The sequence below is a fragment of the Anarrhichthys ocellatus genome, unplaced genomic scaffold (assembly GCF_004355925.1).
Source record: "Anarrhichthys ocellatus isolate YVR2014 unplaced genomic scaffold, GSC_Weel_1.0 scaffold60, whole genome shotgun sequence".
Lineage (NCBI taxonomy): Eukaryota > Metazoa > Chordata > Actinopteri > Perciformes > Anarhichadidae > Anarrhichthys > Anarrhichthys ocellatus.
In genome coordinates, this window is record NW_022280090.1 from 1,565,103 (window position 1) to 1,625,318 (window position 60,216).

The 60,216-nt window shown below is 41.5% G+C and overlaps 1 protein-coding gene across 1 annotated transcript; it reads left to right on the plus strand.

Annotated features, from left to right (window-relative positions):
* Nucleotides 1-28,902: 28,902 nt before the first annotated feature.
* lrrc38b (leucine rich repeat containing 38b) lies at nucleotides 28,903-45,197 on the plus strand. The gene is made up of 2 exons (XM_031871761.1): nucleotides 28,903-30,487; nucleotides 41,677-45,197. The coding sequence occupies exons 1-2, from the start codon at nucleotides 29,860-29,862 to the stop codon at nucleotides 41,925-41,927; spliced, it is 879 nt and encodes a 292-aa protein (XP_031727621.1). The 5' UTR covers nucleotides 28,903-29,859; the 3' UTR covers nucleotides 41,928-45,197.
* The last annotated feature ends 15,019 nt before the right edge of the window (nucleotides 45,198-60,216 follow it).

Below are 60,216 nucleotides of genomic sequence, written 5' to 3' on the forward strand. Positions count from 1 at the left end.
CCCCCCCCCCCCCCCCCCCCCCCCCCCCCGAACACCCCCTCCCACTACCACTCTGGCTGTTGGCAAGTACAGGCAGGGGATCGCCACTGTTCCCCGGTCCTCTAAAGCCCACATTGTAAACCAGTGCCGGTTCAGACCACTGTGACTGATGTGGGAGATCCTGTATTTCTGTATAAATGTATATTGACTGTAACCCTGTGAATGATGTAACAATTTCATTATTTGTAATATTGTCATTGGTTTATTTTCTAAAAATGGAAAGCCCAACTTGACTCTCCTCAATAAAAAATAAGATCTGTTATAAAATAGTGATGGGTAGTCTGTTTATTCGTTGTTCATTTAAACTTTTTTTTATGATGATAGTGTAGCCACTGCTTATGTTCAGCACCATTCACATAACTGGTGACTAATGTTTATTCGTAAAGAACCAAAACATATCTACATTACAGTCGGACCTAACTGACATTTTAATATCAAAAAGGGGACCATTAATAAATGTTGTTAATAACCTTTTTTGTAATTTCATTTTAAATTACCTAATGATAATGATACAAATGTAAGTAAATGTAACATTATTTTTAGTAATAGCCAAGATGCAAAAACTCCTTAAATTGTGGTAAGTATTAACTGCTTTATTGTTTTTAAATAAATTAAAATGTTATGTTTGCGAAAACTGCCTTTTAAATGTGCAGTTATTACAAAACAGCATAACAAACCAGAGTTCAGTAATGTTTAGCAATCTGCGCACTAGAAATCACACTAATTGAACTCTGCCACAGAGAAACAGCTGATGTAAGAGGGCTGTACTGCATCCAAGCTCGCTGGTTAGCCTTCGTTAAAGTTTCTTGTCTTTCCTCGTTATTATCTGTAAATGTACATTTTGATGAAGTGGCATCTTGGTAAAAACTAATTGTAGATCTGAACTAAATGTTATTGTTGTCAAATCAAATCAGGACGGAGAGAAAAAACAGCTACGCTCCTTCTAAAGCTAACAGGCCACTGACAGTAGCTGCCATTTCAGCTTTTGGCTGGTGTGGTTAAAGCTTTATTTTACATATTTAAATGTATTCAATTGTGAATAAATGTGTTATTGATATAGTGATCTTGTTTTTGAATATAGAGACAGACAGACTGCATAAGAGATTTAATTCCCATGAACTACTTGCTTTAAAGAATAAAAATATTAAAAAAGCTATTAAAAAACTAGTTGAAATATGCAAGAAAGCTGACAGAACACATTTTGTTTATTGTACATTTTCCTAGGATTATAAGGGGAAATGCAGCATCTGTTTTTTAACAGTTATTTTTGGTGAAGAATAAACCTTTAAAGGCCTAAAATTAAGGCAACTTTAGTTCGACAACCTGGATACTTTAAACCTATGCTAGTTGAGATTCCTATAATTTCTAAATACCCAGCTTCCAGTCTAGTCTATGTCTAAAGAGAAAGAAAGAATAGGACATCTTTTGAAGTTCTTGACAATCAGCCCATTTGTTTTCAGCTCACATCAAACTAAAGAGTTCCAAAAATGACTCAAGAAACAATCCAACTTCTCTGAAAGTAAACAACATTTGAGAAACAGTTAAAGATGCTGCAGCTCTCCGATCTTTGTTCTGATTCATATTCTGGTGCCTTAAGAACTGAAAGCTAAAAGTAGGCTAGAGTTAACAAATTTCTCGAGTAGATCATTTATTGAATCAGTGGACTTACCAAAAAGCAACGTAGATAATGTTTGAGATCAGACTGAGCCTTTGAGCGAGCATCACTTCTCTCAGTGTATCCTCGCGTCCAGACTGCTGCACATTGTTCTGTGGTTTAATGTCAGAAGTGATTTGACCAACAGTGCTGCCGTCTCAACGCGGCTCAGCTTCTTGAGTGGAGGTCAGACTCCCGTCACCTTGCTCGGAGATTTTGAAACCTCATTAGCGGCTGACGTGTGAAAGGCTGGAGACCTCGGCCTGACCCGCGGAGAATGGCGCGTGTTAAAAGGTTTACCCCGTGAAGCAGGAGGGGGGGTTCAGGAGTTCAGTGGAGGGGGTGGACCCCCGCTGGCACACCAAACCCTTTCTTACTTCCAGTCCCAACCACCCGTATGTCCCCCCCCCCCCCACACCCCACACACACCTTACACCTTGATCCGGGGAGGCCTCCATGGGAACCAACATGGAGAAGCTCGTCATCTGAGCTCTGAGGGTCATAATGTACACGTGGGGGAGGAAGAGTGTGTGTGTGTGTGGGAGGGGGGGGGGGAGAGGTTACAGAGTGTCATGTAACTGATTAAATGTCAAACAGTGGCAATATTTTGAGGAAAGGCCCAGGACGTCATGTCTGATGAGCGGTTGGTTTGAGTTGCAGGCAGGTAGACAAAGACTGCGCTGTGGTGGTTTGAATGGTGCTGGATCAGAGGGAGGTGTAGAGGTGCCTGCAGTCACCTCCTCTGCACACGGCCCACGATTCATAGCTACGGCCCTGTGACCATCTCATTCTGCCCTCCTTTGAGCCGGAAGAGTGGAAACAAATATGCTATAAAATGTTATGGTCAAACTCTTCAGTATGAAGATGATTCAGTGATTGGAGCGTCCTGGCAGCTTATTCAACCACGAGCCTCTTTTTTCTTTATTCACTTAAGGATAAAACAGAGTTATAGAAGCTTATGCTGATATATTCATACTCATTCGCCCATGTAAAAATACTCATATGCCTCAGTGTATGCTGTGATGTAATTGATAAGCTCTTACAACACAATAAACAGTGGCTGGCTATATTTATTCATTTATGGTTGAATAAAAGTGATGTTTCCTTTCAAAAATGTCATCAGCATGCAATTTTTTATTTTGCCCCCTAGAATATACTTTGAAAACTAATTTATTAGTATTGTTATTTTACAATGTTCAGTTATAGCCGACTGTCATACATGAATAAAGTCCTCAATTTGCTAAATGTATTTTGTATTTATTAGAAGACTCTTTAAGAATTTCCAACCATCACCGATGAAGAATTAAGTAACTCTTTAAAGTAAATTGAACAGAAAATCCCCAAAACACTGAGCTGATGTGACAATTTAGAAATGCCTTAGCAACACTGTCAACGTACCGTTTGATGTGAAATAGCAGTAATTGGTGGTAAACCACCGACTCATTTACCGCCAGTCGTACCTCTTCTGCAAAGCGTCTGCAGAGCATCTGGACCAAAACAACTCAAACATGAGTAATCCAATAATAAAGAGTTATGGGTTTCTCACTCTCTAATAAACCACCCAGTCAGCAGCTGGAAATGTTAATTAGTTGTAAATATGGATTTCTTTATTTATTTATTGTCCAGATGGTCTGCAGCCATTTCCCAGAAGATAAATGGTCCGTTAGATGCTTCTCTCTTATGAATTTAAAAGCAGCTAAAAAACAAGATAAGTTAAGCTGGAGGAGGATAAACAAAACATTTCTTTTTATTTCTGGCAACCCAAACAGATGTTCATACAAAGGCCTTATTACAGATTTATGAACCTTTAATAAATGCAAATTAACATGACTAAAACATAGATTATAAACTTATATAGACGTTAATCAAACAATGAGTAAACAACAAACATGCCTCGTTAGAAAATATCATACATGTTTAGCCCTCGTTCACCGCTCTGTCTGGGAGGGAGGAGGGTCGCTGCACAGTTTCCAAAATGGCGGCTGTGAGATGAGAAACTGTACGTGGCCCACGAGGACATTAAGGCCAACGTGAGCGACGTGGGCTCACGCTGTGTGGAAAGACCTCCAAATGGGTCAGAACTGTCAGAAGCCATTCCCATCATGTCCCGCTCCCGAAACATGATGGAAAGTGGAATTAGAATGAAATAATGCGGCGTGATTTCTCCGGGCACTGGAGGAATGGATCTGCTTACCGTACGGCTGCCCTTAATTGGCAAGAAGCTCAAAAGTTCGACCCCAGGAGCCAGATTTTAAAGAGAGTTACGAGACAGTGGCTAATGCAGCACAGACTGCTAAAAGTTTGCCTGGATCGGTGAATTAATGCGTCCGAGAAAATCTGGACATCTGGTCTTGGTGTACGGAGAATTACATCCAACTCTAACTGGTCTCTGAAAGCGCTTAATACAGCCCAGCAGCAACAGTAAATAAGACTGAGAGGTTAACGCGGGCCTCACAGGGGCCTCGGTTGTAAATAATAACCATGTTTGATCCACACTGTTCAGGGCTTGGCAGGAAAATCAAAAGACACTTGTAAACAGTCACTCAAGGACAGACAGCAGCTTCGCTATCGTGTTAATGATCATTTATTGCCAAGTTCTTTCCTCAAGAACCTTCAGGAAAAAATATGTTGCACTGCAGGTGAGGAGTGTTGATACGCAGAGATAATTGCAAAGAAACAGATTATAATTAGTGCTCAATATGACTAAAACAAGGGACATTTGTGCTACACATGGGAGACAATAACTACTGTCTTGCTGTCAGACTAAGAGCACAACCATCAAAGTGCAGAATAAACATTTGCACGTGAACTCTCCGTGACCCAAACCTCTGCTCTTCTTAATTCCCTTCCACTTGAGTTACACAAACCCACATATGCCACATCGTGTCGGGCAGAACCCAAAGGGGGATATCTTTCCCCATCTCGAGGCGAAGCGCTCACTGGGATTTTAGGCCGAGCTCCATATCTGCCTCGAGCAGCAGGAGGGCGGCAAAGCATGGAGGCAAGACTCAGTGAGAGGCGGTGAGATGGATGGGGAGGCATGCAGCTCATCTGTGCAGTGGTGGAAGAAGTCATCTTTCACTCAGTGGGAGTAAAAGTGGCAAGAACACACTTTAGGAATGTACCAAAAGTACTCATCATGCAGAATGTCCCGTGTCAGAATAATATACATTATATTTATTGATGTATTAATGTGTGTATCACTTTAATGTTTTTTTTTTTAACTACTTCACTGCCGGGTGGCTCTCTACATCAAAATGCATCATCAATTATTTTTGTTGATTATATTTTGTTTGAATTTATAATCAGACTCTGACAAGTAACTTGTAACTAAAACTCTCAAAACATATTTAGAGTAAAAGAAGTGCAATAATCTGATAATGCAACATAAAATGGAATTTAGCATTATCTGTGTATAACTTGGTTTTGCACGTTTGAGTTTGTGCGGTCCAAATAAATCGGTGCAACTCGGAGGCTTTTAAAAGAATAGATCTTGATCGCCATCTAGTGGCAAAGATACAGCATTACCGCATGTCTCTTATCTTCTCCTTCGACTGTACATTTTCAAATCAAGTCAACTTTATTTAAAATTCACAAAGAGCTTTACCATCTGTACACGTTACTCAAGTAAAAGTACATTAGTATTATCAGCAAGATTACTTCAAAATGACTCCTTATGCTGACTTGCTCCTTTCAGTGTGTTGTAGAATTCTGCGAATACATGTAGGAGCCAGTTTGAGATACTTTATGTACTAATAGGTGTATTAATTAAAAGTACATAATATGTAAACATGTGTTTTATGTAAAAAGTAACTAGTAAACTCAAACACATTTACTGGAGCAAAAAGTACAATATTTCCCTCTGAAAGGCTGTAGAGGTAGATGTTAGCAGAAAATGGAAATATTTCACTAATTTACAAGTATGTCAAAATTGTATTTAAGCCCAGTACTTAAGTAAATGTAGATCTCCCCAAGGTGGCTCAATGGTACTGAGGTCAGGAGAGTACGGTCGTGTTTTGGATCAGTCATGTTGGAAAGTCCACGAGTGTCTCATTTGCAGCTTTCGAGCTGATGAAAGCAAATTGTCCTCCAATATTTTCTGATAACATGCTGCATTCATGTTGCCATCAAGTTGGACTAAATTCTCTGTGAAGTCAATTCAAATTTGGTCTCATCCCTCCGAATGAGTTGTTCCAGAAGTTGTGAGGCTTGTCTCGGTGCTTGTGAGCAGGGCTGGTTCGTAGTGTTGGAGCAGTAACGACTTTCATCCTCATTGTGCATCTTGGTCTACCTGACCGTGGCTTGGTATTAACAGAAACACACATTTTCCACTTTAAGTCAGAGTTTGAACACTACTGATTTTCAAATCTTTTTCTTGATTTATAAAGTTCAACTTCCTTTTCTGACAAGTATTTTGACAGTTTCCTTTACTTTCCCCAAGGCTCAGCATCCAGCAAAGTCAGTGCGAAGGCACTGCAGTTGTTCATCTCCATGTCTCACAGAGACCTGAAACAGCAGATTTCGGTGATTACGTGTCCCTCTGTGTGTGTGTGTGTGAGTGAAATCAGCTGCTGTAATGAAGAGCTGCAGCCTCCCACGCCTCCACGGTTGATGGGAGAGGAAAGACAAAATGTAATCCACAAAAAATAAGAAAGCTCTGGCACAGGTTTCATTTAATGGATTTGTACAGTGAAAAGATTTGAGGAGTTTCATTTTAACGACCAGTTTGTAAAGAGATGCGTCTACAACCTTATTTAGAGATATTTAGCCCGCAGAAAATGCCAATCCAGTCCGTCAACATGACATGACATGTCTGCATAGGCAGCCGGTCCTCTTCATGGTGTCAGCCATGTTTCTACAGAAGCCCAGGACGGACAAAACAAACGCTCGCTCGAAAGAGAGCCTTTAACTGTTTTACATTACATAAAGGCCGCAGGTGAGAGTTAAAGAAGAAGAAGCGTGACAAATTAATTTCAAATCATATTTCATAATCTGAGGTTTATTTAAAGTAGAAATACAAGAAATATGCTGCTGTAAAAACGCTGCTGCTCTCTACTCCCTTTCCAAGACAACACTGCCTCTAGAAAGCCTTTGACTAGTTTGTCCATTCTGGGCTACTGTAACAACATGGCGGACTCTGAAGAGGACCCACTCCCCATGTTGATTTGTATTGTGAGGACCCTCCTCCTCCCATACACTAGGTGTCCCTGTTGTGTTTGGTTATCTGTTGCAGGTACTGATTGGAGGGTCGTCAGCTGGATGAGTGGCTCTGCCTTCAGTCTTCATTTGGCAGCCTCGCTCTCTGGGAGAGGAGATCCTTTCAGCCACCAGCGTTACACTGTTCTTTTGGGTTTATGTTCTGTTTATCGCTATACACTGCCCCACACATGCACTTCAGAACTGACAACTGACATAATGGAGAAATAAAATGCTTTTCTTAGCAGCCAGCTCGCTTGTCTCCCTGTCTTGTCTCAGTCTCTGAGCTGTGACACCGTAGTAACAAAAACACAACTATTCTTACTTTCAGGTGATTATAAACAAATACAATGTAGTTATGGATACTATATTCAAATGCTACATAATGCTCCACTAACTCATTAATTACATAGATGATTTCAAAAGTTCTGACGCAATTAAGAAATGACACCACACAGCGCTCATAAACCACTATGTGTCACGGTTTTGGGTTTTTGTTCGTTTCTTCTGTTTTATTTTGACTTTCCCTGCCTCTTGTGTGAACTTCATTTCCTGTCCTTGTCTGTTTCCCGCCTTGGTGATGGTCTGCCCTGCCCTTAATCGAACCCTGCTGTGTCTCATCAGCTGCACCTTCCCTGCGTCTTTAAAGCCTGTGTGTTCCCTGTGGTGTTACCTGTTCTGCTCCCTGGGTTGTTTTTGGACAATGATCCCGGCCATGTTTTCTGATTAGTAGTTTCATTGTCTTGGACATTTTTGTAACATTTTTCTTGGTAATTAAAGCCTCCATAAATCAACCCTCTGTTTCACTGTGTCTCGCTGCTTTTGGATCCGTCCCCATTACCGGTTGGGCCTTTAAAACCTGGCACTATATTCACATTAAGAAATGACGGCAGAGAGTGGAACACCAAACTCAAAGAGAAGCCAAGAAATACGGAAGATACAGAAACGTGAAGGGAACTTTCGAATGGCTTCCAACCGCTACTATTTAATTAAGGTTACCGAGTCAGAAGTCACTTGCACATTTTGGTCTCTGGTTGCTCAGTGAGCCCCCTGGTGGCAAGGTTTATTATAAACAAGAGGTGAGCTCCTCTGGATTTTAACTCAAGTGACCCGTAAAGTCTCTTTAAAGTGTTCCCATAACGAACTGGTCTTTTGCTAAAAATCAATAAAAAGTGCTTCTCTCCTCTTTCTGACAACCATATAAATAAAGCACATTGTATGCTGTAAGTGAGTTTGTATAGTTCCCTGCAAAGCGAGAAGGGGGATATTTCTTCCCTTGATTCACATAAACACTTCATTTGGCAGCCATATTCCATCCAGGCATTTCTGGAGATCCCCCAATGAAGCCCATCATGTTGGAGGACATCCAGCAGGGTGGATGATTAACAAGTGCCTTCAAGGCTTTTTCTCTTAATTCTTCTCTGACACTTTCCTGGAAATACAGAAAATAGTTTGAAATAAACTTATTTTTCCCTCACTGGACACTGGATCAGATTCGTGGAAAACAAAGATATTTGCTTCAAGCCTCTGCTAATGCTAAGCTTTTTACATCCAAACGCACTGACAAACCAGATATGACTTACTGTATCTGTTGGCTAAAAACATGACGCACTACAGGCCACAATCGGGCGATTGCACCTGCTTTGAGGATGGTTGTTGATCCAGTAAACTTACTCAAATATGGATTCAAGTGTTTTATGGTTAGAAGTTTAAAGAATTACATGGCAGAAATCCCAAATCGGATCTTTTTTTTAATATCCAAAGTGTTTTCTTGATGCTGTGCAGCCGAACATGGTCTCAACCATAAAACTAATTTGTGATCTAACAAAAATGTCAGATTCAATTTGAGGGAATATTGCCATTTGTTGGAGTGGTGCAGCCACAAAAAGCATCAGTCTTGGGTTTGAACAATTTACCCAAAAAATATTGTATAAAGAAATACATGATAAATATAACTATTTAATGCTACTTGAGAGGAAACAAAAAAAGGTGAAAACGTCATGTTAAAGGGTTATGAAACCGGCATAAACGAAGGAGATTAAGTTGCACAGTCAACATGTTTCACCACAGGGGGGCAGTGTTTGACCACTGGTCGCCCAGTTGTCACAATCCAGAGGACAAATTCCCCTCCAAGGTCTCCCTGTCTAGACAACGTGCAATTTTGTGACCAAGTCCGTCTGTAATCCAGGAAAGGCCGTAGGTCGCCTTTAATCTCCTCCCATGTGACATAGCACGAGCCGTTATCACTACACTTCCTCAAATTATTGATTGGTGGACATTATTAACATGGCAGTCACACCGTCCCATCTGCTCAGGATGGACTCCAGATGAGTGACATCCGGCTGATGATGTTCAGGATATGAGCTGAGAAGGCCTCGCAAGTGACAGCTAACTTTTGTTTCCCGCCTCAGTTATAGAGTTATAGCAAATAAAGACTGACAGAAGGAAGTCGTACCACAACCGTGTTAAACTGGTAAATGCAGCACATGACTCATACTCATTCAAATGTTCTCTTTCAGAGTGTTAATATAGCAGTAAACAGCTATTTGCTATGTAAAGATGTAGCGGAGTATAGTGTACTGAGCAGAGAATGAAGTCAATCTTCCTCTGAGTGAGTGTTGTAATCAAAGTTGTGTTTGTATAGCCTGTCGCGTGTGCCTTTTAGTGCATGTTGGGTGAGCCTAATATCGACCCCACACACCGGGACACTCCAGTGTACCGCACGTTATGTTTGCTCGCTTGTCACATGCATGCAGTCTCATTTCAAAATAAACTTCCAACAACACTACTTTATTAGGTTTAGGCAACAAAAGTACTCAGTCAGACTTAGCGAAAGATAATAGTTTGAGATAAAACAAGTGCTTATACTAACTGCCTGCTGCGACGGAAAATGACACTAAGAGTGAACCAAAACAACAAGCTGTAAAGCTCCAAGCAGCTGAGAGGAACTGAGGAGTTAATTGATCATTTTCTGTAGGATTGTGACTGACTGACCTCTTTCAAACAGAAGTACAGTACGTGCTCCTTTGCTAATATAAAAAATATTGATTGTTGCCATGTTGACCTTTACTTATACAAGGTGGGTTACATAGCAGCATACTGAACATACTCGCAGTCAGAAATCCACTTCTCACCACCTCCAAATACAAATCTGAAAGTTAAGGCTCTCTTGATGATATTCAGAGCATTAATATGGCAGCAAACAAATATTTGTTATGTGGAGTAATGGCTACCCGAGTAGAGAATGAGCAGTGTGTTGTTAGAGTTTCTCCGTGCTTCCTTTGTAGTGCACGTGAGCGTGCACTACTGGCTAGTTAACGGCCGCCGCTCATACGGTAGCACTGTTACCGTTAGCTGAGAGCCGTGCGGAGGCAATAGACATTTATTTAAGTATTTGCAAATAATTCTGTTTGAATTATTCTCTGGAATGTGCTGCTGGGCTAAACCCCGCCCTCCCGGTACTCCACGTTTCCACTCAGGACTGCGTCTTTCATGGAGTAGGAATAAACAGCAAGTGGAGTCCATCCGTCACACTCTTGAGGGCAGAATGACATACTGAGTGGAGAGGGCGAGGAGGATGATAGATTGAATTGCTTTGACTAATACGGGCAGAGGGACACATTTCACGGTGGCTGTCCTCTCCACCATCGCCATCCTGCTGCCTCCAAATCACCGCTTCAATCCATCTCACACTCAGATGTCTCAATGCCCCCTATTCACACACACACACACACACACACACACACACACACTGCAGCGTCTGTTTAGGCTATGACACGCTGACATTTGCCAGGCAGGAAGGTTGTTGTGAATGATAAGGGAGGGAGGCAGGAGTGATTGCAAAACGCCTTACTGTGGCTCCCTCGGAGACATCCATTAGATTGGAGGAGAATTGATGGGGACATTTGTCTTTCTGAACTGAGGTTTTTCTTTGTTGGAGCTCAAATCATGTGGACTTTCAGAGGAGAGAGCAGCAGGGATTAGACATATCCTGTCCTGTGTGTGCAGCATCTCAGCCCGTGTAGTTGACCGACTTATCTCTTAATGAGGCTCTCTGCTGCGTCTCTTCCTGTCCTGTGTCCTTGGTTTCCTGCCCTGTCCTTGTAGGATGTAACGTCTTGACATAAATGTGCCTCTTCTGCAGTTTGGATATAAACGTTTATATCCACAAGAGTGTCTGCCATTACTGATTAGATAATAAGTTTGTTTAAATCTGTAGCACTGTTTTCTTAAGATACGTTTGACATTAATAAGATGATGTAATGTCAGTCATTGTTTTCTGCTCTATCAAGCTTTGTTAAACATGGATTAAAATCTGGATATTTCATGTTTAAATATGCCCCCAAAATGCGAAATAAAAAATAAATAAATGGACTAAATCTTTCGTAATATTAGTGTTTGAATGGCATTGTCAACACTGAACTACCTGCCTTTGTGGTAAAATGCATTTATTGTGGAGTATACACAGCAGTGGAGGCTCACTGCATTAGCATTAGCTCACCACGGCAAGTGAAAAAAGAGAAACGGTCACCTGTGGCCATCATCATCATATCATCTGCTTAATAAAGTCAATATCGATGTCTACTCCGGTCAGACAGGTCTATCCCCACAACATTAACAGCCTACATGTCACTGTGTTGTGATTGTCAAATTATAAATCTATAAGAAAATGAATCATAACATACAAGGTCAAGTGGCCAGGATATTATAATGTGGTGGATCTGCCTCTAGCAACCCGGTCTCACTCCTCAGGCCGTTAGATACAGACGCAGTGACCGTCCTGACACCGATGCACAAGGCACCCTTTAGTGTCTGGACGAGATGCACCAGACTTTCAACGAACTCCAACACAAACCCATGTGCATCATTACTAGACGCTCAGAGGACTTCTCACGCCCAACGTAGTGTTAGTCCGTTGCTCTAAGGGCTGGTCGAGCAATCTCAGGAGACAGGGTTCATGTCCGGAGTGATGTTACAGGATGTATGTCATGTGACGCTACGCCACAGAGTCACCCGATCACCTACTTCCGTAGCTCAGGTTACATTACAAGCGTAAGCATTTTATTGAAGTTGTTTTGTTGCCCAATTCTTGTCGCTACCGCTTTGACAACGTGTCACCACGTAAACCGTATCGCAAAGTCAATCACATGGCAAAAATATGACGAGGTAGATATTAATGTGCAGGTTGTTTTTCTAGAATCTGTCCATTCAGTTACAAGTCATTTCATGGATACAATGACTGATCTATAGGGTCAAATAAGTTTGTGTCCTTTATTGTGTAACTCTGCAGCACCAGTCAGCGGGGGAGGACACAGTCCGGTTAGAGCATGTGTGTGTGTGTGTGTGCAACACCCATCTACCAAATGAAGTAGCGTCTCTAAATGTCACTCCGAATCCATCCATTGCCACAAAATATGGCTTCCTTGGCTGATTTAGGGAAACGGTGACATGCCACACAAAGCTCAAATGTCATCACTCTCCTGTGTGTGTGTGTGTGTGTGTGTGTGTGTGTGTGTTCACAGTGGCATGTGCTGACAGAACGTCCTTACACTTGCTGACTAGCTGTGAACAAGAGGGAGATGTCTTTGGTGACAGTCAGAAATATTTTCCTCCACTCGTCAGTGAAGCCGTGACTTTGACAGTGACCTTGAAAAAAAAGGGGAAAACGGGGCCCCCCCCCCCCCCCCCACCTAGGACTTATCTCCTTGGCAACTATCTCCGCCTTCAATTGAAATGATCTCCATCTCCATGTTTTCGTCTCTTTCATTAGCTTTCTCAAAGTTAATGTGCCTTTGAATGAAATGATGCATTCTGTCCGAGTGCCCGTCTTAATTTCATCTTCCTTTTGGACAGACTTTAAAAACAGAAGCACAGAACTCATGAAGCAGCAAACACTGGCAACCTTGGATTTCAACAACATCCCTCTTGGACACAACCGAATGTGTTTGGCGGGATCGAGCCAGACAAGACGTGATGGCGAAGTGCTAGACGGAGCGAGAGCGTGTTTCCGTTGGCCAAGAGGAGGAGGCAGATATTCACACTGGTGTTATTTTTGGCCCTCCACCCTGCAGTGCCACCCGGCGTGCCCTCTCACTGCCATCACCCTGCCCAGTGGCACTGAGCTAATGATGTCATCATTTCAAGCCATCTTCTCAGCTGGACCTCTTGACCCCACGAGCTTGTGCCAGGGATGCATTAGTGATGATGTGTGGTGGGCAGCTGTGGAGATGTTGGAGAATCCCTGCAAAATAAGAGTGGAGTATAGTCGTCATGATCGACGTTGGAACCGCTTGCCGTGGAGGCTTTGACAAAAACTGAAAAACTTAAGCATTGGTCTGCTCCGAGCTCAGGGGGAAAAGGCTTCATATTTGCCGCCTGAGACACAAATCAAAACATAGCTGATGATGTATAGCTAGGTTAAAACACAACTTACTCCCTGGCCTCAGACGTAGCGGATATGGCCAGGAGGAGCTGACCTTTGATGTAATAGCTGTGATTTGTCTTTGGCTTGACACAACACAAAAGCGTGGCGGTTTCCTGTGATGCGAGTGGTGACTGGTCCACAGCAACATCTTGTGGGCTGTCCCCTCACATCCTCAAAAACACCCTTTCGTGATGATGAAATACGCCGGGACATTTCTCGTTCTGATCCAGGAGAGACATTATTTTTGCTCCTGCTGCGAGGTTTTGGGAGGCAGCCGTCAAGAGAGAAACGTCCGTCAATCAACCTGTCCCTGTGGCAACTGACAAGGTCATTGGGTGTCACGTGACTTCCATCTACGGATTACTTCCCATGTTTACGTGTCCTCATAAACTCTGTGGGATACAGCTGTACTGACTGTTTGTCTTGTAAGAGCTGTACATGCTGTAGAGGAGTGTTTCCCAAACTTTATTCTCTGGGGACCCGCTTTTTAAAAATGACAAACCATTGTGACCAAATTCACAGTAGGCTTTATCTATAAAATCACTGCAAATTTGTGAGTAAATTAACATTCCGACTGTTTTTACTACCGTTTCCGCCTCACTTTATACCATCATGAAAAGGTAAACCAGCCATTCACAGGGCGAGCTCCTTCTTAAATATGATGGAAATCCCTTCTTGTATTACGTGGCCAATCCGCTGAGGATTTTAGACCCACTTTCCCAGCAGATCCTCAGTTGGAGTAAAACAGATGAACCTTGTGCTAAACTGATCTCAATGCATCAATATGAACTTCATTATTCATAATGGAGACATGCCGTGCTTTCAAATAATTCAACGGAGGACCATTTTCAAAATGCATGTCAATCCTGTTCAGATTTAGCTCCCTCAACGCATGCAAGGCAGCATTTCCAGTAAGATTAATCTCAAACACACACACACCCACACACACACACACACACACACCTCTGACAGTTAGATTTTTATGTTCTGCTGCAATAGCACGAGAAACAATAAATCCCCAAATCTAAACGAAAAAAATAGGCCGCTTGTCAAAGCAACCTGTGACAATCTGTATGTTGAGTGTTTTACTGACTGATGAGATGCAGACCGGAGTCTCTGCTGTTAAAGCCACTTACCTCCTACTTGAGACGTTTTTGCAGCAGTAAAAAACAAAAGAAAAGAAAAAAAAAACAACTTGATTTAAATTTGACAGCCTTCATAATGACAATGTATGGATACGTATGACAGAGAGGGACAGCTGACGAAGACATTTGATGAAAGTGAAATACTTAAATTGAGATTGAAATGCATTTCCTTTAAAAGCAGTTAAATTATTGGAAAAATAATTTTATCAGACGTTATGTTCGAACGCCTGCATTCCTGTAAAAATGTACAACCACCACCGTCTACATAATGTTGGAAGGTCAGCTTTGCAGTAGTTGTGTTGTTTCCAGGCAAATAGTTACATGACAAACAGATGCTCACTTAATCTTAGCCTCACGGCTCCATCTGTGCCTCCTGTAGTATTGTCCTCCGTCATGAGCGGCACTTTTCTTTTTTTGTTTCCAACATGCTCACAGTAGCCAGGCCGAGGGCAGAACGGCAGAGACTACGCTTCCACTAGCACTGCTCCACAGAGCCCGAGGGCTGCTGGGTGCAAGAGGCTGTCCTTGGTTTCTGTTCCTCTGCAAATCCATTGTGTGTTTGTGTACGTCTCTGAGTGAGAGTGTGTAGTGCGGGAGGGAGAGAAAATGGGTGGAACACTGCTAGGGCACTCATATTTGTGTCCCAAAATTAAAAAGGGATTGCACCATTGCTAAATGAGATGAGACTTGGGAAAGCGTGTACATGTCATCATTCACTCATTCATACACTGATGGCAGGGGCTACCATGCAAGATGCCACCTGCCCATCAGAACTATCCAACATTCATACCCAATCAGGACGACCCTGCTCTATCACTAAACCACAAACGCCCGGTGTGGCCCCGTTAGAAAAAGCACTTTTGGTCGGTCACCACTTCCCTCTGGCATCACCATGAGCTGACCGTGAAATGTCTCGACAACTACTGGATGGATTGCCATGATATTTTGTGCGGACAGTTATGATCTCCAGAAGATGAAAAAAATAAATCACAGCCTCAAGTGGCTTATTGCCTTTTTTTTTTTAGAAGGGTTACTACATAAACCTGGTAAGGTGTCACAACATGAAGCACAAAAAAAAACAAGAAAAAACACCCTCAATCAGAAAAACAAAAGATCGGCAAAAATTCTCAAAAAAAGGGCCAAAAAGAAGAGAGAGGACACCAATTTGCTCTCACTTAAAATTAGGAGCTAGTCCCCCCACCCAGCACAGCAAGTAGAAAAAGGGACTGCTATACTCTGCCTCCCATATAATAGAGTTGGTGTTTTAAAAAAAAAAAAAATTCATCCTGATCACTAGTGTCACTGTCATGACAGTTTCGCTCTCCGGAGACTCCATCTCAGCACAGGTTTTTTCACATTTTATTTAGTCAATGTAAAAGCAAATTAAAGAAAAGAAAATATGCAAGGGTGGCCATAAGCCTAATCACGGGTACCCCACAACTAATAGAAAAACGTACTATTTTGAAAGAAAAAAAAAATCTTCGGATTCATGAGTTGTTTTTCCAAGAGTGGCTTGATGAACCCGATAAGCGTTGGCCAAGACAATCGGAAAGATATACATATATGATGCTAAATAGCGTAAGATACCTTTTACGGTCAATGATGACACCCACTGATATCTATCTATAGATCTATAGATCTATCTATCTATAGATCTATAGATCTATCTATCTATCTATCGATAGATCTATCTATCTATAGATCTATCTATATATATATATATATATATATAAATAAAAGAGAGATTCTCAGTCTAAATGTTGCAATGTTCAACTAAGCTCTTCATCTACAAGAACACCTAAAACCTGTTTACTAGAGACTTAAATGATGGGTACACCATCTATCTTTATCTCTACAGTAATTATTGTTTATACAAAAGTTAAGTTATTTTTCTTAATACTGAGAGAAAGCTTATTAACATGAATTTCTAAGTTTTCATGAGATAGAAATACACTGGCATCATCAGCAAATACTGTTAGGAGACAGAGGCTGTGTCATTTAAAATAATGAGAAAAATAAGGGCCAAGGATTGACCCTTGTGGGACCCCACACTCTGATTTCTTTATAAGAAGAGCACTTGTGATTAGAAGTATACCGTTTTCTTTTCCGTAAGTTCTCACATAACTATAAGTTCAAACCATGAGAGCCATAGGCACTTAATTTAGCTCCTAATATTTCACAATTAACTGGATTGAAAGCGTTTGGAGTTTTTCTAGGTTTATCAGTGTGTTCATTGACATCTGGCTAATGTAATTTTATTGATAAGTTGTAAAATAGCCATATATGACTTGTGGTTTTGCAAAATCCATGCTGTGGCTCATATAAGATGTTATTATGTAGATGTTTATGTAACCTCGTGTAATATTGAAAAGTATTTAAAAAAAGGTCAGTTGGTTATCTCCACCACATTTGCCATTTCACTGAGAGCCTCATCGATACGTATCCTCTTTGCAAACAGCCATTCACACTGCCAGTCCACTGCTTTTTAATCCTCAGACATAAGATGGGACACTAATTCTCTTTATTTTAAAAGATTAGACCTTGCGCCCTATTGCTGTTGCCAATTAGATACCGATTCCCCAGCTCTAATCACAATGACAAAAATGCCTCCTTAATAATGAAGAAAAAAATCCTTTAATCATTGAATGCCTTTTTAATAGAAGTAAGTGTATAAAGGGGGGTTGAGGTAAAATAAACAAACAAAGCCTGCCGGCATTAAGCAAGCACACACTCTTACACAAATAGCACCAAGATCTGCCCTGATGCAGGTAACCTATGGAAAAGTGTTCTTTAGTATTCACTCAAACTGTGTTTCAGAACGGTCAAAATCAACCTCAATCAGAAAATCAATAGATGGAAAAGAATTCTCAAAAGGGCTTAAAGACCAGAGTTTCTGGCTGCATATGCTAAAATGAGGTCTGCATTAAGTCAAGGAAGGATCAGAAAGCCCTAGGTGTGCAGTCCCCGATCTCTATAAAGCCCTAAAGAAAGGGCGTCGTCACACCCTGATTGGCCAAGAGGGGAAATGCACCAAGCTGCTCTCAATTCTTAACTAGGAGCCGTCTCCACATCCTGCACAACAGGCCATCGGAATAACCCTCCAATCAACTCAGGGGAATTGTGACTTTCCACTAAAGTGAATTGAGAAAATGGAAATGACGGCAAGAACCAAAAAATGAGCGACTTCTACAAAATTATAATTCTTTAGCCAAGTTGCCAAGCTAAGCACAGACGTGGAAAGCACGATCAAAGATTGGGCTGTTTATTGACATTTTTTCACCATTTATTGTGCAATTGTTGAAGGGGTCTTCAAGCACTCCTCTTTGCTGGTACAGTTGTATTTTAATTGCACAGTTCCAGAGGTAAAAACATTTCATCTGCATCTTCTCTTGCTGTAGTTTGGGTGCCAGTAAGATGACAAGGATGATTGACATGTGTGCCCGGTCTGTTGCTTGCAGGCCAGCACCAAAAGCAAGCAGTGATTGGTGCAGATTGTAGCAGTGCTGCCTGCTTTACAGACCCGTGGCATCATAGAGCCAAGGCATGTTCACCCCCATGGGCCCTCTAGCATACCTAACGATAGGAGAACAAAAAAAAAAGTTCTGATCAAGTTACAGTTACATCATAACCACATATGTATCTGCAATCTACAACTATTAATTGCTGCTTTCCCCTAGCTGTTGTCACTTGACAGCGATATAATGTTTCAGTAACTAGGTTATATGGCTGCCAATTGACAGCATAACTAGAGAAAGGTTAGCGTAACAGGCTACAACAGTGTATTTTATGTTTTAAGACATTTTATATGACCAGAAGAAACAAATTTGCAAAAAAACTGAATCATGAGACAAACGACAGTTCAATGTTCTACAGAGCAGTGTTTAACCACAGTTTATCATTTGAACATATTGAGCCACCGGTTTCCTCTTCATTCACAAAGTATTTTCCAACTGCGTGCATGTCTGCAGCTGGTGTCATACAAGGGCAGATGAGCCCACGAGACGTGGAGGGCCTATCCAGCAAAAGCACTAGTCGGAAGGATCAACGACACACTGCAGAGAGGATGTGGAAGCAGGAAATTGACTAGTCAAGGCTTAGCTTTTTCAAAAAGCCAAATGCCTAAATGATTGGCCAGTAAGCAATTTAAGGGGCTTCTGTGTAACTGACCATTCAAGTTACCTTTTACACATGCCCAGATGCCTGGATAAACTTCCTAGGCTGCCACTGTTAACAATGACACGGCAGAAAAAGTCCCAACTGAGCCATACAGATGGCAGCTACATCTGGTGGCGAGAGAGTTACACGAATTCCGGCATCTGAGGGCACAGTTAAACCCTGATCGTCACATTAACACTTCCCTCAATAGCGCAGCGCAGAGTGAGCTTCTCAGTTGCATGAGGGTAATACAAACCCTCCTCGAGATCAACCGACCATCTCATTTGCCGTGGCAGTTGGCAAGGCTAGGGAGGTGTGTGTGTGTGTGTGTGTGTTGGCAGTTGACAAGTCAGGGGAGAGTCCTGGGTTGACGGGGCACACTCCTCGTCCAATGGCAAACAACGTGAGTGGAAAAAGCGAGGGAAAGTTGTCTCAAAGTTGTGCGTCTATGGTTTTATTCTCCATTATGTGGCGCTACAGACATATTTAGGATTCCCTCTCTCGTTGTGCTTTGTTTTCCTCTTATTCTCACCTGCTTTCCCTCATGCTGAGAGATGACACTCTTCGGAGGCCGTGGTTAATCAGAGCTTATCTTCGGGGGAGGAAGGATAGCTGCCTGGTTTATATGGTTTCTCTTTACACCGTCTTGGATTTCTGCAGCGCTGGACTCGTTCTGAAATAGCCATGAGGGATGGAGACCCTTTGATGAGTTGATGGAGAGTAATAAGTCATCGGGTGTGCCGCCAGGGTTGGGTTCAATTGACTTTTTTACAGATTACATATTGAAAAACAGCCTGCAGTTAATAATGTAGCTCCATCATCCCACACAATATGACATTTCACACCTAAGATTTATAACAAGGTGTTGTGGCTGTGGCTGTGTCCCCTTAAGAGCCCTAGTGTTTCCTTGTCTTTCCCTGTCTGTCTCCCTCTGTGTTTATGTTTGTTAGTGTGTGCCCGCGTGGGCGACACACAACAAACAGTCAAAAAATGTACATCCCATGTCTTTTCCAAACCACTTTTCCTCGACCTCGATGGAAAACATCATCATGAGGTCAAAGACATTTGTGACAGTCTGATTCTCTTAGCACTGTGGATGTCTTTTCCTAAGTCCTTACTAATTCTCTGTGCTTACACGACAGCGAACAGATGTTTTATTTTATTCAAAGCAAGTTTTATCTACTTGATAACTATTTATCCCACATAGAAATTGAATTGTGGAACGGTATTTTCTCCTTTAGTAAAGGATGGTCCAGTGTTGTCTATGCTAAATGTGCTATGGTAATGCTTTCCTTAGCATTAGGGAACTCAAACAGCATTCATCTGCCACTTAGATGCTTCTGGGTCATTTCACTTATCATCTGCAAAATAAAACCTCTTTTCTAACCACCACCCATGTCCTTGTCCTGCGTTTGGGTCCCACCGGTGTCCGTAGAAAGTAAATAATCAAAAGGCAAGTTTATGCAGCTATTGCATATGCATTTGTAAAGACATCGATAGGGTGTAATTTTTTTTTGAAAACTTTTTAAAAACTCTTCTAGTGTCCCAAATCAGCACACTTCACTGGTAACTTAGAGTGAACTGGGAGTGGTTTTGTGTCTATCGAGCTTGCATGCACGTCACACCCCAGAGTTGTTGCTCGAGGGTGTTTAAAGCTGTCGGCCAATCCAGCGCACAGAGCTTTGATTCAGTTTGTTGGTCTTCAGTCATGGTTCTGTTCCCCTGAACCACTGACAGCTGACAGGGACACAGTGGATGAAGCAACAGTGACATCTTAAATCTCACATTGCCGTTTCATAACACCCCTGTCAATAGACCCACAGGCACACATGGTAACAGCTGGTTCTTAAGCAATGGGCTTGGGGCCCATCACTGGAGGGGCTCTGCAGGGTCTCCAAAATGAGGAAGTATTTGATAGCTTTATTGATTTACCAGAAATATGTGTTAGGACGGTTTATTTTTGTAAACCTCATGTTGCATTGTCCATATGCATAAGATATTCCATGTTCCATAGTGCTCCTAGCGTAAAACACTGCATAATGAATATTTCAGAGCCACAATTTTTACCCTGACATGTTATAATAGTAAATGCAGTGTTTTATGTATGACCTCTATTTTTTTAATGGCCCAAAAGCTTACAGCTGGTACTGATATTCTGGATCTATGACACTGTGGATGTTGCAAGATTTAGGACTTTGGGACAAACAGAATGACATAAGACATGACATCATTGTTTTTGTCCCTCAGCTGCAGCTGTTTGTGAATGACAGCTCAAAGGACCTTGTTTATCTTTTAGGACCAATATTTTATTTGACCAGTTCTTAACTTACTTTGACTACTAACTTTGTGCTTGAACATGGATATGACAAACACCAGAGGCGGGGCCTTACTGAAAATAGTTTCTGTCTGTCTGCTACTTCACTGTGTTTCTAAAGATAGTTGCTTCTATCTTGATAAGGGCAACAACACTTGAAATGGTGCTCTGACTGATTTCACTTTTATACAATGCACAATATGAACTGAAGCCTCATGGCTTTCTCTAAGGGGAATGAGATCATGCCACTTTTCAATTAAAATTATTGGAGACATCAGAGAGCGATAATGTCAAAGTTGATCTGACAGTAAATTTCCAGCTAAACACCCAATGGTGCAGCAACAAATGGCAAAGCGGCACAATGAACCAAATGGTGAGTGTTTTTATACATATTAAATATTAAATGTATCTGCAGTTAGGGTGGAAAACATTTTCACCTTCTTAATGCCTGCTGAGTTTTAGGCACTGCCACCGTTTTAGCATTCTAATTACAGCATTAAAAAACACTTTGAAGAGGGAGTTTTATCTGACTTGAAATTCAATTTTCACAGTAAAAAAATAATTTATAAAGTTTCACTTGTATTCAGTGCATATTTAAGTGGGGAAGAAGCCATCAGCTGTGACGCTGTCACATTGACAAGATCTATCCACAGACCGACGTATAAACACCTGACAAAGTACTCAAAACCGCCTGTATGGTAGTTCCTGCAACAGTAGGTGACTCGAGGACCACTTGTTGCCCTGATGACTCACACACAGACTCACCAGCCACACACTGTCATTACGGATGGTAATTATGTTACCATCGGGTGCAGCAAGTAAGGACTCGCACACAGAGAACAGAAAAGAGAGTCGGACTAGAGTCTGGATTTTATATATTTCATATTTGATTCATTACAGGGCTTTCAAGACAGTGGAAAAATGTGCAAAAGTGCATAGAGTGCAAACGTTTCGGTCCATGTTGGACTTTCCTCAGTGCAAGATGAGACATGACTGATGAGTCACCCAAGGTGTGGATTACACTCAAACTATGTTGGCCTACTGAAAAGTATGTCCATGTACAGTATACAGTCTGCACTCAATACTTGGTCAGGGCTCCTTTTGCGTGAATTACTGCATCAATGCGGTGTGGCACGGAGGCGATGAGACTTGTGGCACTGCTGAGGTGTTATGGAAGCCCAGGATGCTTTGATAGCGGCCTTCAGCTCGTCTGCATTGTTGGGTCTGGTGTCTCTCAGTTAGCTAGCTTACTAATTCCGCCATGTTTTAAATGCTACCCCGGGTACAAAACAATGTGCCAAACAACGGGCTGGTGGCCTGCAGCAGCGCTGGGTCGAACAGTCCCTTCACCTTACTCCCCGCTGCTCCAGAGAAGGACACGTTACCTAGCCAGCCATCCGTTCCCCTCATCCCGGTGAGCTGCAACAACAGTATACAGCCCCACTGACGTGTGTTGTCACCATAACAACTAACAACAATCAACATTTTCTTTTTTGTACTAGTCAAATTACCACCTCCATTTTTTTCCAAAGAAATAATAACAATAAAAGTGCTTTTTTTCAGGCGAACCTGAAACTTTTCAATTTGAGCTGTGTGCCATCTTCATTTACTCTTAACCAGTAACATATACACTGATATTTACACATCTGAACAAATCTCACAAGTGTTACCTTTATTATAACATCATAATTATTAAAATCGATCTTGTAGTTGCAGAAATACACTCTTTTTAGTGTGGGTGTGCAATTTTCGAGCAGAGGCCTAAAAATAGGGCTAGGGTCCAGAAGAGATTACTGATTCTGCGAACCTTATCTCCTCAGGCAGGTCGTTCCAAAGCCGAGGGGCCCTGATGGAAAAAGCACGGTCACTTTTAGTTTTCAGCTGCGACTTTGGAACAGCCAGAAGGGCCCCACCTGAGGATCTAAGGCTGTGAGCTGGCTCACAGGGGGTCAACATTTCCTCTATATATGTTGGGGCCAGACCCATACGTGCTTTAAAAGTGATCAGTACAATCAATTCTACGGGGAGCCAGTGAAGAGAAGCCAGGATTGGAGCGATGTGACGTCGTCTGTTAAAACCAGTGAGAAGCCGAGCTGCTGCATTCTGAACTAGTTGGAGGCGAGAGAGGGACTTTTGGTTGATGCCAGAAAGAAGGGAGTTACAGTAGTCGAGTCTTAAAAAAGATGAATGCATGAATGACTTTTTCCAGGTCGGGGGGAGAGAGCATTCTTTCGATTTTGGCGATGGTTCTTATTTGAAGAAAACAAGAGTAGTTTTTGATTCAAATTTAAGCTTCAAACCACAAATCCCAAAAGTTGTACAGTACTAAGGTTCTGGCAGTGGACTTTATGTTAACGGTCATGGGGTCAAGGGCACATTTAATGGGAGTGATAGGGTTCGGGGGACTAAATATAATGAACCATAGGTACCCCCGTATCAATGTGGTTTGAGGTTCATGAAAAGCTGATATTAAAGACTGCGTGTGTGCAGTGTTTTGCACGCTGACTGTGTAATCTAAGTGGACAGAGTGTTTTGATTGTTGGACCAAGCAGGAAGTAACACTACCCGGTGAGCGCGGACCACTGTGGGCTTTGACTACACTCAGAGAGCTTCTGAAACAATAATAACTCTGACTCACTCTCACTCAGCTCCAGCTGGTAAAATTGGCAGGAAAAGGAACCCTTCCCACAGCCTTGAGAGGGCCAGTTAGTCATGCAATAGTGATACCAATATTGCTGATATTTGGCAGTGTAGCACAATTGTAAACGGAGCTAAAACACAGTTATGTGGCTGACATGGTGGCACATGTCAGATGAGGAGAGGGAATATAAGGTGTGGCTTTGTCAGATTGTTCTCAGGTGTTCTGCCCTTTCATTTAACCTTTGAGGTTAGGTCATGAGAAGGTTGCGAGAGTTCAAGTCCTACCTTAATGCGGAAAACACTGTGTTAAGTTACAGTAATACGGTCTGGTGTTACTGCGACGATGTGGCCGCAGCGATCGTCCCAAGCCCTATACCTTCCACTGTGCCCTTGGCTGATAAAGGACACCCCCTGTCCTCCATCCTGCTTCCTGTGCCGGCTGCTTAGAATCCCAAATGTCAGCGGATGGCTTAAGAAATGACAGCTGCCGCTGCATCTTGAATGTCCGCCGCCACATTCCGAGAAGTGTTGAAAAGGACGAAGTGACATTTGCAGCAAGGTTCTCTGAACATCCTCTTGTCTCCACCCACTGTGTTTCCACCATGCCATGTTTCCTGCCCTGCTGTGCCCATGAATCTACATAGGATACTAGTCTGCTTACCAGGCCAAACATCATGCTGTGTTTGACATTCATCATTTATTGATGGGCTGCTCTTCATTTGCAGCGGGAGAGTGCTTGGCTTCTCTGCTCTCACACTGGCTGATCCATGGGGAGGGCTCTCCCACTGAGGGCCCACATTTACTCGGCGTGCTGGGTGCACCGCTGTTGACTTATAATGGTTGTGACACACAAAGACTTGCAGGGTGTTTTTTTTTTAGTCCTCTTTCCATTTTGTGAGCATTTCACTCTCTGCTTACACTTCTTCTTCCATTCTTGCTCTAGAGGCAGAAATAAAATAATGGAAGCGGAGTGAAAGAGAGCTCATAAAGGGAGTGAAAGAGAGCTCATCAGAGCTTCTTAACCGGAATATGCAGCTGACTGCAACAAATCTACTGTACAGAGATGTGTTATGGGAAGGGAAATGCAGTGAAACCACAGTTTGTTTATCCACGTTTGTTGTGCATTTAAACATAACTCATCAAGATAGTCTGAACCCTGTCTTGTAAACCTAAACTAATCCTTTCATGTGTTTCATCCTGCAACCACTCACACAGGACTATATCCCCGTTCTCATATAATCTGAATCTGGCATGGGATTAATTTGCCTCCATATGCAGCTGCAGCTGGTTAATTTGAGCTGTAAGAGGGCAGTGATTGAGCTGTGATGGTCGCCATTTCTAATGAAAATCTAACATTTTCCTGTGACGTCAATGAAATGCTTTCTTACAGGGATACATGGCATGGCACAGGTAAAAGGCCTATACTGTATGTATACTGTATGTTCATGTGTGCAACTTCTTTTACTTATCCTTGGAAATGTGAGGAAGTAAACAAGTCCCCATTAGAATGATGGCATCTCACTTGTGAATCTGCTAACTGCTCTTGTCACAAAATATATCAAGTCGATTCTGTAGAACCAGCTGTGTGTTGAGTATATTGATTCTATGAACTCTCACACTGTCTAAAACCTACTCTCCATTTCTTCGCCGCATAGAAGATAAAATAAAGATTAGATAAAAATAGTTTATCTGTTTTACGATGTAAACCACGATTTGCAAGTTTCAGTAATAAATGAGGCAGCATCTCAGGCTGCTCTGATTGTTGCTGAACCCAGATGATATCCTGAGGACACATCAGTTGGGTAAACCTAAATTGATGCTGTGTCCCCACTGACAAGGTGACTAAACCCTCCAGCACTGGCTTGTTTCCCCCTCATTGCACATTTACAACACTTGTAACGCTTCAGTGACATGCCATTGCTGCAAAGACTAGAAAAATCGATTTGTGCAAGCGACTGTTGAGAGAGCAATACTCTGTCTGTTCCTGTTGTGCTGTAAAGTTGTTTCCCCCTGGCTTTCAAGATAGACAATAAACTGAAGGAAAACAAGGAATTCTCAGTCTTCTCATCTCCGGACACTTTGGACATATTTGTAAAACCTGGGTAAAACAGGAGGGTGATGTTGCTTTCAGAATAGGTTTTTCTTTGCCCTGAAGCTCTGTAGCTGAAAAACAGACATTGGGTTCAAGCCAGCCGGGTTGGACATCCTGGTTTACTTTTCACTCAGCCACACAGTGCACAACATACACAGTCCATCCTGTTCTTCAATGGCTTCATAAATCAGTTGATGCAAGAGTCAATTTCACCTTAATTTTCTGTATAGATATTCTAGAAAACCATTTTTAAAATCAATTTAAATGTTTGAAACAACCAAATAGTGACCTCTTTTTACCAGCATCACCTGAAGAGGTTAGAAATCAGTCAAACAATTTCAACAACTTAGGTTAAATTCTGGTTAAGTTGGAGAGTATCTGGTTAACTAGCTTTCAACGCAATGTTAAAGTTGTTTGTAATGAAAGTAGAACTGATAATTACTAAAAAACAGTCAAAGCTTGTAAAAACATTTTCTGATGTGAGAGGTTCATTTTTGGGCAAAACTTCACATAAAACAATGTGCAATGTGCAAATATTGGTTAAATAATGATGGAACAGTGTGTCATCAGAAATAATCAAACGTCTCTGAATTCATCCTGTTTTGATTGTGCACGATGTCATGATTAAGAATGTACAAAGGCTAAACATCCTACAGGGTAGAGTTTTATTTCCAAGTATTTGTCAATGCAGCTCTGATATGCCTGGATGACTAACTAGCCGGCAGACTAAAAGGTCTACTACCCCCATACAAACACATTTTTTAGGGCTTTTTACGCTGACAGATTTGCTATCGAGAGACTTTTTCCGGATCACATTTGGGGATTGGACATCTGCATGACTACCCTTAGCAACAAAGTGGCCATTATGTGCGCCAGTGGCAGTGCTCTACTTGCATTTCAATGTGAGGCATCTCCATTTTAAGCATCTCTAAGTCCATTTCATCCGAGCTGCTTAGCGGTTAATCAGCTGACAGAAACAGGGCAGAGGAAATGTACCCTTTTTTTCCAAGAAAATATTTCCCTGTTGTTCTGGCCTTGCAGCTGTGAGGTATAAATACAACAAGGGAAAAAAACTTTCGGCTGAATGACGAATTAACTGAGTGACATTAGTGACTGAACCAGATCTACAATGACAACGGGACCTGAACTGTACATTTTGCATGCCCACCTTCACGTCCCTTATTTCAACAACGATCTATGTTGCTGTGTCGTTTAAAACAGTTCTGTTTACACCTTAGCATGACTCAGTCTGCTGCAGTAGGATGTAGGATGGACATCTCATCTTACAGTGTTGTAACACTGGATCACAGATCTGGTACCCAGAAGCAGACTCGGGAGGCGGGACAGGTGTGTTTACTTGGCAACATCGAGCAACAAGAAAGGAGTCTGACCAGACAAATGAATCAGAAGGGGTAATAATGAGGAGGCGTAATGGTAATCAGACCAGGTACAGACGGAGAGAACACAATATGGTTGTGCCGGTTGTAAATGAGAAGCGGCTTTTGTAGATGTCCTGGGTCAGGTGACTGAGGCTGGAAACTCGGTACTGACGCCTGGTGGGCAGGTGTGGAATTGCATGTCTGAATTAATAAGTGGTTTGTATGCACAACAAACGTTAATCACATAAAGACATAAATTGGGGGGAAAAACACTGAGATACTTGTCACCATATGACAGGTCGCAATAGTAATCCACATTTACAATCGTAACTGATTGAAGACCACTATATTTGCTAAAATATTTTCTGTGTCAACAATAAAAAAGGGTTTTAAAGAAACAAATGGTAACGCTTCATTATAACGCCCCTGCTTAGCATTTATAAGCATTATATTGTAGTTGATACACAGAGCAGATAAAATAAGTTTAACCGAGCAAACAATTAACATTAAACAAGTAAATAAATAATCCCATATCTTTATTGTAAATACACTGACATCTTTGCCAATCACCACAGAAAAAGGTTGATCAGAGATGAATATTTATTGCAGCAGTGATGCCAGGACGGGCAGAGATTCAAGTGGGCTCTGAAAATGATTTATTATCTTCTGTTTTATAAAGTAAGAGACTCTCCTTCACATCGGCACATCAGAAAACATTCTCTAGAGATCAGTTACACCAAACCAAACTGCATGAAAAGGATGGTTTTTATTTTTAGAAAAACATCGAACCGTCCATGAGACAGCAACTATTCAAATGTTATTTGTAAAACAGCAGCTCAATATTGAATTATTATAGTAGGATGTAATCTGTATTTGCAGGAAACAATTGAAGACATTGTTTAGATGATATATGCTGACTCTGATTAAAGAGCTGCTCTCCTCTCTGTGGCACAAAGTAAACATCACAAAAGCTGCAGACTTATCGGACTGGAGTGGACGCCTCGAGGAAGAAGTGGTATTATTAGATTACCTGTGATGAAGTGAGTTAGATGTTTCCATCTGCCTGGTCGTTATGAGCTGCAGGTGCGTTCAGTTTCATCCGCATGTGCACTTCAACATGTGTGCAAACTTGTTTTTTAATGCATTCAATTTGCATCGTGAATATGTTATCTTCCGGGGAAATCCACAATTACCATCCACGGCAGCACGACTTTCTCCGAAATTTCACGCTTCCCTTCGTCTTCACGGGTCTAATTCGCCGTCCCCCTGCAACAACCTCGGTCTAATTGCATTTACTTGTTGGAGCAAATCCCATCTGGGAAACTTAATACACATTCTGAATTAATCGTCTTCTCTCCATTATGGATTGAGTCTAATTGCACCGCTGTTTTTCTATTTAACATATTCAGGTCATAAAAATACATAAATGGAAAGGCAGATCAATTAATATAAAGAGGAAGCAAGCTGGTGATCTGTTATGGCATTTTTACCCCACACCAAACCTCACAGTGCTAATGATTGGTTTGCAGATACAAAATAAACACAGAGGGATAAAAGCTAATGGTGCGTATTTAACAGTTAACAGTTTTCCATTTGAAGACACTAATGAAGCTTCTCCAAAGGGCAGGCTCAAACCAGTGAGGCGTACTAGCAACGGCTTGCTATTGTCAATAGATTACAAGCAGGTGAATAGATTAAAAATAAATGTATGGAAGGAGAATAGAATGCAGTTCTTAAAGTAGTAGTCTAAGGACATAATAAAGTGACAGCATCAGAAATGTCTTCCATCGTTCAGATCTTTCCAGATACAACCAATCGTCATTTCTTCACACTGTGGGAAGTGACATCACATGTTGACAGCATGGTTCAGGCACGCCTCCCTGGAAATAAGGAGAGAGGAGAGGGCACGAGATAAACCGTGGTACATTCGGAGGCATTCGTTGGACTGGCATGGCTGTGTGCTGCTCAGCACTGCGATCTACATCCATGAGGCTCCTGCCTGGACATTTGCATTCCCTCTGCACGGCAACACAGCCTTGATACGGCGCTGGACAGAGCGACGTCGAGCCGTGCTGTGCTCTCACAGCATGTTGCAGGGCATTGGGGAGATAGAGAGGGAATAATAGGGGGGGGGAACCTTACCGCACACTTGAGCGATGTTGCGTGAGCTTCTCTCTCTCTCGTTTCAGACCGTCTGCACAGGGACCTGGGACTAATGGAGGGATACAATGATGTTGCTCTTCGCTTGTCATGCTTGAATCACAGCTTCATATATCCTTTTGTGTCGGAGACCTCATTGTCTTCGTCTGTCACTGCCGCCAGATCAACTGTGGGGTAGTGTGGCGGACAGAGCCCCCTCCTCAACCCCCCTCTCCCTTGTCTGTGCCCCTGGCTTCTCATCACTCCCGGCTCGCTCGTGTCTATTTACCTGTCTCGAGCCCTCCCCTCTCTGTTGAGCTCCGTCTTTCTTGCTCTCCTGCTCCCCACTGCTTACTATCTCCCTCTCTTTGCTCCTTCAAAGAGGGCAGTCTGCCGTTCCATCCAAGCAGCTTGTTACATGACCTCCCGGAAAACAGTTTTTGCCGCTGCTCTGCCTCCTCACAGTTCCTGAGCCCTTCCAGATTTCCATCTCTACAACGGCAGGATGTTCCTTCGCGAGGATTGATCCCCATCAACCCCTCTTCACTTTCCCCTTCCCCTCCCTTGTCCTGATCTCCTGCCCTCTGACCCTCACCCTCTTGTTCTCTACCCCCGCCCTCCCTCTCCTATTCACCCTTACCCCAAGCCTCTTTCCCCCTTAATTCATTTCACCCCCTCGACCATGTTGCCATGTGTCCGCTGGCTCCAACTTATCCTCATCTTGCTGTCCTCTGTCTTATGGACCCGGGGGGAAAACTGCCCAGCAAACTGCAAGTGCCCAGATCCTCACACTGTCGACTGCAGCGGCCGCGGGCTGACCCGGCTACCCAATGAGATCCCCTTGGATGTGCGCAGGCTGTTGCTGGCCGACAACTGGATACCCCGCATCCCCTCGGACTTCCTGGTTCTGTACAGCGACCTGGTCTACCTGGACCTCCGGAACAACTCCCTCTCCCACATAGAACCGGGGACTCTCAGCACCTCCTCCAGGCTGGTCTTCCTGGACCTGGGCAGCAACAACCTGACTGAAATCCCCAAGGGGACTTTTGGGGAGTCTCGGAGCCTGATCAAACTACGGCTGGGCAACAACCCGTATCTGAGCATGGTGAACGAGGATGCCTTCCTTGGCCTCACCTCTCTGAGAGAGCTGGAACTGGAGCGTAATGCACTGTCTACGCTACAGGTGGGGGCACTGAGTCAGTTGCCCTCCCTGCGGGCGGTGAGGCTAGAGGGCAATCCCTGGGTGTGCAATTGCAACTTTGCCAACCTGTTCGCATGGCTGATGGAGAACAGTCACAAGCTTCCAAACGGTAAGTAGCAGCATCTAAGAAGCATTTGCTTCCCATGTGCTTAAGCCAAATAATGCGTATCTGAGCACAACATACAACGGTATTATTACAAATCCAATACAAAAACACTGCTCCGGTCTATTTATGTTTTCCCTGTAGGAGAGGGAACCCCCCTCCCCCTCCCTTGTTCTAATTTTGTCTCTTTCTTCCTCCCCTCCCTTCTCATATGATGTGTGAGACTGACTATGTAATATGAGACAATATCACTGGTTTTAAAGTGAAAGGATGCTTTGTTTTTGAATTTGATTTATTTCAAAATACAGAGCAGGGAAATTCAAACTGCGTCATCTAAACTGGAACAAGAAACAAATCAACTCATTAATTAGGGCATCTTTGCTTGCAGTTTCTCTGGTACCACATTTCACCATGCATATAAACATTGACCTCTATCCTGCGTTGTATCGATCCATTTGCGGCTTATATTTATATAATACGTATTTATGTAATATCAGCCATTTGGTCGACGCTATAATTCAGCAATATCATCAATTATTTTCTTCCTACACCAATGGAAATCCAACCCCTTCTCCACTCTATCCATGTGAATTTTTAGGCCCATACTAAAGACTGTGATTCGGCCTGAGGGTAGAGTTAGATAACAGGGCTGAAGTTTTGGTGTGCTCAAGTGAACGTGTGCATGTTTATCTGAGGAACAACACAAGACAAAGGGGATCGCCATGTCCCTGTAGAAGTATTCTTCTGCGGGTACGATCTGCTTACATGGAGCTGATTGGTCTCAACATCACAAGCTGTTGAATTCTAAAAAGGTTGCGAGATATAAAACACAAACCCTCACATTCTCTGCAAATATTATTCATGTTGAGAATCTTAGACACCTTATTTAGCAATGTATTCACAAATCATTATAGTGTTTTTTTCCAGAGGAGACCATACATGGTTTGACTGAAGGTCAGCCATATGTATATTACCATTAGTGCCCTTACAGAAGGACAAAGACAGCACTTATCTCAAGTGCAAGCCAGCATGTGGGAGCAGAGTAAGGACACATAAACAGATTGGACAGTTCAGCCACACATGACGAGTAGCTTGTGCTGTTATCATATTCAGACCAGAGTGCAGATTTGACGTATGACGTGATTTATTGTAATCTGAGAATTTGATATGATTGTGGACATATGCCCATGGCTGTTCAAGGTGCATCAGTTTGTAAATACAGTACACAATGTTCGGGTGTTGTGTATAAAGGTGTAAAGATTAGGAGTGGGCATGTTTATATCTGACAGTGTTCCAAGGTTGTTGGGGGTGTGAGATGGTATGTACAAAGAACAGTTTTTGTCCAAAGCATGAAAAGCAGTGGAGTAAACTATTGTATTGACATTATGCAAAAGATTTTTCCAATTTGCAAATTTAAATTAAAATCTTACTCTGCGTCACAAAAGCTTTACTTCAACTCTCTTTAAAACTGTTTAGCTTTTGCTGACAACTCCAAAGCAAACTTCCTATACACATTCAGGTCATGGTGTTCTATGCCACTGATGCTGCTTCTGCTTTCCTCTACGGGCTTCCTCCATTTCCCCCGAAAGCAGACAAGTTTGGGCTTGTGAGGAAGCAAAGTTGATAAACTGGCAAGAACACCTAATTCCCCCTGGTAACGCGCTGCAAATGCATTAATCACAGGTTCTAAGTGTCGTCAAACCGTTAGGCATAATGAATTGCATCAGCAGCGCTGGCCAGGCAGACATCAACAACAAAGAAGAAGCCGAAAAGGCCTGGCCAAGCTGCTGGCGTGGCTGCCAACTGGCCCCAGCGATCACACATTCTGAAATTGAGTCAGTAATGTGTATCTCACTTCATATGCAGCTCTTATATCCCCATCAGTGGCGTTTGCTTTACGACCCCAGAGACGAGTCCACCGGCTTTGACAGAGCACACGTATTTGTATGGGACATCTGATGCAGTCTACATTAAGTCTTTTGTGTTATTGTATCATTTTCATTGGCCATTAAAAAAGGTGTCTGGAATGTACTTTGTTGTGCTAATGATGCAGGGGAATTGGATGACAAACAACATTTTAGCAAAAGGAATAGTGATTATTCTTCACTTCAAAGGGAATGAAAATTAGTTCTGTAACAGGTCAGAGAGGACAAAAACATACCAATGAACCAAAAATGATCTTTTAAAACAAGTTTTTGCGTACTATATATAGAATAGTTGCTCTATTTTTACAGTCAGGCAAAGTATGACAACAAGCTATCGACAATGGAATATGGTGCATCTCTGTTTGCTAATATTACAATCTGTCGCTGCCGGTCGACTTCTAGTTTGTAAACAAAATGATCAAAATTTAAGAAGTCCTAACCACACAACCTCTCAAATACCGGTTTTGACTCGACTCTTCCACTACTATTTTGAGCTCTGCAGGGACATTTGTGCTGTAGTGTTGCACAGGCCGCTGTTAAATAAACACAAGGTATCAGGGAGGATTAGAGCAAGTCGCATGCTACCGTTGCCTTCGTCCCCCTAAGTGCAAACTGACAAACACGGCTGGTTCACACATTCAGGCGTCGTACTGCCAGACCTCATTAACATAATGACTGAGCTCTCCATCGTGGAAAAATGCGTTGACCTATTCCCTGGAACACTGTGTTGGAAGTGGTTACAAAATAACAGATGGGCACTCATTAGTGAATGGGGTCGACTTGATAAGCTTTTCAATATGTATCGACTCCAACCAACACCATGAGTGTGGGTGCTTCAGCTTAATATCTCATTCATCATAGAGGCAATCAATCGGACAAACATGAATTACTCTTTAAAATGTACATCAGTGTGCTTTTTCCGTCCGTGTGGGTGTTGCATCCTCATGTCTGATTCATCATACAAGAAATCATTGACCGCGCCAGAAAATGACATTTTAAATATTCAGTGAATGTGTCCTCTCTGAAAGCCAAGAGATCCACTTAACTTCAAAACATAGAACAGCTGAAGCTGCTACAAACGATCCCTGTATTCCTGATAACTCCGTGCTTATTCAAATATGATTCTGGATGCGGTGCGTTTAAACTGGTGATGTCTGTTGAAAGAACATAAAAACTAAGGAAACATTGTATATAATAACTATAAACTCTAAAAGCAATTTAGAAAACGAAAGAAGTAAGAATCAAATCTTTAAAAAAACAACAACTTTTGCTGTCGTTAAATTAAACCTAAAAGACAGTAGTGTTCCAAAGCAGCATCTGATTTATGGCCTACGTCTTTCATCATTTCCTTTTAGTACTAAATACTATATTAATTTCTTCTATACTATTTGTAACAAATGTTTATTATGAATGTAGAATGGATTTGGGACACAGATTTCATTTGACCATTAAAGCCATCATCAGGACAAAGTACAGGCATTGGGAATCATCTAACCAGCTAAAACAAGGGGTGCACATAGATTTCCTCAACATAGCGTTCATCTGTCTGACGTCAGGATTTCAGAACTTTCAGTGACCAGCAGAATAATTAAACAGAATCTTAAACTAATTTAAAAAATAGTCAATAAAACACAGACAGAACTGTACTGCTATTTTAGAAGTCCTCCTGAGATACACATCCATGGTTCCCTCTGCGATGGCCTGCATATTATAGCAGCTGCAGAGCCCGTGCTGTAAACCCAATTCCCATTCCATTTTTCACTCCCTGATTTCCCCTGTGATTTCAAGTTCGCAAAGCGGCACACTCTTCTGTTTGCATGAGTTTGATTACTGCAGGTCAGCATGATGAGTGGGTGGAAAACTCTTTAAAATTCTGGACTTGTTTTTGGATAGTAAAGAAAGAACATATCTATCTACCTCTGTGCGTCAGGTATTTATTTTGAGCTGCGAAGGATCAGACAGACGTATAGGTTTTTAAACCACCAATCAGGCTCATAAATGTTTCAATTGCGGGATGAGTGTAAACATGATCCACTGCTGTCTCCAGTGCTCTTGGGTTAAGGATGAACAAAGGCCATGTATAATTCAGAGAGACACAGTTCTGCGGCACACTGGCCGGGGTAATTGGAGCCAGACCTGCCTACAGGGCAAGGCAGGCCAACTCCCATGAGAGACTCAGACTGAAGCCCAGCTTGGCATTTCCATCAACACTTGCCATGACCTGCACAGTGTCACTACAACGTGGCAGTTCATGTGACGGGGTCAAAGTCAGATTTTTTTTTTTTACCCTTGCAGCCTATCGAGTTTCTCCCCAGAGACCTGTTAGCGCACAGCAGGGGCGCCTCTGAAAATACAAGCAGCACTACATGTCACACAGGTGATGCCACGCAGCCCCACGCAATATTACTTGCTCTATCTTTACGAGTGCGTGATGAGAAACTCTGTTTCATTAACACAGGCTGACGGCTTATTTTATCTTGACCTAATTTGATGCTTATTTAAAGTTGGGATGAGAGAGAGAGAGCGAGAGCTGGCAAGGTTGAGTAGAGTGTGGATAGGTGGACGGAATTACACAGTGTGATAGCATCAGCTGCTGCGTGCACAGAAGCAGAGAGGGATAATCTGTCTGTCAGAAATAAAAGGTGAAAAGCCAATAAGGTTTATTTCACAGGCAGTGTGCAGCGTCGTGTATGATGGATACTCTCCTCTCTGCCAGTGTGTAGTCGAGTGCGAGGCCCAACTTGCTTAGACATGCATATTTAGCACTTTCATCATAATGAATTGTTAAGTGTTTTTTATTGATTAAAAATGTGAAATATACACCTATTCACGTTTTAACATGTCTCTCTCATGTTTGGGAATTAGCTCATATGTGTGAATTTGTTGCTTTGGTGATGAGACGTTCTGAGCATGCCCACATGGTGCGTGGATGTCAGTGAGTCTCCACACAGAAGGAATTCCCTCCTGAATGATTCACCCTCGCCTCACTGTCACACGGATGCTTGTCATTCTGTGCATTCGCAACACACATTCTGTTCCTCTCCGACTCCTACTCTTGCCCTCTTCTTGTATGAATCTCACATCATTTTCCCTTCAGATTTCCCCTCAGACTCTTTCTTCCTCTGCGATCGCAACTGAATAATTCTTCTATCTCTCTGTAATTATGTCCGCCTGGTTCTTTAGAATTGGACCTGAGTGGCACAGAGAGGGGACAGCTCTGCGAGTCATTATCCCAACTGGATTATTCTGCAGGAGTTGGCAGATGTGAGATTGTGGAGATTCTGCCTTGGTGCAGAGATCAATCTGGACAGACATGTGTGGTGTTGAGGGAGGGAGGAGAGACAAGCCTCCAATATCAGACTGTCACAGCGAGGTAGATCAATCACGGCTGAGACGGCAGATAGCCTATCCCCTCGGTTGGCTGTAATCCTGAACGTAATCCATCAACTGCCCCGCGCGCCAGGAATGTAACATAGCTGTGTGGGCCGACATACCTGACAGTGTGAGGGCATGATTTGTGTTACATCACGGTGGCTGCTCTGGCCACACTTTGGTGATCACAGTGGTGTTTGCGGATGTTTATGAACTCTGAAATATTGACATCTAGCTTTTATTAAAAACTGCCGTCCACGGAGATACTTTATGAGCACGAAACTATAAAGTCCTTTTTAGCTGTGGTATTTATTCGTGTATATGTGTGTGCTGAAAATGTGGGTGCTGATTGTTATTATAATAATAACAACATTAATAATATTAATATAAATACAATTATTTGTAGTGTTATTATTTTTATTTTATTTATTTATGTTTTATCCAGTGAGTTTTATTTTCTGTTTCTGTTTTTTGAAGTTTATGCATCAAGGTTGTCTCTGCCACAGTCAGTGGGATGAGGTCTAAATTATTCAAATTAACAGCTTTCATTATAGGTTTTTTGCTGAAGAGACTTGGACTTGCAGGAAAACTACAAGCACATGCTCAACCTGCATTTGACCCATTCATAAAATCCCTGGCCATCACATTACACAGAGCCAAGCCTGCAGCTGTAGTTCTACACACAGAATTACATTGAAGGAAATAGGTAGCAAATAAAGTTACAGGTATAAGCAGCAAACAAGGTTAGTGTCTCTCCTACCTTATAGACTGCTGTCAACTCTCTGTTGTCCCTGTCTCTCTTAAGCTTGCTCTATTTCTATTATCACTATTTCTATATCACGTTACATAAATGTTCAAAGTCAACCAAAATGTCCATCCTTTTATATCCGTTTTATAATACCAAACATTCTCTGAGTGTAAACAGCTGACAATATTAAAAGAGATGGCTGCCTTGCCAAAATTCCCAAACTGTTGGCGCCAAAAACGTGTGTGTTTGAGGGTCGTAGATGTACATTTTAGCAAACTAACGTGTGTCAGTCAGCTTACATTTATTATCTTTGGGCTGCTATTTCTTGAGTCCTACTGGCAGCTTTAAGTCCAGTGTGTATTGAAGACACAAGTTGGAACGAGGAATAGCATATGATTAAAAACACATGTTGTAGAGCTAGAATTAGCAGAAGATGATGTATTGAAACATTTAAGTAACTTGTCAATATATACTTTGTGGCTTTTAGCCATTTAGTATGGTAATACTTAACTCACACAGTACTGGCAGGATGGGGAAACTAGTTTAACCTCCCTTTATTTGGATTTGGGAGCACATTATTATATGATACAGTAGCAGTTTGTTATCCTTGTAGTTACACAAGGTTAATGGAAAGTGTGCGTAAATTTGCTATTTGTATTGTTTGATATTTTTGTAGTGATTTGTAAAACCATCAAAATAGCTCCTTTTTAATGGGCTGAATTGATTGTACAGCAATGGATTTGACTGCAGTCATTTTGTTGCCAGTTTGTTGACATTCTGATAATTGTGTTTGCTAAGTGGAAGATATAAGTGTCAAAAATACCAGGCTGACCTGGCATAAGCGTTTTCAGAGCTGTAGTAGGTTAGGCTGTGTTTAAATACAGATTTTTGTTGGACAAAAAGCAGCCCACAGTCAGCAAAACAAGGAAGCACTTCCATAAGTTTTAGTGTCCTACGTCTCAAATCTGAGGTCACATTCGTTAAGTCTGGATGCCCTCCCTCAGTGAAAGATGTGCATATCTTGTCCCCGACAAGCTGTAATACCGAGAAACTATAATCATGCTGTTTGTTCCAGAAGATTCCACTTTGGGACAAATACCACAGCTGTTCAGTAATCCCCCTTTTGTCAGGCAGTGTAATAAGCCGGTGTGCCCTATTGTGCAGTTTGAGTTCATAACTGCAACAGTAAAAAGCCACTATCTCTTCCTGCAAACCCTGTGTATTTTACTGTAGGGTACAGTCAATGTGTAATTGTATTCAAATAAATGACAAATATATGACTAAATATATATGTGCATATATATTTCAGATACCCAAAGTGCAACTTCTGGGATGGTGTGCTCATATCGAGCTAATTGTGTTACTATTACCAATAAAAAGAATCAAACCTTTGTCCACCATTGTTCTGACCACTAACGCCGTATTGATTATAATATATGTAATTATCCTGTATCCTTTAGTTCACCGGGATAGTTTCAGTCGCAGATGCTATTAATCAAGTATCTACTGTCGGACAGGCAAGACCAGACAGGACTGTCTCAAAGGCTGAGGTGATCTCTGACTGTGAATATGAATCATCTATTCATCACATGCACAGAAAGACAGGATAGGAGCTCCAGTATATTGTATTCAACGTTTTCTTTGTCATTATGTGACACAAAAGATGAAATTTGTGTTTTTTTCCACGTAAACTGTTAACTGGAATTGATTACAACGAGGTCAGTGCATTCTGTCGGTTTCTGCCACTTTCTGAATAACCTATTTGCAACTTGAATTACTTTCTCTAGGGATATATCTCGTATATCTCTGGAGTTACCGTATATAGCAACCAGTAGAACACCGCATTATCAATAAGAAAAATAATCACACGTTGCTTTTTTATATAAAGCCCAAGGACCAACAACTGCCATCCACAAAATGCTGTGAGATAAGTTGCAAGTGTCGCAGAAAAAAACAAAATAACAAAACAACTCTCTCCCTAAACACCCTGCTGAGTCAAAATGTGATTTGGAAACTGCACTGCTGTCTACAAAGTGTGAGCCATATGGTTAGTAAGCAACACCATTCTCTGAATATTAGATTTGAAACAAAACAAAACATTTTCGCTTTATAACTGTCACAGATTAACCATCTCGTATAAAGGGACATGCTAATATTTAGGGTCATACTTACATTTTGGTTTTAACACGTCATCTTCTTATACTCTGTCTGAATAAACCTGTATTGACCTATCTGAAACGGCCAGTTTTAGCTTTTGTGTCTGGAAAAGTCCATTCTGCTCTGTTTGGCTTGCGAGAAAGATATGGTGCCCCTTAGTTTTCTCACACTAGGCTATGAATTTGTTTTGATGTTTGATCTCATACGGTAGTCATGCCAGGAACCAGAGTGCTCTTCTGTGGCTCCACCAGGATTGGCTCCCAATCAGTTTGGAGCCTCATCCTTGATGCTGACTCACTTGATGTGATGCCGATCCAAGTTGCCTGAGTTTTCTGCGGAGCATTTACAGCATGCAGTTGCTTTATTCAAAAGCTCAGCTCGTGTCAAAAATTGTGAAGATGACTTGGGAATTGAACACATTGTTAAAGGAAATGTGTACAATGGCCCCCCATCAGTACCATCTATCTATTGACTCATTTACTCTGGCTGTCTCTGCTTCGTAAAGTTACTCCACTGCTTATTTCAGGTATTACTGGCAAAACCTCACCTCAGTAAGTTCATGACTTGCTGCACATTGGTTTAGTTTATACAGAAGTTAGCCTGCTACAACAGTCCCAAAGGTACGCATGAACATGGCCGCCGCTCTGGCGATCTTGCTACGTTGATTTGAATGGGACTGCCCGTTCTAATCCCATTCTATTTCTATGGTGAATGACATCTGATGACAGGAAGACAACATTGACCCAAGCTGTTGCCTGGCAATGCAATTCTGTTAAAACGCTCGACTGAGCAAATTTATCATGGTTGAAATTGAAGTCTCGCAATGAATGTTCAGAGCCAACGCACACAGCCACAAGTCAAGAAGGTGCTGGATGCAAAGAATTGAGAATCAAAAGAGATCAAAACATCCCCGTGCTCCATTGCAAATACTTACTGTAATAATACACAAATAGTTTATTGTCAAAGCTTTTGGTCACACAGACCTTCATCAGAAATAAGTCTACAAAACAGGCAGAATCATTTCAAAATGATATATGTTAAGATCAAAAATGTGATATAATAAAAACAACTTGAATTGGCTTTTTGATGTGGGCGTGTGTGTGTGTGTGTCTCGTGTCCACTAATTGGATGTTATAGGAAATGTGAGAATCTGTATCTTGTATTAAGGGATTAGTGTCACTTTTATCAAGCTCTTAAAGAGTTCAGTTACAACCCTAATTAATACTGTAGAGAGTCAATCGGAGGAGCATGGAAACCAATTCCATGCCTTCACTAATGTCCATTATTTCTTTTTCCATTGTCACTTAAAACTTTTGAAGCTGGTTCAGGCTTTTTTCTTTACATATCAAGGGACTGCAAGCACATTATTTCATTGTTATTTTATTCTTGGAGTTTATTTATTGTAATATATTTCTATTATTCTCTTTGCTGAAATAACTGATGACTCATTTAAACACAGTTTCAATTCAGAATGTTGGCAGTTTTGTAGCAAATCAAATAAGAGAAGTCATAACATTTTTGTATTATAATGAAGCATATTGCGAATTGTGCTGACTGTTGAGCAAAGACTCAGAATTGATGTACTGCCAAAGCGTGTGCAGTATCAGTGGAAGCAGCCACCCACATTCATCTCTACCCACCTATAACTGAACATTCACATCAATATATCTAGTTTTTCCATACAGTCAGTGCAAATATGAAGGTAGTTACTGGCTGCATGGATTATGGTGTGAAGTGCTTGCAGTGCAGTAAGCGTCATAGATTGGTGTTGCGTCTCTAATGAGCTCTTTAAATCAAACTCGAAGGTTAACAAAATTGTCAGTTAAACAAGTTGAATCAAAGAGTCTGTAAGCTTGTGAAAGTGAACTCCGTCAACTGCAGCTTCAGCGGTAGTATCAGTGACCAGACTTTAACATGTAGCAGTGTTCAAACTACCTAATGATCCAGGCTCCATCTCATTTGTAGTCATGAGTTGGAGGAGAAGACACACTGGAAGACTTGTACCCTTGAAGTACAAAAGATCCACCGTCCTCTCCCATTAAAATGATCACCGAACAAAAAACTAGGTGAAAGTGACCGGGACACGGAGAACAGCACTCTGTGATTTATTGTACTTTCATTGTGAGATGACTCTGGTCAAGGTGCCCCTGTCTCAGACTTTTAACTGATATGTCAGTACATTTCTGAGATGCAACCAGTTGTAGTCAATTGGGAAGTGAATTCTTAAAGATGTGCCTTGTGCGGCTGAAATTAAAATTAATTAAATGGTTGTTCATTCCATTTTCCAAACTATGAACAAAACATGCAAAAAAATTAGTCTTGTTCTCAAAGAAACAATAACTCCTAGGGCAGCTCACACTGCACTACAGACATATAAGGGCACAAATAAAGCCTCTCTAACAGTACAAATGACGTGATTTAAAATATTCTGTATATAGATATATACTTGACAATAGACTATACATTTACATTATCACTGCGCTTCAGAGTTTCTTAGTAGTTCAACTTAATTTCCACATAACCTGCAGTCATGATGTGGGTGGGTGTATCGTATACACAGTGCAACTCCATCTCGTAAGTGAAGACTTCTGATTGACCTTACCGTTATTAAATCAGCTCCCACTCTTAGGACAAACAACTGCATTGTCGTGTTGAATTCACATCTTTTACAACACAACACTTTCTGAATTAAATACTTGAGCGCAAACAAGACGCCTTGCAAAATACGCACTCTATCTCCAATCACCAGAGCTCTGATCAGGTGCGAGCTGCGTCTCTGATGAGCATATATGCATCACATTAAATTATCTTGAGGGAAATAAATGACTTCGTACATTTGTGGAGCACATATATGCAGCAGCACTGCGTGCTTGTATGATGTCATTTCTGAGTGGCTGCCGTGCAAACACATTTATCTAAAATGTCCATAAATGTGACATTATTCACTGCACGTCTAGTAAATCTGTCTAATCACATTTCCGGTTTCAATGCAGGGGTGGAGGGCATGGAGTGCTCCCTCCCCATGGATGGCAGACGTGTTTCCCTGACCCAGCTCTCCAAGGACAGCTTCCGCGAGTGCCAGGCCACACTGACTCTGACAGACCTGCTCATCATCATTTTCTCTGGCATCTCCGTGTCCGTGGTGGCCATCATGACAAGCTTCTTCCTGGCTTCAACCGTTCATTGCTTCCAGCGCTGGAGCAAAGGCACCAAGGGTGACGAGGAGGAGAGTGAGGAGGGTTGAACTTTAAGGGTCCTGTGGTCCTGGTACTTCAAACAATGAGAGGACACCGCAGACTGTGCGACAAGTTTCATGTTGTCTCCTCCCTGGTGCATACCCAGAACTGTTCAACGGTAGGATCTCGCCCTGATACGGTTGCAGTTGTTTCCTTTGCACATGAAATATGGTAACACAGGACATGAGCCAAAGTCCCAATAAAAATTAGCAGGTGCCCTGCTCCACTTGCAAAATGATATTATAGAGATCGTATTTTTGGCTGTGACAGCCTGTAGTCGTCTTTTATGGCTGCTGGCTCTTGGCTCAATGTTGTAGGTCTACATAGATATAGTAAGAACAACACCTTTATAATAGAACAGTGAAGGATCACAAAAAAAAAAGAGATGTTGCTGCAGTGCTTTCACATTAGTATTAGACAAGGTGATAACTTCTCAACATGTAATCACATTAGATTGAAATCCTGTAAAGTGACGTCAAAGTTTTAGATGATTTTCATGGAGATTTTTCTGCGTGGGGCAGAACCCGTAACCCCGTAAAAAAAGGATGTCATACCGACCAATGACCTCAGTAATTAACTGCCTATACCATGATATGCTGGCATATCCTGCCATTTACAGTGTCTTTTTTTTTCGGAGCCTCACTCAAATTCCACTACTGTTGGCAAATATTGTTGTTCCTTCTGCATGTGAAATTAAACGAGGGCAGAGGTGTCAGTCGAAGAAGGATTTGGATGTCGGTAAGATGTTACTGCAGGTAGCTGATATATTGTAGGCAGGAAGAGTTTCCAGTGGGTCTACACATTCGTTCAGCAGTATATTCATTATATAATCACAAATATATGTACAAAAGAAAACGATGTACACTCAAACCAAACATTTAAATCAAAAGGATGTACTGTATGTTCCTTAGATTGATATCTGTGACCTATGTAGAAAGATAAAATAAAAGTATAATCTTAAATTACGGCAAATACGGTATTAAAATAGAATTTACGTAGAAATATAGCGTCAAATAGCGCATCTTTATATGGTGAACCTAATATTAGCAAGCCCCTAATTACACTATGTAGACTGGTTTTGTCTTCATCTGCCAAAGAGTAGGTTTAGGTGAGGGAGAGATTGCATACAAGGACTTTGTTGTGGATCTGTGATTATAGTGAGGTAGGGAAGGCGGCACTATAGCCAAATCACGCTTTGTATACACATATTATACTCAAACAGTCATGGTCTCCAAAGATTAGCGTTTCCTTCTAGAACCAGCTGTATTACTTTACTTCACACATGTGGAGTCTTCACCTTCAACAGGGACTTCAGAGCAAATCCAAGGTTTGTCACTTTTTGGAATATATAATTTAAGATATCCAGAATTGATACATCGTGGACTCTCAGTCAGCTTTTTCTCCTTTTAAGAAAATATCTTCCAATATCTTGTGGTGAAGATGCAGATTTGATGTCCTGGAAAAGTCTCATAAAAATCTGTATCAACAGCATCAGCATTCACAAGAGCGGCAGTACAGCGCAATCTAGATTAAATAAAGCTGCGTCCTGAACATTATGGGTTCCGGTTTGTCATTTGCATCCTGTATGTTTAAATCCTCCATTAGGATTTGGAAGGCTCAAAGCTTTAAAAAGGGTATGTTGTATTACTTCCCACATTCTTGTAAGGCATGAATAATTCACCGAAATTGAGATATGAACCAGAAAGAATGTCAAGCCCTTAAATGCAAACAAGAAGACAGGAAAAGAGTTCTAATTCATGTGTGGTTAACAAAAGATAAAAAGGAATTCCAAATGCCGTGTCGGTTAAGAACAATTCATAACACTCAACGTGTAGCATCAAGAAGCACATTTTGCATCAATGACGAGAAATAAATATTTATTTTTGTTATTTTTTATTTGCATCAGCATCAAGAAAGCACAAAGATCTCACAGAACACTAATGTGATTCTAATACACTCTTTTAAATGAAGTGACACGTCACAAATTGGTACCATCCTCCTGTATTGTCACCGTTTGTTTTAATGTGTATCGTCACATGCTGTTTTGAAAATGTCGCATTCTATAAACAAGAGTTGTACTGTATGAATGTTTGGGATCTGCCAGAATTCAAACGGCTACTGATTTGAAGACAAATCTATTTGAAGGCACATTTATGGGCTAAGCTAATGGTACATTTCAACATCAAATTAAGTGCAGTCCTAAAGGCTGATGCTAATGAATTTCATTTCCGCCATTCAGTATTTCTTATGACGACAAATAACCTAGAAATTCACATGGAGCGAATGAAGGTGTGGATGGGACGTTTAGCAGCTCCACTCCCAATTAAAAGGTACAAAACCGTAATTGATGTTGTTGCATTAGAGGGAGCAGGTTCCCATTTTTGGAAAAAGAAAACCATTTGAAATCTAAATACCACAACAATAGCTAAAGGGAATTCATGAAATGTATTGGTTTCCCCCTCCGCAGGTGAGAAACTGCTTTCTTAACGGATATCTGGGGGTGCAGACTTCAGTCAAGGAATCAGAGGGGAAGTTTTTATACATATCATTATCATGTCCAACTACTGTGTAGTTACTGTATAACAACACATTGTTATGTCAGCTTAGCTGTTAGCTTGAAGCATATGTTAGCATGACACTTTTTTCTTTCTCTTACTCATTTTATTAAGTAACAAATATCAGCACATTAGAGCATGCACTGTTGAGCTATCTACAGTATCAACTTCAGATTTATGTCTATTTTTCTATTAAACCTTTCAGAATGAAGAATTTATTTACTCTGTCAGTCCCCAAAGTCATGTTCTGGCATTGCACACCCTGAGAAAGCAGCTTGTCTTGACATTGCTTAATAAAATACCAAAATCCATGTTACCGTACGTTTTGTCAGATAAATGTCAGAATGGCTCAAATCTAAATGAAGTGACAGAGACGAGCGTGACCTTGTTGCTGCAGCTGAATGCATTTCCAAATGTCAAACAGACCATAATGTGTAGCTGTATATATTGATGTTTGGTAAAAAAGAATTACAATAAAATCCTTTGTTTCTGTCTTCTGGTCTGAACTTGTATCAGTGTGTCTAATAGGCAGCGTGATCATTTATTATTAACGTGATATGTCAGCATACATCCTGCACATACCTGTGATACACACCAACCTGCTGGAAGTCATATTTAAATAAAGGGCTGCCCTACATGCAGAGACTGACAGAAACAGTAACAGTGGGAATGTGATTCTCATACCTTCATATCTACTGCTTAGTGTTAATAATGACTCAATAATAATTCAGAATCTCTTCCTCTCGTTTCCTGGAGCTGACAGATTTTTGTCTCGACACAGCAGCAAATGAGAGCAGGCTCTTCAGTAAACACGGCTCAGTGTGTCATTTCACACAACACTGTTGTGTCGTGTGAAATGACACACTGAGCCGTGACACACTGCAGGTATTCAAATGGCTGCACTATTTTTGGAAGGGGTGTTGGAGAAATTAGACTTAAAAATCAAAAAGTTATCCGCCTGCATTACAATTATCCGGCCTGCTCACGGACATCGTCTTACAATAAGAGTACAATAAGAGTTATGTGCATTAGGACAATCTGCATTAAATGAATTGGCATGCAATTCTGTCCCTCAGCACATGGATATTTGTTTCCTGGCTGCCTCCAGTGTCTCTTTATGTTTTTGTTGCAGCGTCATGTTCTTCAGCTCACACGAGGCGCTGCTCTGAGGATTCACTTCTTCGGTGGACTGTGCTTCTTTATTCTTCCCTCATGCTAATGATTCATTTCTCCACATGAGGCGGTCTAACGCGATGGTGTGCTTTTCTGCAGAAGTCTGACATCAAAAGAATCACAGGATGAAACCAAACTTCACCCTCAGGGTATCGACAAAAAAAAAAGCAGTCAGGGCAGAGAACAATAAGCATAGAATCATTAATGAAGATGTTTGAGATTCCAAACAGGAATTGCCACATTTGGACTGCGAACAGCATTATGAGAAAGACTTGCACATGCTGTGTAAGTGCACCACATGTGAAGAGGCCTGTGAGGGTGGTGGTCGTGATGAGGATTCTCCTGCAACCATTTACCTCATTTGGTTGTCATGGCTACACAGCCGGAGGCCCGAGCACTTGGACGCCGAGGCGGGAACAGGGAGAGGGAGGGATGCTGGGAAGCATGGCCCTCAGTGAGGCTGCCTCGCCTCTCTTTCCACGCATCAACTAACTGGACCTGGCATTTCAAAAACGGAAGAAAAAATAAAATGTCCACAGCTCTGTGACCCTGTGAACCCATCTGTGACTTTCACATCCATCTTCCCACTTTGATTTGTCTGATAGCTCAGATTAGGATATCCATTTTAGCAGACGCGTTATTGTTAGGAGAGCACTGTATGTAGTAATGCCAGTGAATTGGGAAGGATCATCAGAGACTGTTGAACTTTTGCGCCTCAACAGTGTGACTATTTTGCTCCGAGTACAATTGGTTTATTGTAGCTGCCCATAAAAAATGGCGAGAGATTGAATCAAACCAGGTCCCTTCATTCCTACATAAACAAACAAAAAAGGTTTATAGTTTTAGTTAGTTCTGTCATATGCCAGACACTGAACAATGATCATGAGGTAACCAATAATTGAATAATTAAAAATTGTGTTTTGGAAAAAAAAAGACTATTTATTCATTTATATATATTTATTTATTTATTTATCGACGGTCTCTTGTTACCATCTGTTCCTGACCTACAGAGAGAGGAAGCGAGCAGGACAGAGAGGAAAGCAAGCCAACCCAAAGAGAGGAAGCTTTGAATGAATAATGGCCTGGTGGCTTACAGTGGGATTAGGGTTTTGGGGAGGAATGGGCAGCAGAGGGGGTCAGGTTGCAAAACTCAAAAGCAGCCACACCTGATGCTTCGCTCTCTCGCTTTGGATAACTGACAAGCAGAATGCTCACTGGTTTCAGAGAAGTGCATGGGATTTGGTTGGAGTCAAGATTGGGCTGTCTTCGCCTACACTTAACCTCCCTTCTTCTCGTTCGTCCTAATGTTTTAACACCTATTCACACATACAGTAACTAACAATTCCTGGTTGTCTGATATCAAAAGGGCACTAGTGCAGTGACTTTCAGCAAACATACGTAAAAGTATTAAGTCACTAAGGGAGAGCACTTGTTTCAGAAAGACTGCTCTGTTCTACAAATAAACCGATCTTCAGTGCGCATTATCTCTTTGGATCCGGCGATCCATTTATTTGCAGTTCGACATCAACGTAGCGTTATGTAGACAGCAGCATTGTCCATATGCCATCTGCAAAATCAGCAGAATCAGATTTCAAATGCCGTTATCCTTGCCAGCCCAAGTGAATCAGTAAATATCCTTAAATTTGTCCAAACATCTCACGAATCTGCTCTGCATGAATACACACCTCAGAATGTCCCACTGTCGTTTAAATTGAATCCGTGTTGCTCAGAATAATGTGAGAAAATGAAGACGAGCATTTTGCCACCACCTGGTCACAATTTTTGGCAGGAGCATTGAAATATCATTCGCAGCAGTGAGGGCGAGAGGTGGATCGGGGACACAGCAGCCGTGGGCAGCCATGAGCATCAATGCATGCTACTGGCAAACTGCTCATCCACTGCACCACAACACACACTGGCAGGCTGGCGGACTCACTTACCCTCAAATTGTATTTCTTATATTCAGAAAAAAAACAAAGATATCTGAAGATGTTGAAAGAAAAATGATTAAATGAAGAATGAAGTAATACAATCCCCTGATTAATCAACAGCACAGTTTCTCCATCTAGCCCTGTGTTGTTCAGGTCATGGTTGAGCTAATGTGCATCTGTACCCTGATCTGATTTGTTATTTGGTGGGGGTGCAAATACTGCAGCTGTATTTTACATTGGAGTTAGTTGCAAGCCCGCTTGCAGACACTAAAGAGTGCGTCCATGCATCGATGTCAGACTTCAAAGAGCACTGAGGAAGCTGCGGTAAATGACACATTGGAAGTGAGAACACGTTGGGCAGAGATACACATGTCAGACATCACGATGGATGTTTATTTCCACCGAGCGGTGTGAAACATAATCAGACGCTGTAGTTTACAAACACACAGCATTTGATAAACTATAACATGAAAGCGCCACTTCTTAGTTGTTTATTTACCCATGCTGATATCAAGATAATGAATTCATGTTTTAAAGCGCAAGAGAAAAAAATCGGGGGAGAAAGTGTTTACTGTAATCACCCAGTGGGAAGTCGTATCATCCTGTGATTGATGTGTGTTGAACTGGAGAAATTAATCCGGCACAGCAAACACATTAAAGATGAATGAGGGAAGAGCAAGCTGGTAGCACCAAGATCTCAGCATCGCTCATATTGACTCACTTGAGGCCTTATGAGGTCATGTATTCATCAGAATCCGAGCAAAATACTACATCTGTATGAAGAAGCTCTTCTTCGGCAGGGATGGCAGAAACAGTTATGGCCTGCAGTTATATTGTGGCATCAGGAAACCGTGGAGGAAGCAGTGAAACTCAATAATGGTTTAGAAACATCTGGATGCATCTTGACCTATACTCATTTGTCATGTTACAATAATCATCCTCTATAGAACACCACTAAGGCACTGATGTAAGATGCTCTATTCAATACGGGCTTGCAATAGAGTAGAGCTATATTACTGTATGTTGTATTTTAATAAATAAATAAAAAACACCCATGATGCTGCAGCAGAACTTCACATCCCTTTGACTTATCCTCTTTGATTACTGTTACAAAATGACAAAAGAATAGAGAGCATCTCTCACTGTTGAGAGCCGAGCTGATATCTCAGTTTGTACATCCTTGATTCCTTTCATCGCCTTGATGCCTCCTCTCCTCTCGTCATTGTCCCTCCTACCTGAGATGAGAGCAGAGGAGGCGAAGCAGAGACAGAAGGAGAGAGGAGTTGAGGTAACATGTATTTAACAAAATGAGACATCCGTGCTTCGGAGCTGTCATTTTATTGGGATGTCCACAAAATATGACGTGAGGCACAGCTGCATCATCTGTCCATTGTCACACCTCTTTTATACGTCACGGGTACCAAAAATACTCCGGTGCATCCTCCCTCATAGCTCCTCAGTCAACACATTCTCACTCCCAATTTGTCAAATACCGACGCTTGATCAGTGGCATTGAGCTTCAAACTATTACGTTAGCTTAAAGTACAGTACTGTCGGTATTAGCCGAGTAGGGAGTGAGACCGGGTTGCGTCCGTCAAGCCTACGGTCTCCTTGCTCCTCAAGATGCATTTTAGGAATTGAGACATCCTTGAAAATGGCACGCTGAGATTGATTTCAGGTATCGGGCAGGAGGTTGGAGGAGACGAGGGGCCTTGTGAACCTTGTGTAGCTTTAAATTGTGCCATCAAAGGTAAATAGTGATATGTTACTCGCCTTGGCTCACAAACATTTAGAGAAATCATAACTTCTCTTCTTTCAATTCATGTGTCAACAATACATGCTTTGATTAAACACATCAAAGTGTGATTGACCAGGACATCTGGAGAGAGGAAAAAAATTCAGAAGTTTGTAGGAAACTATTTATAAATCGCAGCGAGAACAACTTATTTTAGTGATATTCTCTACATAAATAGGCTTCCGTTTGGCCTACTTAAAGTTCGAAGATGGATTGGGTTTAGTCAGCGACAAAGCTCTGGAAAGTAAATGGAACAAAAGGAGATTGGAGACAGGTCACATTTGTTCTACTCTGCGCTTCACGCGGTGGAAAATCCTCACTGTTTACACTTCCCTTTCACAACATCAGAGATGTCAAGGCAAAGCCTCAGCTGTGACAGTGTTCAAACATACGGGCTACAGCATTTTCCATACTTCCATACAGGGCTGTCCGCCATGTGAAATCACTGAGATGAATTGTTGCTGATGGATAAAAAAAGATTCCAAAGTTTCCTGAGAGCTCTGAGAGCGTGTGCACAATAAAGGGTGCAGAAATAAAGACAGTTAGATGCAGACACCTTGGAAAGGTTAACCTTGTTTGGTCTCCTTCACTACGTCCTGGTTTCCGGAACAATTAATACAGGGTAAGGGAACATGTGGGCAATGTACCCAAGGACTGCCAGCGGATTGTTTCTGTAGCGTGTGATAAAATGGGAGGTGATGATGCAGATGAATGGCTTCATCAATAACTAGCTCAACAGCATCTGTGCAGTAGATTCCTGACAGAGTCAAAACGGTTTATCAACCGGCAGTTTAAACCTCAAACACAAAACGTGTAATCTTGAGTTTTCTATAAATCAATCAATCAAGAAGTTAGAAAAAAAGCACAAGTAAACATGACAACCCAACCACTGTTGTCAGGCTTCATATCGCACCAAATCATTGGTGTACAACACACGCGCAGTAAAATCTGGTCTGCGCTAGCTGCTGCAGGATCAGAGAACATGATGGTGATTGATTGGTTTCACTGCGGCGTCCGCAGGGAGAATACCACAGCCTCCTTGAATGAGTAAGAGTATCAATTCTGCAATTATTGAAAATATCTGTAATATGCTCTCTGTCATCCACTCGAGCAGTCAAAAAACTGTCAGGCTGAGTACGACCAAAGAGCACCTGAGCGGACACCGTGCCTTTTATTTATAGCGCCGTCTGCTGTAACCCTCCAACATTGCTGCTCTAGTTACCCTGTGCATGTCTCATACCCCTTAGATCCCGTGGGGTCAGAGGCCGGGTCTCAGCATTCATTTAATAGCTTTCCTTCAAACCAGGAAGAGGAGCACAGACAAAAAAAACAAATAGAAATGACTAATGTGAGATAACTAAAACTACTCTCTTTGCCAAAACCAGTTTGTGTCCTGGCTTTCAGGGCCCGTAGCATCTTTAAACCAGTGGCGGGCCGTGCATTTTATACCTGGGCCTTCACTGCTGTCCTGCAGCTGAAATACCACCTTATAACCACATTGTGGCGCAACAGCTGTTATTCATTTTTAAGGCTGTAACTATGTACATCTTCGTATTAATTAAACCGTTCGGTACGAGTCGTCTGAATAATGCTAGAGCATTTAGAAAATGCAAAAGCCTAAATTCAGGAAAATATAATGTTCTCAGCTGGTCTGGCTGTGGGATCCACAATCATTCCTTAATGACAAGCAGTGACCCACAGAGATTCACATAGGATTTTACTATCACAACCCGAGTGTTGAATGTACTGTTCTGCAGTGTCTTTCCTCGGCTCAGGTTCCTCTGTCATGGTGCATCTCACTCAGTCAGAATGCATTTTGATTGGCTGAGCTGCATCACGTGATGTGATTCGCTACCCATCAGCCTCTGCTGGCTGTTAAGTTTCGTTTCATGATAGTCACGTGCTCGCCCACTGACAGTGTGCTGCAATCACAGCACACTCTGTACCTCGCGGGAAAGCTACAAACGGACACTGGCGGCATGTAATGCTGACGTCATTATAGGCCGGCGCGCAGGCTCTGATAGTCAAAGAATACGCCCAACATGTCAAACTAAAGATCTGATTGGTTGAACACTATGACAATCAACAATATCGTCCCCATTTACTTTAATCTGCACTGGCTGCAGGTGAGACTCTGCAGGCCTCTGCCTCTCTTCTTACCTAGAGACACAGAGGTGAGATCTGATTGGATAAAAGCTCTATTTAAAACAAGCTGCACTGGAAGCAGAGCAACTGAGGAAGACAGTAGCTGTGCAATGAATAAATAAGATAATGGGAAAAATATTTTTAGAAATTATAATACATGTAGTGTATTTAAGAAAAATTATTAAATTATAAAATAGATATTTTTTTTTTTTTTTTTTTTAAATAGATATAGCTTTGTGATTCTGTTTAGGCCAGCAGAGAAGGCCTTGCAGGTCCTGACGGGCCGCCACTGCTTTAAACACAACATAAACTGTAAAGGTCACAGCAGGGGGAAATACAATTGTGATCAATCGACTGCTGTCGAGGAGGAGAAGAATGACCCGTCACGCTCAACTTTCAAGCCAACATGGATGAGAAGTCAAAGAGGTTTGAACATCTACTGTGACAACCGAGCAAAGTTATTCTGCTGATGGTGACCGTGTGATTCGCTCAAAAGCTTCAGAACAAACAAGTAAGTGGACCTTGAGTTAAAGCTAATGTATTACTGTATCCAAGGTGAACTGTGAAGTAGAAACATTTTTTGATTAAAAACCCTCAAAAAGTCCTAATCACAGAAAGGTCTGCATGTTAATACAGCAAAATGAAATATCACTTAATTAAAATGTATTACAGTTAATCACTGAAAACCCTTAATAAACAATAACTTCTAAAAATATATTCATGTAACTTTCATCAATCTGGCCTTTAATTGTATCAATTATAGTGAGATTTAAGATCATAAGGATTTACTGATGCGTTTCATATATAAAAACTGACAAAACACTTGATTTTAGATGAGATTAACCTCCACCACATCCCTGATTGCGACTGATATATCAGGACCATAAAGCTTGACGGGCTGTTAAATCCTCTGTATCAGTGTTAGAGATCGTATACAGAGGGGATAAAAGAGGACGACTAGGAGGCGGGGCAGGCAGGGGTCCAGATGTGGAGGTCTGCCCTTCTCAGAGAGTGCTGGAACAGGGCAGATGGTACTCTCTGCTATCACAGACGTGGTTGAGATTAGTTGATGTGAGGGGGGGGCGGGCATTGAAGGAGGTCCACATCTGTTTGGATTATCCAAGCACAGAGGAAGCTGAGAGGGCTGCATGGGAGACCAAAAATAAAATAAAAACGTCATTCACACGCAATAAACCGCAGCTAATGCTGAAGAAAAGGTTAAAGACAATTTAGCTTGTGAGATGACCAAAGCCTGCAGATACAGACTTGTTAAAAAAACAAAAAAGAAAACACCAGAGCCCTGGGAATAAGGCTGCACACAAAGCCAAAGACAACAAAACCTTTATGACTCATTCGCCCAGAATAAAGGGAAGATGTGTCAAGTGTTAACCCCCCAGGTTCAGACCCTTTTCCCTTCAACCCTTTTATTTAATGAGTGATTTCCGCTCGGGGCGATCACTCAGCTAATTGGGAGCAGTTAACACCAGACAGTGGATGCTTGTCCAGTGATCACTGCCAGTTATCCTAAAGAGGAGAGGACGCGCTGTCCTCCAGGAGCAGACAGGTTGTCACTACAAACTAAGGCTTCTGTCCATGACTGGCAGTGAGAGTGGAAGTGACGTTGTGCACAATTTCCTGCTGTTGTAATCAGCAGATATTTCAAGCACTTCCCTGTCAGAAATGTCCAGAGCCACAGAATGCTTATCATTCTTTTTTTTCTCGTAGAAAGTGTGATTGATTATGTTGTAAATTCAAATATTGTCCTCTTCGAATGGAGCATATGGAAATGAAGCGTCTCTTCATACAACGCTCTAAGCGCTGTCATGCTGCCCCCCCCGAGTCTCTTTTGCCATCATTCTCCACCAACATTTCATCATCCACCATTCTGATGATGATGCAGTACACGCCTATTCCATCATTTATCCGCATGTTGTGTGGTGGGCATGCATAAGCGTGCAGTGTAGCCCCGGCCCCTCGGCCTTTTCTTGCCTTTAATCCCAACTCATCTCTACTAATTAGAGCATAAATCTGAAGGGACATGCTTACAATCATAATAGAGCAAGAGGAAACAACGGGAGTCAGTCATTAGAAATGTTGAATGATTTAGGATTCCCAACTCAAATATGATAAACATGTTAAAAAGAGTGAAGTAAAGGTGAATCTGAACTTTTTTAGAAGTATAATTAACCCTTTAGGCAGTTCAACTGATTATGCATGCCATGATATTTTCACACTCATTTTGTTACTGTATGGAGCCATTCTTCACCGATCTAAAAATATTTAAACGAAAAGGTGAAACAAACCCAAACCTGCGATGATCATGCACACCTTCACATGGATACGTGCACACACACAGAGAAGAACATTCACACATTAAGGAACATACATATATGCACACAGACACACACACCCATGTAATTATGAACAGACACGTATACCGCCATGAATTGGTAAGCATCCCCACATGTACACAACATGTGACTGTGATTTATTATGATGTACTGTCTGTTTTTATGTAATATGTCATTTGTATTTCTTAAAATCCTAACCAGGGATAAGGTCTGCAAATTGCTCGACTTTATTTAAACATTCAATGTCCCTGAATGCATAAACATATTCACTGCAAGCACATGTTTTTTTTTTATTAGAATGCAATAACAGTCAGTGACTGACCATGTTTCATTGAGACAAAGAAGCACAGAGAAGTGATAAAGTCGCCAAACAGTCGCTGCTGTGGGGAAATAGTCTGTCGAGATCCTTTCATGCAAATGCTCGCGGATCATTAAAATGGGGCCTTAAATAATGAAACGATGCTCAAAAAGTCACCCGAGAGGATACGGATGATTTCATCTTGCAGAGAAACTGATATGCATACTGTGACAGAGAATCCTGCCGGTGTGATGCTAAGTAATTGCGCGGTTACTCAGATTCACTCGACTGATGAAATGCATATGTTTGACCTTGACAAACCAAACAAATCAAACAATGGAGCTCAAGTGAGGTAAGCGCTGCGATTGATGTTGTGTCTGTGAGCTCGGCAGAGAGATTCTTTTTTTGTTTTTGGCGGGGGGGGGGTTGGAGCAATGACTTCTGTGGAGCTCGATCAAAAAGGCAGGACTCTTTGTCAGAAGTTGTTAAATCTACAGCCTGCGTGAGGCTGTGCTGTGGCCAGCCACTGACTCAACTAAAGCGGCTGTCAAAACACATCATAATTATGAGCCGACTAACTGTAACACTACATTCACAACCTGCAGAACTAAGGCAGTTTTTACGACTGCCGTTTATTTTCATACATTTCCAAATGAGTACAGTTTTATGAACCGTTAAATCTGATGGCAGTGATTTGTCCTGTTCAACATGTCCACACTTTCTTTCTTTTTATTTACAGTACAGCATCAATAACAGCAAAAGCTGCGCTTAGCTCAAATGACTGTGATGAATACTGTGTTTAAAAGGTGAGTCATCTTCAACAAGACACCAGGAAGTGTTGAAAACGAGACATCCTTAAAGTGGAGCGATACTGCTTGTGATTGTAAAAATAACGTCTTGCTGAAAGGTTACAGATCTGGTGTCGCATGTCCAATGACAGATAACGACCTCATAAAGTCAAGCTCACCCATCCCTGCAAAAACCCCAAACTGGACAAGTATGATCAGTTATAGAAAACAAAAAGCTCATGTATTGTGACAGGTTGCCAGAGCATGTTCATAGCAGTGAGATGATGAAGAAAACCTGAGTTAATCGTCACTTGTAGCAGCGTCATCACACATTTATGTGCACAGCAGGTTTCATAGGTGGCCGAGGTGTGCGTGACAGAGGGTGGAATTGCAATGATTGTTTGTTTCTTCTCCTTTGGGATAGTGGCATGAATATGGATATTTTTCGTCGTCGATGTTTCGTATCAATAAGTAAACGGGCTGGGCCAGGTCATCACCTTACCTACAGGAAACACCTAGTCCATGCTTATCGTGGAGAGAAGGGTCATTAGAAGGGTTATTATATAAGTAAAATAAGGGTAAAGACAATAACGCTCCTTTGTCTGAGGGACTTTTATTATGACATTTTTAATGTTACATAATCTGAAATCAAGCCGATTTCAATGTGTCAAACAATTCAGCCAGGAGAAAATGACACATTTGTTACCTCACACTTGCACGAGAACAACTTGTAATATTAGCTATCATTGTCACTGTGGTATCACCCAATGCAGGAGGGTAATCGTTTGTTTAATAATCAAAAGGGATAGGGTAATTAACATTGTCCCACTATGATTGATGGAGTGAGTCAGTCAAGGATTGCCATCTAGTGATAGTCATGTGTCATTGCATCTGGCCTGCAATTTTAGCACCTTATTCTTTGTTCTTTGTATTCTTTGTATTGGAGTTTAATCTGTTAAAGCTATAACTATAAGGTGAGGTAATCCCCTCGTCATTCTAAATAAAAAAAGGGAAATAAACCGTATTCCTGGTGGTCTCAAGAAGAATGTGTTCAATCAGTAACGTCTGCATGAATATCTGCATATTAACATATTCAGAAGTCTCCCTTCCTGCCTGTGCTTTTGTTGCAATCTTAGAAGACAGTGCATCAAATAACTTGTGTTCTCCACACCTTTTTAAAATATTTTGTTTATTATACATTATGTGTCTTGCTTTTAGTGGAAAAGGTTATCCAGTGGAAAATGAAATCAAAAAGCCTCTTTTTTTAAACAAAATTTTAAAATGTGAATAAGATACAAAGACGAAGTCAAGGCTAATCACAAAGAATTGTAATCGCTACATTCCTCAAGTTAGGTTTTTGTTGGACCTCCGCTCCGCTTAGCTATGGGAATATTATTTGAATGTTTATGTAAGTAAGAGGTTACTGTAGTTCAAGCAGACAAATGGAAAGGGGAGTGTTGTGCAGACGACTGGAGAATTGTGTCAGTGAAGATATTGCAATTCTCACAGGTCACCAGCAGAGGTCAGCGGTCACCAAAGCTCCAGACGTTATTGCTCCATGGGGAACTGTGGTAACTCACATTCACGGCCATGTGCTGAATTAAGTCGGCTTATTCCAAAGCAGCATTTTATCAAAACAAAAGCCGAAATGAAATGTCGTATTTGAGATGCAATACCCGTGTTTCTCGTTTATTTGCATTGAGACCAGTAATACTGAAATCACTGGCTTAATGGACACATATCAGATGCAGATGTTTACTTTTACAAAGCTAATGGTTATGATTGTCTATGATTCCAAGGACTGCGTTTTTGATGGCATTAAATGTTAGCACAAAACATGTTTTCTTTCTTTCTTAGGATGCTAAATCTTTCCCAATGCGACAATATTTTATTATATTTTTTCTTGTTTTTTTGGAAAAAGGATAGAAAATGGAAAATGATTCCCAATGCTGAATTTTGTAATATACTATAAATCCCCCCAAATATACTCTTGCATATCCACTTTTCTCTCTCTCTCTCTCGTGTGTTTCTCCCATCAGAACATCAACAAAGTCAGCTGTCAGAGAAGACCGTAATCCTTTTCTTTCTTCAATGTGCCCTTTAACTTAGCTGAGCTCCAGCTGAGATTAAAGTATTATCCCTTTCCATCATCTCCCTTTCGATCTGTGCCCTTCCTCATGCCAGCACAACCTTGGGGTAAGCAGATTTAGAAAGGTTGCCCTCGAAGTGCACAAGAACACTTAGACTCAGTCATGTTGATTTGAATTTATTCATGCAAATTGGTGCAATTAATTGAGCATTTACAGTCAGTGTAATGGCAAATTAAGAAGTGCTTTTACCATCAATTACCGCTTTCTATGTGCACAATTATATCAGACAGTGAAGCCAAAAGTAAATTTGATTTCTTAAACAATTTTGATTAGTCATTGTTTTATTTTCTTTACACAGATGGCAGTGTGAGTGGGAAGAATGGACCAGCATGCAGGCTTTGATTTACTCCAGATAATCAAAATTTATTCAGACCAGCCTCAAAAAGAAGAAATATAAATCATTTAATCAGGGTTATCCCTTAGATTCCTCTACAAACAATTCATGAGAAAAACCCTTCTGCTGCACAAAACACTGGCCTGCCTCCATTTTCCCAGAGAGTGAACACAGACCAAACAGTTTGTTGTCTTCTATGACTTTTCATACCCTGTCACCTGCTGTTGGTGGCCAATCAGGGAGGATCTCTGGAATAAGTGCCAATTTGATCCAGGTGGCATCAACCTCCCCTCATTTGGAGCCAACTGGTAGTCAAATGCACTTTGAAAAGAGATATTAATCACATGAACCCTCTCAAGAGGCTTAAGAAACAAAAACTGTTAGTAAAGTAAACTTTTCCCTTCTCTGAAACGGACTAACATTACAGCAGGAAAAACAACCCTTAAAGGTTTAAAGGGAAGTGCACTCCTGCTTCTAAAAATAACAGGCTGGTCAGGGAGTTAAAGTTCCCCTACAGGAAATCTGTGTGAGCAGAAATACTTGACACAAGTGAACAAGCATTTCTCAAACGTCACACAATAATGGTTAATATAAATGTTGAACAGATGAGCGAGACAAATGTGCGCCTTCCTCACGGCATATACCAACATTGACTTTTGAAAATGTAACATATTTTAAAGTTGTAAATCAGTGTAAAAACTACTAAATTATATCCTCATCTGAGCAGCTCTGTATTATGAGCAACCCTGGTCTTGAAGTAAAAACGCAGAGGGATACGCACTGAGCTCTTCCACAACGAATAAATTGGAAAGAACATTATAAAACTATCTGCGAGAGCACGCAACTGTTGTAAAAGGTTTTTTAAAACAGCCTATAAGGATACATTTTCCTGTTCACTGGTGCGAACAATTGTGGAGTAAAATTAATTTCAATATGAATAGCTCAAATATGCTGGGCGTCCATAAAATCTGTCACCCAGATATTGTTAATGGAGCGGTGCTAGATTTTACATCTTGGCGACGGCTCAATCACAGGCGCGTCTTTCAGTTCTTTGGTGTCTGTCTTTGTATAAGAGTCACCCTTCTTCACAAATGGAGTGGGTTTGAAACCAAAGTGTGATGTAAAATGGATTTTCAAACTGAAAATCCACGCCGTAGCTGCAGAGATTCAAGTAAAGTTAATGTGGATTTTCCCACAGGGCTTTACAAAACAATACTATTAAATAATAAATTGAAATCATCAACATTAAATCATCAAAAAGAAAAAGCTATCATGATCTTTGTGGCAACGTCTCCAACGAATGTGTAACAATAGGGTTGCACCACATGGGGGTGCAAAGGCATCATTATTTTCAAAGCCGTAGCAATAACAGTGGTGTGCTCAGTGTGCTTTTCTCAGTCAGACGCTTTTGTTTACTTCTCTGTGATCTGATCCTGTTATTAAACATAGGCTGATTTGCATTCAAATTCATATCACAAGATGTTGAATCCAAGATACAAGCTCACCTTCAGGTCCCCCCCCCCCCGCTTACCTACATTTTCAAGAAGACACAACAAATGAGCTTTCCTTGTTAACATTCCTTACCATAGCATTTAATGGAAATCCAATTTTGAAAGGGACATTTTAATACCTATAAATCCATTGGGCCCCCTCACTGGTGTCATAAATGGTGCACAACTAAGGTGAGGATATTGAGTGTTATGGACTTTATTCTGCAAAATTCATGGTGGAAGGCTTGCCAATGCCTCTGGAGCCCTGTCTGTCTTTCTGCCTTTATAGTACCAGTGCTGATGTCTGCTTCTCTGCCAGCCACTCTGCTCAGAGCTCACAGAGGCGCAGGCTGAGTGGAAAAGTCCACTGCTTTTAGTACCTGGGCTGCAGTGAAGAGTTCAGAGTCGGAAGCAAAGGGATTCGTCTTGGTGACATTGACTCAAACTGGGCGACTCATTGACTTGCAGTGTTTCGCTGAGCTATACTACAAATGGAAAAAACAGAGATGTAACATATCTCAAATCTTGTCTCCTGGTTCTTGTAAAGGCTATTTATCGAAAAGCAGATTCCCTTTCTGAGGAAATTGAAAAAAGTACAAAAGTGCTGTAGTTTCACACCGATACTACAGTACAGGCTATCTAGCAGAAAAGATAGCCATAGTCAGTTTTATCTATTTAGTAGCCAGTAAACATTGCAGTCTCTGCAACAGTCTGCTGATTAAGTAACATTGGTGATCCATATTTTGCTATTCTGCTTCATAATTTTAGAGTTGTCATGTTTTACCGCACACCACACATATGCAGAGACACTATAGCGAATTATCAGATTCTTAACACCCAGTGAAAAGTCTCACACCACGATGTTAGAACACTCCATTACAAGTAAAAGTCATGTATTTAAAACGTTGCCTAAAGCTGTACTATTCCTTTTTATTTAAATTATCAATGGATTCAATTAATGTGTGTTATGTTAAAGGGAACCCTTGACAAACACATTTAGAATCACTGTACTCTTTATTTCCCCAAAGCACCATTGAGTGCATTAGCGTCTTTTGCACACAAACCCTGCTGTCAACATTTTTCTTTTCCAGCAGAGTTAGGCAGTTGTCAGCTGCTAGCTGGTGAACATGTGCCTCATTTCAACACGACTCACTGAACCTTTTCATGAGTACTTTCTGCACCTAGTCAATTTAAAAGCGTAGTGTAAGGTTACGTGGTGTACTGCGTAATGTACCATTATTTGGTGTATGTTGTAGTATAGCGGTACGTAGTGCATCGCTACGTAGC

Coding starts and splice junctions, on each gene's coding strand:
- lrrc38b (XM_031871761.1), top strand. CDS start 29,860: ATGTTGCCATGTGTCCGCTGGCTCCAACTTATCCTCATCTTGCTGTCC. Junction 30,488..41,676: donor CAGTCACAAGCTTCCAAACG/GTAAGTAGCAGC, acceptor GTTTCAATGCAG/GGGTGGAGGGCATGGAGTGC.